This window comes from Perca flavescens, chromosome 6, assembly GCF_004354835.1.
Source record: "Perca flavescens isolate YP-PL-M2 chromosome 6, PFLA_1.0, whole genome shotgun sequence".
NCBI classification, from domain to species: Eukaryota; Metazoa; Chordata; class Actinopteri; order Perciformes; family Percidae; genus Perca; species Perca flavescens.
In genome coordinates, this window is record NC_041336.1 from 10,332,385 (window position 1) to 10,404,473 (window position 72,089).

A 72,089-nucleotide genomic window follows, 5' to 3' on the forward strand; every position below is an offset into this window, starting at 1 on the left:
ATATGGTCGCTCTCTGTAGAAAGGGTAAAATTCCTAAAGCAAATGCCAAAATAATATCCAAACAGTCATACAAAAGATTTGCAGATGATCATCTCTTGGAGGATGTAAGTTATGTTGACTGGAATAGTGTTTACAGCACTGACAACGCTGAATCTTCCTGACATACTGATACGGTGTGGGAATACATTATATCAACAGATCAAATTAACACAAAGCATGATAAAGTATCACAGTTATTTTATATTTCCTTCATTGTTTTTTTCTGAATTTCTAAATGGCAATACACATTTTAAATAATCCACACCTGTCAATTTTTTAAATAACAATACATGCTCTGCCTCTTTTTAAACACGTTTTGAAGTATTATTAGCATGGACTTCTTTACAGTCATTCAACAGAAAGAGCACACCCACGGCCATGACACTTCCCACTCACGTCCAGTTTTGAGTCCTCAGTGTATTGTGTTCTGTTCATCTGATAGAAAGCATATGGAGTGGTAGAATGCATTATATTTTTCCACTCCCTACGAAGTGATTATGATCAATTTGGGCGTGGGTGCTGCTGTACATGTTAGAATTCCTGAAAGCAAAGTCATTTAGAACTAATGGGTCATGACATTTGTTTAATTGACCTGCGAGATTATGTGAGATGAGGAAGATTTTCTGAGTTGATAAACCAGAATAGAAAAAACAAACAAACTATATTTACATTTGACATATTCAAAGAGACAATATAACAATTCATACAGCTATGAAAAGGTTATATTCTTTTCACTGTGATCCTAATTATTCTCTGAAATATATATTCACTGAACGCTGAGACTTCATATTTCACCTGGACATGATGTGACCTGCAAATGTGATCAGTTAGGATACCACAATGCACTTGGTGTACTCCCAAATAAAAACCAACCCCATGAATTTGTACAGGGTGTACTATCTCGTGGCTCTGTTTTAATATAATTGGAAGCTAATAACAGAATGATGTGTTTTGTCACGTTCATTTAATTACTTGTACCGGTTTCATGTTTACTGTAACCATGAGTGCACTCTCTGGGCTATTGTAAATATCACATGCTCAACTGTATGATGTACCTACAATGTGAATGACTGATGTAAATGTTTAACATTTTTCAACATTTACACTTGCTGACCAGAGGAATTTCATGTTTGGGATTTATTATTGCACATGTACAAAACCAGCTTTGTTTTGAAAATTAACTATTTCAACTTTGGCCACTTTTTGTTTTTGGAAAATAATAGTCTGGGTTCTTTTCAACCTTTTCAAAAAGGAGATTATTCAAATAAATACAGAGCCAAACATTTGTCAGTTTAAAAACCATGCATACTTCTAACCCTTGTAAAACCTGAGGGTGTATTTATTTACCAGATTGAGCTGTCTGGCCAGAGTTCAGGCTTCTGTGGAATGGTTCAGTCTTGGCAGGACATAAGGTCATTAAGACCTTTCAGTCACCCCAAGTATTTCAAGAGCTGAAAACTAAAACAAGGAGTTTTGAACTGGTTATCAAACAGTCTCAATTCAATACGGATGCCTCTGTATGACCTACATAAGCAAACAAGCTAAAGTCATTCTTAATGCCTGTCACCGCTTCCGATTCCCACAAAATCGGACACATTTTACCCAGGACACATGTTAATACCGGGTCTGAACAGGGCTCTAGACATGTATGTAATATGTATTTTTTTCTTAATATAAATACATTGTAAGATGTGGTTTTACATCAATCTTTAAAATTTAAGTTGGTGGCTACATTTCACCTTCTTCATTACAGTTAGTAACCTTACACAGCCACAAATAGATACATCAGCACATTGCTATGCATACTGCAAGCTGCCGTTTAAAAAACTAAAATAGTTTTAAAAATAAGTTGCGTCTTTCTTTCCCTCTCTTCCAAAACAAATGCATGTGCTAGACAGATACCTTTGGGCCTTGGTTGGACCTGGTTAGATACAAATATAATAAAAAAGATACCATACTAAAGGATAATGATGGCAATAGATCTTTTTTTTCATGCTTTAGTTTGTGGCTCTCAGCCAAAGCTCATTTTTAATTCAATTCAAAACTCTATATCTCACCGGGGGACAATTTGAAAAATCATTTATTCCTTTTGAAGACCTAAACGGCTCAAAAAATATAATTAGATTTTTTTTTAAAATAGGCAGCTACAGCAAGAAGACAAACAAACATTTCTTCACTTGTCTTATACTTTATTGGTACTTTCACACCCCCCTATATAGCATTTATAGGCACTATATTAACATTTAATAAATGGTTTAACACAAAACAATGTCATAAGACGATACAGCCATTTTTTAGGCATTTAAAAATATTATCTCCTTTCAACTACACGTGTAAAGTATTTGTAAGTCATTAATTGTGTATATACTGCTTATGAATTACATATACAGAGGGTGACATTTTTACCAAGTTAAAAGCTCAAATGTACTCAAAATTACCCTCAACATATTCAAATATTATAACAATCTTAAAATGCAACTTCTAATATTCATTCAAGTGTTCTCAGCATCACTGTGAGTGATGACGGGGCATTTTCCATCAGGCTTGCATGTGGAATCCAGCCTTTAATTAACTACGTCAAAGAAAAGAGGAGGCAGACAAGACTTCCTTTCCATTGTGTTCCTTTATTACCATATTTGTGAAGATAACTTAATCAGGAAGCAAAAAATATACCAGACAATAAAGTACTAAAAATCTGAGATAGAAATAACCCGCCCAACACAAACCACCCAGAGCTCCCCACCCCTCCTCCTCCTCCTCTTCCTCCTCCCCCCACTGCCGTCCTCTGTGGGTTTATGTGGCGTATCGTTTCGTCCACTGTTTGGCTGTTCGGTCATGTTCCACTCTGTTAGTCGTGTACTGGGTGGCGATGCTTCCCACCAGGGGGTCGGCTGGATGGAAAAATAGGTTTCAAGTTAAGTTTGTCTGCGTGTAGCATTGATAAAACAGACTAAGAGAGGAAGAAGACACTAAAGGGCTTATGAATGAATATAAACAGCCAGATGTTAATTTCAAGAAACAAAGAATTAACATCTGGCTCTTATCATTTGCCATTTCTCTTTATTTATAAACAAGAAATACATTTAGCTGCAGAGTAAAAACAAGTGAAGATTACGTCCCGTTAGGACAGAATGTTTTAAAAATTTTAGTACTGATTTCACTACCTCCACTTACCCATTTCATATATTTTTTCAGAATGACTTTTAGAGATAAGAAAGTTTTATTTGTACATTATAGAGCAGAATCAGATCGCTGTCACAATTTTGTAATAAAGCAGCCCTTGGGACGTCAGAGCAAATGAGGAGCGTCATCTGCGGCACAAAATACATTTTTGTCTGTGGCCTAAGGCTAAATTCAAAAACTCCCTCTTTGCTTTCACTCTTACCCGCAATTTCCACCAACTGCGGAGCTGCGGCGGTGGAGTCATTAGGTTTCCATTAAAGTCAATGTGTGTATTTTCACTGACTGCTGAACGGCTGCGTACCGACTCCGTCCCAGCTGCGGTGGTCCGCAGCCCTCCGGAGCAGATATGCAGAGCTTCTATTTTTGCCGGATGCCGGATGCCGGAGAGCTCCGCAGCCATTCAGCGCACGGCAGATTGTGCGGGACAGGAAGTCGAGCACAGAAACTAATTAAAACATCCGGTTAATTTTCTAAATAAAATACACCGTGCTCACGGTGGATCATATTTCCCTGCACTACACCTTGAAAACGTGATAATGGACAGAGACAGGCCTGAAGTCAACAGGTCAAACTGTTGTTGGTTTTGTGGTTCTGTTTATAGAAACTACATCTTGTTATATCGTGCGATCATAGGTGAATTTGCGAGATCTCGTGGGTCCTCGTGACTTCAGCTGTCAGTCATGGCCACAGCCATTCCGCAACAAATTGGGACCTGGTGGGTTTTGAAGGACGGCGGACCACAGAGCCGACACGCAGCCGTTCCACAGTTGGTAGAAATGCGGGTTACGAGCCAAAAACATTTATAAAATACAGTAGAACAGAATGTCCAGATGCCGTTGTGTTTTGCAGCTGATAAAAGAGTTTCAGATTCCGGTTATGTGAAAACCATGGACAAGCTGTTCAGGTAGCTTTTAAAGAGCGTGTAGTGTGACTCTAGTCACATTCTTAAAAAGTCCCTCAGTCTGAACCGTTAGATTTGATTTTCCTCCACCTGTCTCTCCTCACGGACATATTGTTGATGTGACACACTGCGAGAAGCGGAGCGGATATCGGTGAGATTGAAGAAAGCCAGCGAGACAATAAATGAAATAAGAGTCCACTTGATACATGGCCTCCACTGTCTCCTGCTGCAAACAGGCTGTCCATTTTGAAAGAACGAGCCAGAATAACCGAGAGAAACCTTTAGGTTAGCTGCTCGTTGCAGCATGCTGAACACACACAATCTAACTGTAATCTTGTGCAGTCCACCTCAGACAGCCAACAAGTCATCAGCCTGTTGTTTCAGCAGTTTGGTCACTGTGCGGGGGCTCCAACTACCGAGCCTTGATCTTACCTGGGTTACAGTCTGTGAGCAGGGAGCAGATGGACAGCAGCACCTTGGAGATGGTGAGGGCGGGGCTCCAGTTGTCCTTCAGGATGTCCAGACAGATCACCCCCTGACTGTTGATGTTGCAGTGATAGATCCTCGTACGAAATGTTACCTGCAGACACACAAACGGTGCTGTTCACAGTCAGGGTGCAAAACAAACCATTTCCTAGTATTGTTTATCCAGAGACTCGACCAGGACAAACACTGAAAATAGTCAATAAAAGTCAGATATGATGTGTAAAGTTACATATTGTTGCAGTATGCCGTCCTTGACAGACACGTATTCAGGGATATGTATGTTTTCAAGCTTTGTTATTTTTCCTACAAACTTACCAAAGTCTCACCCATTTCAACTAAAAAGGGTGTCATGTTTACTGATAAATTGTTATAATATTGTTTATAAATGAATATTAAGACTGGACTTAGGTGAATACTGGACAGAATCATGCAGAACCACCAACTACTAACTCAAACCTTCAGTGTTAAACCTGCAGTCACTGCTTCAATGGACACCTTTATTTGCAGTACATGAAAGCCCTCTTGTGGTTGAAAAGAGGTACTTTTTCATTTTTAAAGATTATTTTTTGGGGCTTTTCCCATTAGTCGATAGTTACAGTGGATAGACAGGAAAGGGGGAGAGAAAGAGAGGATGACACGCAGCAGAGGGCCGCAGGATGGATTCAAACCTGGGCCGCTGCAAAGGACTCAGCATACAAGGGGCGCACGCTTTTACTGGGTGAGCTTGAGGCCGCCCCAAAGAGGTACTTTTAAATGCCAGGAAACAACCTTTGCAGGAAGTCACTGTATTGCTTTCACAAAAACATTAAAAGGACTTCTCATTAAAGCTATCAGGACATATGCCAGCAGTAAAAACATATCTATTTATAGTAAATGTTCTTATAAAACTCATTTTAGAACAAGTGAAAATGTGTTTTTACCATCCAGATTGGCATTTTTATTGCCATCATAATAACCACATTGTTACACAATGTAGCTTAATTGGTCCAAATAATCCTTGTGGGAACAAACAAATGAACCACTATCCATATCCTCAAGACACAGAATATCAGCTGTGGATCCACACAATACAGACAAAACAGCAATGACTTTAAAAAAAAATAAGAAAGCTCTTATTATGAAGGAGAAATCACAGACATCAATTGACCGTTCGCAAAACCCCGCTCTCGAACGGTCCTCGTCCAATCCTAGCTCAGCAACTGTAACTAAGGAGAAGGACCCCCGTCAAACATTGCGATTTCAGCAAGATGGTGAAACGATGCGCCTATTGCACCTGCAAGTCTGACACCAGGTACCCCAAAAGTTTAGAGGGAGGGGACGTTTTTTTTCACCTTTCCAAAGCCCAAGACCCAAGCGGAAAGAAAAAAATTGTGGCGCGTCCCCAGCGGGCCGCCTCGCGGGCGCTTCCCGGTTTATGGAGCGACCTTTTCGGCCGCCTCATCCAGCGGGTCCCTCGCGGGCGCCTCCCGGCTTTTGGAGCGTCCTTTTCGGCCGCCTCCCGGCCGCCTCATCCAGCGGGTCCCCAGCGGGCCGCCTCGCGGGCTCTTCCCGGCTTATGGAGCGACCTTTTCGGCCGCCTCCCGGCGTCCTTTCCCCGAGAAAATAACGTTACATTTACACGTAAAAAACGAGAATAAAGTCTCCGTGAACACGTATCAATAGATTAAGAATAACGTGGACATTTACACAAACTGCCGTGAGACCGGCTGTTAGCCTGTCAAGCACATGTTGCTATCGACACAGATAATTTAGCAAGAGGTTGAGCTCATTGAACATATCCCTCCACTGCATATTGCAGCCCTTTCTGTCGTGCCCTGGAGGATATGTCTGCTGCATTACTCCAAAACCAATCACTTATACCAACAGGTATGGAGCTCAACCCAGCCATGGCTATGTGTCTGGTTCTCAATTGTTTGACGGGCGTAGTAACAGTAACTAGGGGGCGTGGCTTTAGCGAACGGTGAATTAACAAACATATTACAAACATATTAAAGTGTTCAAGAGAGAACAGAAAAAAATGTTTGTCAGGACATTGGTCAAACAGAGTTTTCAGTAGAGTTGTTCCAAAAACCAGAACCAACAACACTGTTAGGATTCAACTCAAGAATGTCAATCGGTGTAAAAATTCTAACTGCAGAGAGCAGCTTTTCCAGAAAATCCTGTATTGTGGATGAGAGTACGTGCAGACAGCCAGCACTTTGTTTCTGCTCCAACACTTCAAACAAAAGCACAATCTATAGCTAATAGTTAAGTGCTAGTGATCTGACAGAGGCTTTATTTTACTAAAAAAAAAAAAGCTTGGTGCATTAGTTCTTTCTGTTTTAAAGTCTGGTGATATTCTAAAGGGGGTTTCCTTTTTAAACCCATTAAAAGATCAAAACCAACAAAGAACTGTTATAACTCCGTGCCATAGAGCTCCATTGTTGTCGGAAAAACTGAACAAATCTGCGGCTTAAATTGTTCCACAAAAATACCAACACCTGTTTGAGTAATGGTCACTAAAAACTTAAACCATAAGGTCTAACAATTTCCTGTAATGGTGCAGTTTAAGAACATTATTTTGCCTTTAAATAAATGAAAGTATATATTTGTTTCACTTAAAAAACATTTACGTCTTCAATAGGAACCAATGTGCTCAAAGCGGAGTGTCAAAGACAGGATCAGGAAGTCAGAAAGTCTTGAGAAAACAGATAAGTAACACTGCTGGTTTTGGACTTTTCATGGGATTTGACAAACAAATGTAGAAAAACAGACCTATCCTTTATGTAACACTAATGTAACAATCTAATGGCTAAATATAAAAAAACATCTGTGACAGCAGAAAAAAAAAACTCCCCATGTCAGATCTCAACTTTCAGTTTGAGTCAGAAAGTCAGCCAGCTTAGTGCAGTTTACGGATTTCTTTGTAATACAGTCCAATTTACTTCTGAATAGTAATCTCTCGTGTCAACCTATGAAATGCGGCTGTAAAGATTTGTATTGAAGTAATCAGATTTTCCATCGGTTTGTCTCGTGGTTTTAAAACCAAGTCAGGATACTATGGTTGGTATCTGTACAATACGTTAAGTTTTGATCACAGTGTGCATGAGTGCTAACAGACGTGTGGTACTAATATCAGTACCTTGGGGGGTTTGAAGGGGTAGTCGGGTGTGAAGGTGATGTCCAGGAAGAAGACGCCTCCCTCGTACACGGAGCCCGGTGGTCCCAGGATGGTCGACCTCCACTCATAGATGTTATCTCCTTTAGGGCCAGCACTGCAGACACAAACAAATACCTTCACACAAACACTTAGATAAAAACTGAAGCACTGGGAAATGCAACATCCACACATGAACAATGGTTTCTGGTGCTGAATCCACAACCCTAAGCCGCCTACACGTGATAGGCGGCAAAAACGCTTTGTGCCGGCCGCTACATTGATTTCCTATGGGGAGGGTGGTCCCGCACAACTATGCGTTGCGCACCGCCTGGTGTCGCGCACTGCTCAGATTTGACGCTTTGCGCTGCGCTCAAAGTTCAAATTATTTCAACTTTGACCTTGTTGCTGCTGACCTAAGCAATGAGATAACAGCATGTCGTTACCTGTGTGTAGGCGGCTTTAGATTTATACATTTAGTGCATTTCAAGTTTTCCCAAAAAACATGGATCGGATTAATCTGCTACTGCACGCCACGATTCATATTTGAAAATGTAAAGAATCAATGTTTATTTTGTTCTTATCTACCATTCTACTCCGCAATGTTTCATCAGTGATGCAGAGGAAGAAAAATGTCACCAGGGAAAAACAAACACACCATTACAAAGTAAATCTCACAGTAAATGCAGCATAATAAATAGTCAGAGGAAAAGACTGAGGGGAAAAATACACCCACACACAGAGGAAGAGTGTCAATATAGCAATGTAGTTTATGGGCTTCTGTAGCTTCAAGCAGATGCAACTGGATCTACATCAATGGAGTAATCAATGCAGTGTGTACTACAGTATGAACGCCACATATTCATTCATGTACTGTGTGTATAACCGGATGAATCGCTGCACAACTAAAGCCTACCGTATGTGGGCGTTGCACTCTTTCTTCAGTAAGGAGTTGAACTAAAGCAGACTATAAATGCCACTTTTTATTAAAGATGTGCCCGACGTGTGGCATTAAAGGGAAATTCCACCAAAATTACCCAAATTCATTCTGCGGGAGTAGATACTGTATGAAACATTTCCGTTATTTCTGAAACTCTTAAGCATCAAGGGAAAAGCATCATGGGAAACCTAGTTACTGCACTGCCTTTAGTGGATGAAAGCAAACATAACCTGTGCAAATGATATAATGTGTCACATTTCCTGTAAAATAATTAAAATAAATATAATAATTAAAAAAATAATAATTACAATTTGGACATAACATGCACTAATACATTTCTGCAAAGTGACTTTAACAGATTACCGGTCATAAAAATGTAATTTGTTTCCCCTTTAAATGTGGTGCGATGAAAGTTTCATTTCCCTTGTGCATTATTCAGAAGATGCCCCAGTTCAAAGCAAATCCCCAGTGATGGGTTGTGTGTCATGATCTGTAATCTGTATTGATTTTTCCTCAAAGCTGCCCGGCCTTTATCCCCCTAACATGCAGAACATGTGGTCTTAAACCCCCCGGGGCCAAGAGTACAAGACATAATAGTATTGATCCAAAACTGTTGGGTGGGGGGCAGATGGTGCACTCTGCTGTGCTTTTTGATCAGCGTTAACACGGGCGTTTGGCAGAGTTTCAGTGCCAGCTATGAATTCGAAAATCAATTCAGAGCGCAGTTTTGGACTAATTAACTTGGTGTTAAAAAAAAAAAAAAGATATGACAGATGAAAACATCCACCACATGAAAGACTGACTTCCAGGTGAGTTGATTTTTTGGCCTTTAATGGATATGACAGTTGTAGACAGGAAAGTGTGGGGGGGCATTGGGGAGGGGGGAGAAAGAGAGGGGGCGCATGCTCTACCAGGTGAGCTACCAGGGTGCCCCAAGTGAGGTGATTTTAATAATGTGAACACATTCCTTCAAACACACACTCCCACTGAACCATAACACAACATTTTACTCTTATCTGCATTCATCATAAGCCATTAAGGGATGCAAGATACGGATCCAGGATTAAATCAAATAATGTTACCGATAGACTTCCAAACGTGACGAGAAAAAAAAAAAAAAAAGGAGGTGTCCGATGGCTTTACGTCATAGGCTGACCAGGGCTATGCCATTTGGGGAGGGGTCGCTCACTGATCCCCCTATATTTCTGAAAATCCTAGACATGGTTGTGAACTGCACTTTGTTAGTGCTTTCTGATTAAGCACCCTCGCGCCCTCCAAACACTACTGGCCCACCGGGAAAAGTCCTGACTCTCCCAATTGCCACTCTGCTACTGATATCATATAAGATATGTTGGTTGAGATACATCTGATACAGTTATGAAACCTGGTGCGAAGCAGCCTTTCCCATAAATCAAAGCAGTGTTGTGCAAAGTTTCAACACAGCTGGGCAGCAGTCATGTCTGCACTATGAAACGTATTCACGGTGGAGACTTTAAACAGTCAAACAGCTTAAACGTCATGAGTTTTCCAGCGCGGCAGCCGCAGAACTCCTTACAATACAACTTCAGACAAAAACTCAGAGGAAGTGTTTTGATTTAATGAGATGGATTAATTTAATATAGAGCTGAGATGATCAGTCGTTTAATCGATGAACAGAAAATAATCAACTAAAAATACCAACTATTTTCCAACTATATTATTGCAAACTTGCAAAAATTGAATAACTTTGCAGTTTAGACTATTGAGTCAGACAAAAACAATTTAAAAAAAAAAGTCCCTTTGGGTTCTGGGGAATTAGGAGATCTTAGTTAAATTAAGAAAATCTGCAGATGAAATCAATAATAAAATTATTGTTTGTTGTGGTAAAAAAAAAAAAAAAAAAAATTCAACTGATCAATATTCTGCAGCATTATAGTGATGCTGGAACTCTTAACAACTACTGCCCGTTAATTTAAATAATCTCTACAATAAAGTAATGAGTACATGATAAAAAAGCAACAAGGACGTGAAGGACAAAACTTCATTGAGTGTCTTCAGTTTCATTAATATCACTAAAATGCAGATGTGCTACCTTCTCTATCTATAACAAGTTAAGCTTGAGTGTGTTTTTACATTATGAACAAGTTATTACAAAATACACGATCAAGTTACTTAATTAAACATGGCTTTTAATCCAACATGTGCTGGTGCAGGTTGTGTTTTAAGCTGTGTAGTAATTAGGTAGACCATAATGAGGTTGCCCAAATGTCACAAGTCTTTTGCGGTAACCTGAAACTGCAGTTGTACTTCAGTGTGAGAAGCTACAGCTGCAGTCATCCGTCCTTAATCCAGAATTTAAGACGTTCATTTAATAAAGAACATCATCACGTCGTAGTCCTGATACGGTCAGAGACATGGACACATGATCATTTGCACATGCCGTGTGCTTCCCTGCAGCAAACTTACAGCTTGATTTTATGAAAGGCTGGTTGATTGTAAGGTGGAAGGTAGAGAAGAGAATCACTCTTTTTCCCAGCCTGAGAAGCTGTTGTTTTATACATGAGAAGAAGTCTATAGAAAATATTGGCAGCAGTAACAACGACAACTTAAAATAGCAGACTTTTTTTTTTTAAGACCGACTGAAAATACCAAAATGTTTTCCTTCAGTTAGCAGCAAATATCCAGACGGCGTACATTTTTGGGTTGGCCTGTGGCCTGAGGTGGCTTGTTTGATCTACAGAGCCATGATAGGAGAGATTCCTCGGTTTTTCCTTTTCTCCAGTCACAGGGAGGTCAGAGGTCAGGCTCTGCTGCAGAACAGCAGCCTGGAGCAGGGAGGGCTTCAGTGATTTGCCTCAGGACTCCGCAGGAGGGAGGACGCCTGCTGCGATGGGAGCTCAGACCAGACCGTCTAGTTTTAAGGAAAAGCTTTCAACTTGCAACACTAAAGTAAACCGAGCTGCAGAAGGGTTGGTCACACCCAAGTCCTCATGCTAAAATACCATATGAGTTGATGGCTAAAACTAACGATTATTTTTCACTTTCAATTAAACTGTGGATTATTTCCCCAATTGATCGAATTTGCCTACAAAATGTCAAAAAATAGTGAAAAATGGCCATCACAATTTCCAAGAACCAAAAGTGACATATTCAATCATCTACATTAACCCACTATCAGACTAGTCAGTCCGTATCGCAACGTGCGAGTCCAGTAACAGGGAACATCTCTGCCTCTATGGTTGCAAAGAAATAAAAAATAAAGTTTTAAACACTACAAAAGGTAAAAAACGAAACACATGCAACTGAACTGCCCAGCAGTTTGTCTAACAACGGGGGACTGTCTTGCAACAACAAAGCAGTTGCTTCATCGCTCGCTTCGTCTCTTTTACCGTGAAAAAAAGCTGCCTTCAGGTGCAGTTTGGAAATGTTGGTTTCCCCCGCCGCTGCGGCTGCCACCGAAGCTTCAAAGCTTCGCTGTTGAAAAGCACCGAAGCTTCCAAGATCAAAAAATGGGATTCGGTACAGCCCTAGATTCTTAAACTGAAAATAAGCCCATTTTGTATTTTAAAAATAACTTTCTAAATATTTTTGCAACTAACTGTGCATTTAATGGTGCATGATAATTAACCAGATGTGAAAAGGAAATATTATCCACGACAGTACATGAGTACATCAGCACACTGAGTCATGTCATCAATCCATATTAGTTATAGTTTCTGAGTGGCTTTAATTACAAAATTGGAACACAATTTTATATATCTTTGGAGGACAGCATAATTAAAATTTGCACAGACCTAAAAATAGTTTCGGTGTACGGACATCTCCACTTATAATTAAGAAATAATGTGTAGTTACAGCCTCGTGTTACCTCAAAACAGTAGGAATAAAATAGCGGGATTCAGATGAGTACTTTGTATATTCAAGTTTAGGTATTACTCGGTAAAAATAGTAGGATCAGTGTGTTCCTAATGAGTACACCACTGGACAGAAAATTAACAGACTTTAAAGCAAAGAATGAAACCCACCTGCAGTTTGGCGGAGGGTCCAGTGTAATATCAGCCAGCTCTTTCTGAATCCTGCACACAAAAAAATAATTTAAAATCAGTCACTGGCAGAACTTTATTCCTCCATAAAAACATGATCATTACAAAGATGCCCATAAGAAAAAGAAACCAGCTCTGATCTTCTGAGCAACATTATAAAACGTGATTTCCGGTTACAATCAACCTTATTTATCTTATCACTTTGTGAGTCAGTCATTTCTGCTATTGGTTTAATGTGTGAACGCAGAGCAACATTGATTGTGAAAGTAAGCTGTGAGAGGTCTTGTTTCGTTTTTTTTTTAATCCTCAGGGGATAAAAAGGAAGCTTTGAGCTGCTCAGTCATATCTTGTCACAGCATATCTTGTGACGGTGTAGGTTATGGCCTGTTGAAACTACTGTCTGAGGAGAAATTATCACGGGTTCCTCTTCTACAATGGATTTCTTCCTTTACGACAGCCGAATGACGATGCAAGTTGGAAGTAGGCCTACTACAAAACACAGCTTGTTCTTCTGAAATGTACAGTTGATACTTCTGCATTTTTTTTTGGCTGCTATCAAACCTCATTGTAGCTGCACTGGAAGTTTCTTCATGCCTACTCTTGTAGGCATGAAGAAATTTATCCATGCAAGAAATCAGCTAAATGCAACCATAGTTTAAGTATTATTATTAAAAGTGGTATTTTGTCAAGAGAAATCCCAAATTACCAATAGAAAGAAATCAGATTAAAGCAAAACTATTTTAGCAGTAAACAACTGACTGAATTGTGAGATATTTCCTGAGCTATGTCAGAATATAATAAGTGAGTCTTAATATACAATCTGGGGTTTTATTTTTACCTTTTGGCGCTGGTGGAAAGCAGCTTGGAGGTCTTGCTCATGCTGGCTTTGCTCTCCCGTTTCTTTTTGCAAAGTGTGTCCCTCTGTCTGTTTTGGCTGGAGGAAGGCGGCGATGAAGAAGAGCTGGTGCTTGCACGGGAATCCTCATCCGACATACCGGTTTGGATTGGAGAAGAGCCGGAACCTAAAAAGGGACAGAAAACACAAACAACAAAACAAGCAGAGTTAAAGCTGGAGTGCGGAAAATTTTTTACGTGGTCTCTCCCGCCTTCCTACTTGTTAAGGTACGGTACTGGGTAATACAGATAGATACTGTGTAACCACTCAGACAGCCAGAATAAGCAGCTATAATGTGAAGAAATGTACATGTGTGAGCAAAGTTGACGGCACTCTGTGTACCGCTCATGTAACAACGTTGCTGTGGATTTAATAATCTACTCGTTCGAGTAGTAAAAATAAGTTGTATCGGCATACTACATGCAACTTACATTACAGTGCGCCAGCACAGAAAATTTACCACGGAAACCAACCACCACATCTCTGGTATAGTGAGAAATACAGAGAGCTCTCCCTGGCGGCGATAGGCTTAATCAGCATTGCGTGAACTTGTTTAGCAAGGGCTTAGTCGTGCTCACCGGATGTACGTTGCTGGGATAAAGAATGATATCCGGCGTCCGGGGCTTAGCGCCAGCCAGGACAGTTGGGATTGGTTTAAAGAAATACGAACAGATAAGAGTGTGCCCCTCCCCTATCCCAGATAGATAAGCGGTGTAGCCGGACCATACTCCAGCGCTGACACAGCAATGTGTAGATAGGTCTTGCAATGCGAGTACAGCAAGGGCTTGAATGTAAAAGGCCCTGACACACCAACCCGATTATCGGCAGTCGGACAGTCTGGCGAGGTCAGTGACTCAAGTCTGTTTGGTGCGTTCCGTGCCGTCGTCAGTCGGAGGAGCTGTCGGCCTTCATTTGGGACCATTTGACATGTTGAATCGGAAGGCGGGCAGTCGGACTCAATGACGAATCCGATTGGTGGAGCGCTAACCCAGAAATGACCAGTCCTTCCAGAAAAAAAGAATTTTTTGTGATTGTTGCGGGCAAAAATCTTTGATTATGCGGCACGTTTTCTTAAAAAATGCGATGGAATATGCTATATGATATTTATGCAATTGTATGCGATGAAATTGCAGGAACTTGCAAAAATTGCAGGAACTTGCAAAAATTGCAGGAAACTTGCAAAAACTGCGGTTTGATGAAAAAGAAAAAAGTGATTCCCCCAACACCCTGCTTTCGATGATGTTCACGTAATTACGTCACTTCATAACGTTCCCATGGCAATAGGGGAAAATGGTTGCTCTTGTGTCAAGTAAACATTTTTCAACTTTCTGCTAAGATATATGGGACTTTTTTGCAACGAAAATGTGGGGATTATGAAATCATGCAAGCCCCGCCCGTATATTTTTCACGGAAATCGGCAATTTATGCGGCGAAAGTGCAGCGTATTTGATGCTGCCCCCGCATAAATATACAAACTTTGGCTGATTATGCGATCGCATAATCACGTTTTTCTGGAGGGACTGGATGACGAGCGGGATGAGCCTGACTAACGCCTCTTAAAATCTTTTAAACTGACCTTTGTCGATCTGAAAGGAAGACAGATTCTGCATGGCCTATTTCTCGCTTAAAATGTTTTCAGAAACACGTTCCAGTGAACTATTTTCGTAAAAATACAAGATCGTATTTCTGAAAGAGAAGCCAGACCCACGTGACGCGTTCGTCCAATCAGCTGGCGGTTTTCATTTTTTTGGGCGACAATACAGATTAGCGCCTGCTGTTATGGGGACGTATTACGTCTCGCGCACCAACTCGGGGAGGCCGTCAGTCCGACTGCCAAAGGCCGGCCGTGGGTTGGTGTGTCAGAGCCTTTACAGACGTTCATTTATATGTAAAAGTTCCATACTCTAGCTTTAACTTCACAGCCGCGAGAAGGTGGAGCAGTTTCAGAATGCTTTCTAACCAAAGCAGATGCTAATTTGCCCTCTGTGTGGCCACAATAGCCGATTAGCTGGTTTCATATAACACTAGCCTCTTTCACTATTTATAAACATTTATTTGCATGTTTTCATAAGAAACTGCTGGTTTACATGCCACAGCAGCAGGTAGAGTATAAATATTGACACACTTCTCTGTACTCCGGTATTTAAACTACCCTATTCTTGTATTCCTGTTTTGGAGAAAATAATTATTAGCAACTCGAGAAAAACATTGAGTCAATATCCAATTTAGACTTAAAGTAATGTTTATAAATTACTAGGGAAATTATTATCCAGCAGACAGAGAAAGAGAAAGAAAGAAAGAGTGAGATGTGTGTGTGAGAGAAACAAATCTGTTGATAGCTCATGCGCTTTTATTTTTCCACATATTTAACATTAGCTAACGTTACTGAAGTTATTAATCATTTCACATTCGCACTTACTGAAGTCAACCATTTCACACCGGTAAACTCAAGACTAATAACTAGCAAGTAATTAAATGCTGGTTTCACACCTCCGCGCGGCAACCGCCCCGACAGCCACCACAGGTTCAGCACGGTGAACCAGGTCCGGGCAGCAGAGCAGAATATGTGCGCGTGGGATATATATTGACAGAGGAACAAATGAGTGTTTATATTTGTTCTTTCTGCAGTCTATCATGGTGTCGACCCGGGACCCCCAGCCTCTAAACAGAGATAGTGCTACCTGCTAGCGGTTGCCCCCCCCCTTTCCCCTCAACTCCAACTGGCAACGAACACTCAGGCCCTACGACTTCAGGGATGAGACTACTTCTTGGTACGGCGTCTGGGAAAGCTGCTTGCTAAGCATCCTTTACAAGTGAACCGACAACCGGCTAGCCGCGATACACGTCGGTTGTCTTGGTTATTAAACATAACGTTGCGGTTATGTATATTAAAACAAAGCGTACAAATAGGTATTTCAAGGACAAATGTGACAACGAAACATTAAACGCGTCAGACAGCAGCCAGGAACAACTCCGTTCCAGTACATAGTCGGAGCCCCTTTTCCGTGCAACCAACTATCCACGACCGTGTTGTTTGTTTCTTTTCAGCGGGTGTACAAACAAACTGACCTTCGACTTCACCTGGAAACACACACAGGCGGCAGACCGTTTCGTATACTTTGACCACTCGGTAAAACATCAGCCTTAATTCATCTATTTTTCTCGCTAACAAAACTTACCCAGTCTATTGTGTCTGGACCTCCGCCACAGTCTAGGCTGGCTGGTGCCTGTCGCTCTCTGCGGAACGGAAGTAGCCTACCGCGGCTGCAGTGGGCTATACGGCCCCGGTCCTACTCTGGAAACAGGACAGCCTACATTATATGAGTTAAATGCAGGTTAACTCACCTATGTATATGAGTTGTATACAGGTTAACTCACCTATGTACATTTATTTGATTGGTTTAATGTGTTCTTTGGAGTCTAACATCCAGATCCGTCACATTTGTTTGCAGCATGAGGTCGAACTTGTGAACTCTGAGTTACATTGATTAACTTCAATAGCCTATTTAATCATAGGGTGTGCCTGATTCAGTTTCAAACCAATAATAACTAAAGCATAATATATAAATAAATATATTTCCCAGACAGTTTCTCTACATTTGACAGACAACAAAATAAAACCCTCACTGTGATAATTAAAATCTGCCCACAAATTCAATGCCAGCTATTTATTTATTTACAATAAAGGATATAATCTAGAGAGTGTGATGTGTTGTACTATATTCAGGGGGGTTGAGTAATAGAACTTCAGAAATGAGTGCATGAATTTCTGCATCACTGGCCACAGAAACTGAAAAGACACTTAAACTGACCACATTTGCATGTAAGAATTACTCATAACAATCGGGCCATTGAGTTGATAATATTGACTGCATGGAGCACATTTTCAGTTTCAAGGGGATGATGTTGATTGTTTGTATTTCTGTATTAAAGAGCATCACTTTTCTGCACCTTCTGCATCCATCATGTGCAACCAACATTTCAAACCCCCTATTCATGCATCTGGTGCAATTACTTAGAATTTAGGAAGAGATTTGTAAGGTCGAAGCAGTGACTTACAGCAGTCAAATGAGTAATGAAGACTATTATGTACCGTTACTTGCTGGTGGATGTGTACTGTAAATTTAAAAGGTACCATAATAGGGTAACCAATATTTTGACAGTAGCATCTGGTTATACATTCAGTGTCTTAACATTTTAACAAAGAAGAATCCTTTTTACATCTGTCTTTTTTAAACACTTCATTGAGGCTGTATAATGTATACACTGAGTGAAACCCATGATTCACGGTGGAGTTAAATTCAAAGATTTATGCTTTAATATTCTCTCTCTCAAAGGCCACACACCTCAGGAAGCCATGTAAAAACAACTTGTTATAGTTTTAAGAGCCAGGAAATGCTAATTAATTCAGTTAAATTTTATCACTGCAACACATGAACCTAATCCTTTCTATTAATCTTTGGTGAATATATATCTGATGTTGTTATTTCAGCACCCATTGATGCAGGCGTGGAGGCTTTAGCCAGTTTGGCAAGCAGCCTGCTTGCTACCTTCTTGCAAACTAATGGCCGTCTAATTATTTATGCAGACTAGTAGCCAATGAAAATATTTATAAAATGTAAAAGGTTTTCCAGGATCCTAACTGGAATACCAAATGTGTAAAACACAGAGCCGACTTGGTCCTTTTACTTAAGTAACATTTTCAATGCAGGACTTTCACTTGTAATGGTATTTTTTCAGCGTGGTGACCAATAGATCTGAATGTCTGAACTGAATTTTGTACCACTACATCCAATGGATACGGAGATATTTTAGTCTGGAACAAAGTGGTGGACTAACAGATCAATAGAGCCACGCTGCCAGCATGGCTAAAACAAACCGAATAACCAATTTCAACATCAAAAAGCTATTTCATTACAATGACAAGAGCCTTTCAGTTAATTCCTATACCATCTAATCTGACATCTTAATCATGCAAACATGCCCTCAAGCACAACTAACAAAAGACATCACAGATGTGGATTATGCCAAAAACAGTCACTTCTTCCTTAAAGGAAGAATTTCATGGAGATCCATTCATGAGTTTGAGATATCCTGCAGCTTGAAAATGTCTTAACACATGAAAACATCTTACCTGCTTGATAGAGGAAATAAAAGCTACAGCATACAGCAGGAGTCCTAATGAGCCACGGGAGCAGAGATCTGATAAGAACTTTATTGTATTTGAGCTAATGTTCCAGACTGTAAAGTTTTATAAATCAGGTGTGTGTGAGACATAAAGGCAGGCCTGAGCTGTGATCGAGTGGATAAAAGAATCAGCGAAGAGGTGCAAATATCCGAGGCCGTAGTCAAACACAAATCCCACACAGAGCCCATCGTTTTCTCACAAGCCAACCACAGTGTGTTTTATTGGGTGCTTCAGTAATACAAGTGCACAACAAACCACTCTGCAATTGCAGAGGTGGCGGGTAGCCAGTAAATATACAAGTCCTGCCTCTTTTACAGGCAGACCTATACTTTTGTGGTCTGCCTCAAAAGCCTTTGAAAAAATACATACAGTACAAACAAAATCAGAGGAAGTTAAAAAGCATGAAGGATCTTTTTCTTTTTTGACGCAAACCTTCCTGTTCCATGCAGATAACATATTGATGACACATACAAAAAAAACCAAAAATAAACACGGAAAACAAAGTAAAAGCATATATTCTGCATGTTTGTTCCAGGTGCCACTAAGAAAAATGAGAATACATACTGTATAGCTGGAGGACAATGCGTATCATATTTATAATATTCTGTGTTTTGTTTTTTTTCTCTCCAATACAATACTTCCAACATTCAGATATTGGAAAATAAAAATCCCAATCTACTCTTTGTAAAAAAAAAAAAAAGAAGCTTTCAAGTCAACAAGGAACAAAGGACATTTTTTTGTTTTGTTTGAATTTTTTTTTTTTTAACACAGAAAAGGTAGATAAAATGTTGGGGAGGATGAGGAGGGTGATAGGAGGGCAGGTATACTGTTGCACTTAGTGAGTGTGCTTTGACAGACTAAGGTTGAGAGAGAGAGAGAGAGAGGTAGAGAGAGGTACAGTGAAGGGTGAGGGAAGTAAAGGAGGGGACGGTTGGGTGCCTATGTGGCGTATCTCTTCGTCCATTGTTTGGCTATTCTGTCATGCTCTGTTCTGTTGGTCAGGTACTGTGTGGCGATGCTTCCTACCAGAGGGTCGGCTGAAAGACACAAAAACAGAGAGACGATATGTAAATCATTAAGTATAATCAGTTACCTCAGCTGAGCAGGAGTCACAAACTGTTCATCTACTGTAAACAGAGAAAAGGTTTCCAAACATTTTCATCCTCTCAGGCTCAGATTATGTAAACGATTGTGCTAGAGGAGAGGAGTTGTATAACTAAAATGATCGAGTTATTATTATTTTTGGATCTCTTGGAACATGCCAAGAAGCAGTGTTTTGGTTATGTATACAAATCAAAATGATTTTGCTAACTTAATTTGCAGATGACAAACACTCCTCAACACCCTCAGTTTATTGGCTAAACAGCCGTTTGGTTTAAAGGGACAGCCGGCATGGCGGGACTACACGCACGACACACTAGATGCAGACGGTGCATGTTACGCCTCTTTGGTTTCAGGAATGTCGGCATGCTAATAAAAAAAAAAAAAAAAAAAAAATCACACACTGGGGCAGCATTATGCCGCTGTTGTTTGGTTCAGCGTAAAAGAAAAGAAGAAAAAAAAACAAAATTAATCAAAGCTGTTGTAATGGCGGATCTTCTTTACGGCCGATTTTGAGGAATCTCTGTAAAAGAGGCTATTGTGATGAGAGCTCAGCCTAGCTGGGAGTCAGACCTTAAATCAGTGGTTCCCAAACTTTTTTCCTTGGCGCCCCCCCTACTTATGTCTAAGAAAAGCTGACCCGCCCCGAAACCAAAGTTGAGGTAACTCTCGAGATAGAGCCTTACTTTCTTTTTTGATACAGAGCAGTTATCAGCACTTTTACGTTTCCCCGCCATGTTTCATTCATAAAATAGTGATGCCGTGACGGCAGGAGAATGAGGATGCTAGCAGCTAGCAGCTGACCTGATGACAGCAAGGATCCCAGGTGAAGAGGTCCCGGAGGTTAGGCCTACTAAGTAGCCTGCCTCCCATTTTAAGCGAGAACAAAAATATATAGTTTTTATACAGACTTTTGTATACATTATATATTCTAGTGTATCATCATAATTTGTTTAACGTGCAAATATTTTCTTTTTTACCTTAACCTCAAACCTGATAAAGACTTGCTCACCCCCTGTGATCTTTGCCGCCCCCTTAAGGGGTGCCCGGACCCCAGGTTGGGAACCACTGCCTTAACTTAAACAGGAACTCAACCGGATCCAGAATCTCCAAAATACTGGATTTTATACCTGCTCAGTTATGCAGTCGTGGCTGGTTTTCAGCGTGTCCTATAAAACGTATTTAGGCAGCCAGGAACCAACCACCCACCATTCTTTTAGTTATGCACTGATCTAAACCACGTATTTATCCCAGTGTTAAATACACTCTTCCTTTGTTATTTGCAATAACTGCTTTTCTACATGCATTTTAATTTACCGTTGCTTATGTGACATAAGGTGACGAGGACCAAACAAATGAAGTACTACTCTGTTTCCCATATTGCCCTCCGTTATCAGTAAACAATAAAGTGGTAACCTTTTGGCCATGTGGATGTCTTTTGATCTTCTGTAGTTCCAACAGCGACGCAAGTACCACTGAGATGTAAATGTATCGTCCTGGCAACCCCCAGACTCAATTCCTCACCACCTCACCATATGGAGCCAGAGTGTGCGATACTTTCAAGTCTACTTCCAGTGATCAGCACCTCACTCCAACCCTTTGTGTGCGTTACTTTTCTATATTATAGCTTCTTCCCATTTGCCACTGACAGCATCAAACCATCTCCATTTCAGAGGAGATCCTGACACTGATCCCACCATACTGCTGTATTTCGCTCTCAATGCATCAGTAATCATCGGTTTTCTTCTGAAACTAAGTTAAAGTATTTTCTTCAATTGAAAGTGAAGTTACCTTTGATAGGTTTGGTATATGTGCATGCAGATCACCCGATATCAACCTTCAACAAAAAGATTTCTTTCCCAAAAGTTATCACTTGTAAATTCAAGCATCTTATAATAATAGAAGTACATACACTGTATTGGATTTCTTACATTTTCCACTCCACACTGATATAAATGCAATTTGATTTCATTCCAGATCATTAAGCCATCTACCAGACTCGTGTTGGTTCCAAACTATAAAGAGTTTTTTTTTGCCTGGGGGGATAGATGCAGCATTCATTTTATTATGGAGTGTTGACCTTCAAGCAGACTTGATTACATTGTCTCAAATCCAGCTGTATCAATAACCAGTTAATCATATTAACAGCTTAGACAACTCCTCCAGGAGCAACTAAGACTGTAAAGAGAGAGAAAGGTGGTAACATGACTATAAAACCACCATCTTGCAAGTTAATTCGCCAAACTTCCATTACGCTGGCATAGTGAACTCAAAATTGCTACATGTAAGACAGCACAAAAAGGCCATCTTACATCTTTAAAAGTTGGACCACTGACCCAATTATTCTTTCAACAGGTCCTGAGTTTTTTGTTGTTGCTTTTTACACATTTCCCAGTCTGCACTCATGCACAACATTTTGTTATCAAGCCAAGAAAAGTAACTGACATATCATCAGTTATTGTTATATATCATATTACATGATAATATTAGTTTTTCCTTAAACATTTATTGTGGATCTCCCCTGTCAGCAGCTCACTTGCTCTTCGCTGCTGTGAAAGTTTAATTTTTTTCCAACAGCGACTGGGCCAAAGATCTGTCAGTGTTAGACGGCATCGAGAAACAACGAGGGTATGAATTGGTCATGGCTTACGGTACTTAATACACCGTTAATAGCCAGTAAACGTAGCGTTTGGCTGTGTGCAATTTACTACAACAACGCTCAGTTGTGTTTGACTGAGGTGGATAAAGAGACCTACTAACTTCACTGAAAGTCTCATAATAAAAAACATTTAACAAACGTCAGATGGCCATGCAGTAAGCTGCAGCTCTTACCTGGGTTACAGTCTGTGAGCAGGGAGCAGATGGACAGCAGCACCTTGGAGATGGTGAGGGCGGGGCTCCAGTTGTCCTTCAGGATGTCCAGACAGATCACCCCCTGACTGTTGATGTTGCAGTGATAGATCCTCGTACGAAATGTTACCTGCAGACACACAAATCGTTGGCGTTTAGAAACAGAATGTTCTCATTTGCCACGTGCAAGAAAACAGGACTTTATTTAACAGTGACGCTGGTAGTGTGAAGAAATGTCAGCAACAAATGGGAACTGCGTGAAAAGAAAATGTAGATGTAAAGATGTGAATTCATTCTCGTCGTTCACTCCGCACTTTATTGGAATGGTTACCTTTAAGAAGAAAGAGAATTGTGTACTGGATAAATGATGTACTAATATCTATCAGGATTGTTGAAATTAATCATTGCATCGCGATGCGGACCTGGACATGCAGTGACAGACCATAATCCATTATTGCCTACTGAAGTTACAGGTTGATTTTTCAATCGCTGCTTTTTTATGTTTTTGCCTTTTGTCTGCACTCTGTGTTCAGACTCCGCTACATTCAGGAAGTGGCGAGGTGACTCATCGTAATGCACTGTGATATTGAATCCATTCGAATCGTTGACAGGTTTCGTAATCGAATCATGACACCAGTGAAGATGCACACCTCTAATATGTATATGCCAATAAACACTTTACAACAAATAACCAGGAAAACAACTAAATTAACAGGATGTTGCCATTTTAACACACATTTGCTGATGTTCTTTTTCAGCAGCTTAAAATAAATTGAATGACGAAATGGGCTTTTTAATTAATTTTGTAAGTGCCACCACCAACAGTCAAAAACCACTGCTCCACAGATGCATAGCAAGCAACATTCCGGTTAGACAGAAAACCGAGACCTGCAGAGAAAAGAAAGAGTTATGATACACTATAATCTCAAATATGAGCACGTTAGCAGTAGATGGAGTAAAGAAAGTCGACCTGCTGTGTATTCTGCCAGGTTGAGAAGCTTGTTATAACTGGGAGTAATAAGGTGAGACATGGAGGACAGTTAAAGGCTTCTGCGGGCCTTTTACCTTCCTCTTTCTCTTTGACTCACATTAACGCTCATGCATCAGCATCAGTAGCAGTGTAATGGCTCTGCTCGATTGCTCCATTTAACACCATTTGTCACCATTGCTGGACGAGCATGTAGCCACAAATATACAGGATGTATAAAATGACTATATTCTATTACAGTCACCGAAACATATATTATTTAGATTTTTGTTTTCTGGGTTTCTTTCAATGGCTTGGAAACAGCATTTACTTTAACACTTTCAATTCTAATGATATTTAAGTGAATCAGACTGACCAACAGAGGGCAGCATGATGTCAAATCCAAACATCCCCACAACAACAGTTTTGTTGCCTCTTTGAATATTGGACCCCAGCACTGTGCAAATGAATTCCTTTACTCGTCACAGTAAACACCCTCCCCAAACCACACAGCTTCAAACAGTGACCCATAACATGTACACTAGAGTTCCCTGGATTTAGGCTTAAACTGTGCTCCGCTCAAACACCCTGAACAACTAAACCTCCCACTGTTTAGGTCGTCTGCCTTGGCTCGGATTTGAGCTTGACATCTGTTTGGTTCTGACACTTGACACCACTGTTTGCCCTCGCTGCTCCAATCACCAACATCTGGCCCTCCTGACCCTCCAGAGGAAACCTCTAATGAGCCTTGGCATTCCCAAAAAATCACACAGGGGCAGGACGTTATAAATAACTAACCCTTCCACCTCCGCAGACACAGAGCTCCTCTTCTGGCCGGAGTTCAGGAACAGAAACGAATCCACCTGGCATACTTGTCAGCTCTTGTTTCTCTTTCAGAGTCTTGAGATTTTAGAAAAGCGAGTCGGATTCTGGGTCTAAAACTCCCAAGCCTGAGGTCTGAGTGCATTCAGCAACTCAGCTTCGCTGAAGCATTTCTATATTCAGGGAGTGTAAGGCAGCTACAGGCCAAAAGGGTTTGGTGCCTGTGTGTGTATATGTGCGTGTGTGTGTGCGCGTTTGTGCGTGTGCGTGTGCGCGTGCAGGGGGGTTTGGCTGCAGATCACAGTGTGTCGGAGGGGTAGGAGGTATTGGCCGGGGCGGAAACACTCAAGTCCCTCTGGCAACACAAAGCTGGGCCGGAGTCTGTGGATTTGTTTGAGTCTGCTGTCAAACACAGAGCTGGTGGTTACACAGCAACAAGAGCGAGAAAGAGGGAGAGAAGAGGGCGAGCGATCACGGGGAGGGGTGTCCATAACAGAAAGGGGGAGGGAGAAAATAAAGGCCAAGTGAAAGGGTAATAGGGTGCACTGCAAACTAAAGGGAGATTGGCCCCGACAGTCTGCATGTTAAATAATGATATCCACTCAACATCCTTAAAGAACTCTGCAGACGCTGTGCATTGAACAGGTCAGGATTTGGCACAACCCACATTGTGAGCTAAAAACAAAAAAAAAAAATCACGACGATTCATCATAAAAGAAAAGCGTAGCAAAGTGCAAACCTAGCTGTATAGAGTGTCAAAAAGCTTTAGTGCTGACCCTGAACTGCCATGACACCAGTGTGATTTAATGTGCTCTACTACAGCATCTTACTTTCTGCCATTACGCTGTCGTCCACATGCATTAAAAAGTCACACTGCATCAGTCCATCTATCCATTTTCTAGACCAGTGGGGGGTTCCAACCCACGAGCAGTGGCCAAGTACTGGGCCATGAAACATTAACTACCATGAAACAATGTTAATTGGCCAAAAAAGCTGAATAATAATTACATAACTTTATTGGCCATTATAGGCTATTTAGTGGGGATTACCTTGAGCTTGGCGCAATCTGTCCGCAATGCATTTTTCTCATCACCCACCCCCCCCCCCGAACAATAACATACACAAACACACTGATTTTGAAGTAAAGTCTGTCGCAGGGCTACTAGAAAAAACATGCCCCATATAATGTAAGATAATGAGAGTCTCTAACCTGCTATATTCTAACTCCTTTCAAGGCTTATTTGTGTGATGGGAGGATAATTGGAGAGATGCCTGAACCCAAACTGACATGATTTGTGAACAGGTGTGTGAACCTGTAAAAATAACTAAAGACCCTGTGAGACCCCATAACTTCATCTTCCAGTTTGCAAACTGATGACTGACATTGTCAATATAAAAAAAAACTGTCCGTGGCTGGAGCCTAATCCAGTAAACGCAGGGCATGAGGCAGGGCAGGCCCTGAACAGAGTCCCAGTCTGTCACAGGGCTTCTAGAAAAAACATGGCCCATATAATTTAAGATAATGAGAGTCTGTTCTGATAACACTAATATTCATGAGAAAGCAGACAGACCGTGCACGTCAGAAGAATATGTGCCGTTTTGTAGTTTCCGCAACCCTTCCTCAAAATAATTATGAATACGTTTTAATATAAAAAGGACTAAAACCAAAAGTGCCTATAATATAGTTAATATTGAAATAATTCATCTGGTGGCCAGAGACGTGACTCCAAATCAATACTGAGATTTCTCCGTATCTGCTGGTAATGACCCCATGGCCATATGTAACTGCAATAGTTCTGCAAAATAAAATAAATGTGCGTCTATGATGGAAGAAAATGTGTGATCATACAGTGGGTGAATCACAATCTCTTCTCCAGATCATTAAATGACCCAGATATATTTGCCACACTTTTCCAGACTGTGCAGGAAGTTGATACTTGGTCAGCTACTCAAACACCCAAATATAATAACAGTTATGTCTGCAGGCGGCTGACCTTGGGAGGTTTGAAGGGGTAGTCTGGCGTGAAGGCGATGTCCAGGAAGAAGACGCCTCCCTCGTACACGGAGCCTGGGGGTCCCAGGATGGTCGACCTCCACTCGTAGATGTTATCTCCTTTGGGGCCAGCGCTAGAAAATTGAAACAAAAGACCTGTTAATATGTTAATCAGCACAGCGCATTGGACCTGGCAGCCTGCCGGCGGGCTGACAGAGATTTGGGGGGAAAGAGCAGCTCAGGCGGTAAATTCTGGCTTCTGACAAGTTAATGATCGAGATTTGGGGAATGCCAAAGCCGTCGAGGTTTGTGTTTTTTTTTTTTTTGTAGTTCAAGGCTATTTTAGTAGGATTTAGATTATCTTTCAAAAAATTGGGAAGATTAGATTACCTGCTATTGGGAGTTGAGTAACTGAAGCACACACCACACTGACACACACCAGTGAATCAGTTTAAACATGTAACCAAGTGTTCAGTTAAAACAAAGTCTTTCACACAATAAGAAGAGAGATATTAACGACCAACCAGGGTAAAATGATTTCATATTTGAGCCAGTTTTCATTCATGAGATGAGTATTTATGCCGACGTGGAGGCTGGAGGTCACATCTGTTGTATAGGCCTAGTAATTAATGCCATTTCCATATTAAGAACTCCCTCCCCCACTGTTGTTTGTGGTAAGACCCTGAGCTGGCACAGAGCCAGAAAGGAGACCGGGACAATGTCCAAATCACAAAGCCTGGGACAATGAACAATCCCTCCGATTTCATGTAATTACCAGGGATGGTGTTTAACGCCAACCCTTAGCTTTCTGCCAGATGTGCTTACAAATGAGTGTATGCGAACGGCCCGACACACAGGGTTTGCTTTCTCTCAAGGCTGTTGTATTCACTTCTACTCAGACATAAACCAATAATCTCAGACAGAGATTTCCTGCGTAATAACCTCAAAACAGCAAACTGTTAAAAACAGCATCTGGCTCCAAGCATGCCCTTGAAAAACAGATCATTCTCCATAAATAGAAATAAGACATTTCCTTCCTCCTTCAGCATCAACACTGCACATTTCCACTTATCTACTTTGCCACTCTTTCACACCGCCCCTCTCTTAAGCCTTCTTTAATTAGCTAATTATGATTACTTCTTCTCTGGGGAATTACTTCAAAATCCACCGTCGATAAGGACGTCCCCAATCTGGACTTGTGTTGTCTCAGGCACAAAGAAGAGTGGAAATTACAGTAACAAAAGCAAAGAATGTTAAGGGACAAAGCTGCGCTTTGTCGGTGCATGAGAAGGGGACACATACGGAGTACTTGTCTTTGTAAACCTAATACTTAAATTAGTGCTGCAGTAATTGATAACTTCCACAAGACACATGGCGGGGACTTGCTTTACAAGCTGTCAAATAAGGTGTTAAAGGACATGTTTACATTAAACATGTTAGTGAGTATTAATATTGGTTTCATTTGTTTTGGCAGGCACAAACGATGCTACATCTGTATAACCAGGTTTCGTGTTTCTCTTCCAAAGAAACGGTGTTGCATTTTGGTCAGACAGAGAGCGCTATCTAAACCAAGTACAGGAAATGACCTCCAAATACAAGGATTTGTAGCCACAGAGACAGATGTTGACATCTGATAGCCAGCTGCTACTTGTGCTTGGAAAGCCTGTCGTAACAATATAAAGTGGGGGCAAACCACAGTACGAATTGGTGGTCATGTTCAGCCCTTCCTACATTCTTCTGTTGTGTTATTTAACAGAAATGTAAAAAAAGAAATATTTCCATCATGCGATGGCTGGAATTGCATGAGTTTTGACACAGGGGGCCCTAGCTTGCACCCGGCGTAGTTTAAGACCGACGCAGTTGTCAATTTCCCGTCCAGCGCCCACGTCGTTTTAAATAGCAAATGCACCTGCGCCCATCTGTGCGCCCATGGGCGTGCTGGTCTTACAGGGAGTTGTGTTCAGGTGCATTCTTGGCATATTGCCATCTTGAGGCAGCGGAAAGTGATTGTGCCATTGACTAACAAAAACCTGGTCTAAAGTCAATAACGCTGCATTTCATTGTTATTTTAACAGCAAATTGGTAAAATGCTCCTAGGCTCGTGCACAGCGCGCACACTATGCTTTAGGGCTGCCACCTCTTAGTCGACTAATCGGTTGTTTTGGTCTTAGACGACTAAGATTTCTTTAATCGATTAGTCATTTTTTATGCTTACTCATGCTTAATTACTTATTTCCAAGAAACTTCTGAGCACATTTCTGGTAAACACAAGATTTGAAGTGGTGCTTTTGCAGGATTAATTGTGGAGAAACTCAGTTTTACAGATGGTTAATTAACTACATTTATATTGTGCTTTTCTAGTCTTAACCACCTCTCAAAGCGCACAGCTCTGTCAATTAAATCAACTAATCGATTAGTCGACAAAATTGTATAAGTGTTAGTCGACTAAGAATTTCTTTAGTCAAGGACAGCCCTACTATGCTTGTTACGCACACAGGGACGTGCAGCAGCACACAAACATGCAAAAGATTAAAAATGAAAATATTACAATGTACTATAATATTAATAGTATTTGTTGTCCCTCTGCAGATAAATGCAATTGGATCTCTTTAGATGCGGTTCCTATCAAATAGCCATAGTTGTGACTACTTTTCATGTAATTACCAGTCGACCGAGATCCCATCTGTCAATTAGTTGACTTTTTTTCAATTAGGCCACGTTCAGAACAACTGCAGCCCATTTACTTGAATGCGGCCAGTACAGTGACACAGTCAGGTGTAAGTGCAAAAAACACAGGATTATCTATAAAAGCGGACCCTGGCTAAGCATGATATTGTGGTGGCCAATCAACTGTGTGCAAGCGCACATTTATATAGTATATTATATAGTTGCCGCTGTGCTAACTTTCCAGAATTGTAAAATCCTGTCTCTGAGTACTATAAAACTGCTGTGCATCTGGTTCACCTTCCGATTCATGGATCTGTTACTTAACCTGGATTTCCTGAATTATATTTCATGTCACACCTTTACCTGAAGCAACATCAACGCAGCACCTTGTGTGTTCGGTGTGAAAGCCTGCTAAGAGGGGGCAGTCTCAAATCAGCAGTATGCTTCAATCTGACAAGCCCCCCCACTGCAGGCAATGATCGGCCAGGTGTGCAGATGTGATTTGTGTAGGCAAAAATTAAACCTCTCTCCCAAGCTCTCTTTTTTTTCCTGCAATCTTCACAAAATCACTTCTGGCACACGGGTGCAACACTATGAAAGCCTTCCAGGAAAGCTTGTCTAAACATTTTCACCTTTATTCCCAATATTTGACTGAGTATGGCGTCTCTCTCCTGTGTATGACGGTCGGCCTTTCACCCTCGTTTTTGAGTTTGGCCGTTCAGAACAGCTACAAACATCTCCGATGAAGTCGACGACGTGTTGTACAAACTAGTTCATTTCAAGCACATCCTGTTTGGTTTGTAATTAGGAGTGATCCCGGCTGATTGACCTAAATTATCAACTGAACTTGTTGTGATCCCTCTCCCAACTCTTCAGACATTACTTTCTACATTTCCTGCTGTTGACAGAATCACATAGACAACTTATTTCTCTTGCTCTGGGCACTCCCCCCTCTGCACATACATTTCTGCGCCACATACACCTCTGGTTGACACTTCCACTCCTATACGCTATTTAAAAGCTTCCCTGACACTACGGTAAAAAAAAAAAAAAAAAAAAAAAAAAAAAAGACAGCCGACTATTCCATTTCCAAACATCTCCATTGAAAGCAGATGCTCGATTCCTTTTGAGGCTGATGAGTTTGTAGCCGCGATAATAACTCAGAGATGATGGAAAGATAGAGATGAGCGGGCATGGTAGAGGTCCTCGCTCAGCAGCGAGATTGCTGTAGGGGATCTGACAACTGCACAAGGGCTGTGGATAAAGGCTAAGTCAATAGCTCAATGTGCATGTCACCGCTGGCTGTTGCTTGCAGACCTCCTCCCCCCACCGGCTCGGGCGTTCCTGTGGTGCTTTGTTGCAGCAGGTTGAGGGCCAGCTCATTCAGGGTCTGACAGCCTTTCGCTTGGCCGTTCGTTTTGGGAGAGGTGAGCGGTGAGGAAATCGTCAATCCGCATCAGTGAGTGCTTGCATGAGCTCCCATTCGCCAGGCTTTAATTAATGCACCCTTAATGACAGGAGTTAAATAGCTGATGATTTCTTGGCCCGGGCTAATAGCTGTGTAGAATATTACGCTCTGCAACTGACAGATTCAATTCACAGTAATATTTGGGTAATCAAGCCACTATATTAATTTTAATTCTGCAAGAGCAACTTCAAACTAACATTTCTGCAGGGTTCTGACTAGTCATGCACGGCTGCGGAGTCCTCCATGTTGCCTAAAAAAAAAAATAGCATCGAATTAATGTTGGCTCAATGAAGGTGTTAAGAAGAACAAACCCACGATAATCTAACACAAAGCCTTAAAACTGAGAGCGACAGTCAGATAAATATTCCGTGTCCCCTCTCTCTCTATGTTGCTTTATTGGCATGACAAAAAAAATAATACATCTGTGTTGCCAAAGCATAAGAACAAACATACATATAAAATGACAAGGAGTAAATACATCTGATGTAATAATAATAATACAAGCTCTCTCTCTCTCTCCAGACAGATCTGCTCAGCACAAAAACAAGACGTTGACTGGTGTAACAGTGCTGCTTATGGGCTTCGTTGGAGGCTGCAATAATACCAACCTCGGTGTAAGTAACACGACATCTGCAGTGCCCTGTCAGCCAAATGCCTTGATTCAGTGAGTATTTGGGTCATTTGTTTCAAGGGGTCTGGGATGCATTAGGGTGCGGGTGTCCGTGAGAGTCTTGCCACTGCCCTGTCCTGCGAGATTACACTCATGTAAAACCCACTTTGACAGCTGGGCTGCCTCCTCCACAACAGAGCACCAAAATAGTGTTGAACCACAGAGTCACACTGCTCTCTTTCTTTGAGTTTTCTTCCCCTCAACGATCATCTACTTGTCATTATTCTTAATTTTTTTCTAGAAACAACCGTTCAGATTCTTTCACTAAATGTAGCGTCAACACCAGCTTGTATCGTCACCATCATTCAGTCACAGTGTTTGGGGAACCTGTGAGGGAGCGAGTAATTGCATCCCACACTGACCTCGCTCAGTGCTTCACCTCGACAAAGAAAGACTCATCAGTGCACACAAGCCTGAGATAGATTGGACACTTTGAAACCCTGAGATGGCACTGAGAGTAAAGGAGGATTAAGAAAATGGTTTCTTCTTCTTCTTCAAATATAAAGGAGCACTTTACCACAGACCTACTTCCTCACTTGTACCTTTCATTCTCAGTTCCTGAAAACTATCCAAGCTGTGCCCCATAATCACAGACAGCAGTAATAATTTCCATATATATTGAATGACCTTTCCTCCTCATGATACAGTGCAGTATGTGAGACCAGGGTGTCCTCCCTGCTCCATGTAATCATCCACATTGCCTTATTTCATAGTCAGGGCATTCTGCAGATTGGTGCCAATGCAAACCATAACCTTTATCTTGCAGCATGAGAGGTGGGCTAATCTCTGCAAAAATCGCTAACCAATCTTGTCACCCAAAGCCAATTGCCACAGACATCCGGGCTAGGGTTAACCCTAACCCTATTCTTAGTTTCTTTTCGAAAAAAATGTTATCTTAGATATCCAACCGGATTTCATTTTGGGAATTTAGCCAACACTCCAGAGCACATTGCAATGAAAAACCAGAATAAACTTAAGTTCTTACATCAAGAACAAGACTGAAAGCGACAACTATACAATAATGCAAGAGTAAAAAGCCACAGTTGTATGAAAACAGCATGAACTTGTTTACCTAAAATGGGTGTATGTGGTACTAATAGAGTTGAACAGAAACTTTAATTTAGACAAACAACATACAGTCGTCTCTACGATCACAGAAGCAGCTCCGCAGAGTACCCTGGTAAGCCTTCAAAGACTCGTCTTGTTAGTGCTAGACTGTATGCACTGGCAACAGTTCATTCACAGTAGGCTTCGTCGTCCACAATTCAAGAATATGCAGAGGATGTTCATTCTTTCACTCATTGTCCAGTTCCATTAAACTAACCGTGATACATTTCACAGTAGGATTGGGCATCGAGAACCGATTCCTAATCGGAATCGTTTCAAAAATAACAATTCCATCGGAATCGTTTCTTTATTGGAATCGTTTGGAGGATTTGGTTTCAAATCCGATCTCACTTTTCAATTTAACATGCTCAAGTTTGGGTTTCCGTAGCAGCCAGTTGCTTGTTGTGTTGCAGCCATGGAGCACAGTAAGCGGTGCTCTAGTGTGGCTTTATTTTACGTTGAAAAACGTCAAAAGTCAAACTGCAACCCACCTTTGAATCAAAATAAAACTTTCCTCTTATTTGTGAAATAAGCATGTGACCCGTTTCAACTCCACCACTCGATAAGAACCGGAATCGAAAGGAAGAATCGGAATCAGAATCGTTAAAATCCAAACGATGCCCAACCCTAGTTCCAAGGCATGGGAGGGTTTCTGGTTGTATTAAGTAATCTGTGAAATGTCTGGCCTTACAAAAAGGCAACCACAAAGTGAAACCTCTTCACAGAAAACTGTCGAGAAACATTCACACGCTTTCAAAGAAATGATTTTGCCATCTTGCTTTGCAGCTGATACAGCTTGATTTCAAAACCACAAGAATGTTTGGGTGAATTTAGTTCCTGTGACAAATATCTCCACAGAGTGCTATAAACCGATAACTACACACACACATACACACACACACACACACACACACACACACACACACACACACACACACACACACACACACACACACACACACACACACACACACACACACACACACACACACACACACACACACACACACACACACACACACACACACACACACACACACACACACACACACACACACACACACACACACCTACACCTTACAGCCACCTTTCAGGTCTAACAAGGGTGTTTGATACTTTGAGGTTAGGTTACCTTGAAAAGATCAGATAGCCTAGAACATACAAAAGGTGAGAAAACAAAATCATGCAAATGTGTTACTGGGGAAAACAACGCTGAACGCAGCGATACCACCGAGCACAACCCCAGCGTGTTTCCGAAGCAGCCTGTCACACAGCGAGCTGTTTACGGGAGCAGGTAAATAGCTGTCTGAGCCAAGAACTGCACCAAGGGGCTGATAAATAAAACCGGAAAGTAAACACGTAATTGAATGGGAATCAGCATGTTTTGGAGCGTGTGAATACTGCCATGCTCAAATAAAGGCCATTATCTGCATTATTCGCCATTCCAGTTTGTTCCCCACGGGCACCTTTTTTTCCCCTAATGGCACCTTCATTCAGTGAAGATCTTCTTTTCTATCAGTGTGGTGGCTGCGGATATCAGAAGAGGAACTTTAATGAAGCAATCTTCTTCCCCCCCCGACCGTGAAAGAGCCCCCAAGACCAATTACTGTGCAGCTCAACGGCCGAGGTGACACCTCCTTCCTCTGCTCTCTTGTCTTTATTGTCTCAAATTACATGTTTTTTTTTTTTTTTTAATCAAGCCTTTTATTGTTCATGTATACAATGACTACTGCAATTACTGACCGGACGGTTTATCCAGCAACACGGGAAATGGTTGAGTAGGTGGTTGCATGATTTCCAAGTCCAAGGGAATAGCACAATTTCATTTTTTTATAAACAGCAGTCTGTACTGAACTGAGGAAGTATACAGTACTTCTAAAGAGAGGTTTGAAGAAGTGGCCTTTTACTCAGGAAGTTTGCCCTCAACTGAGGTTTAAAGTCACATTAACAAAGCTGAAAATAAAGCAGGGGGTCTGTTTATTTTCCTCAGCCATTTAACTTTAGCAAGATGCTTCTGAGGTACAACAGAGTTTTTTGGTGCTGTAAGCATTTTTCTTCTCCGCATCTGAGCTGCTACATGCAGCCGGCGTCTGATGCAGTGCAAATGTTTGCCTCTGGCTAAAAATTAATAATACAGAGCATATATCATTACCATAACACACAGGCTCTGCATAAAGGAAAGAGCACAACATCATGAGTCATAAAAAGATCACTTAATCATCAAAGCATTGCAGTTTACACAGGGTGAAGGATTACACAACAACTAATAGTGGGAAAAAAAAAGCTTTAGTTCCACAAAATCTAACTTTTGAAGAGCACATTGTGTGTGATATTGATCACAATTGACAGTAGCTGTGTGTGTGTGTGTGTGTGTGTGTGTGTGTCTTGTCGAGGGGTAATTATAAACATTTGCTTTACTTGAATAAAACCGACATGCAAATTGTGAAGTCCAGGGATTCACAGGAACACCGCTTCAGGAAAGGAAACTGCCTAAAAACAGATTTGCCTCGGAGACAAAACTGCAGCCTCTTGCAATTTATTAAGTGAATTAGTCAAGAGTATGATGTTAATATTTCTAAGTTCACAGCCCTGCACCAAAGTCTATTCAGCCATAATTAGAGACTCTCTTCAGACTCCCTTCACAAAAGCACTCTGGGCAGCCATTTGGCCCTGTGGCCGAGGGAATGGACTTATTACCAGAATGCCAGTGATTGGAGCAAGCGGAGCAGCCAGATCTGCTGTAGAGCCTGATCCTCTGTTGGTCTATTGCCTTGACATAATATTAGCCCTCAGGTTTGCAGGAAGAGAAATTTAACATGATTTTTAAGCTGCGAGTTAAACAAATCGGCACAGAGAAAAAGGGCCTTCCTTTGGGATGTTTTTCACTGGTAATTATTCATTTCACCATTTGCAGCATGTTAAGAGTGTCAACTTTTCGTCCCCCCCAAAACCGCAAATACTGTATGTCATTAAGACACTTTACACCGTCTTGGCAGGAGCTATGATTTGTGACTTCAGGGGGAAATCTATCAGGTTTGGAGATCTCACAGGAGTAATGGGATCTCACGCAAATGGTTTACTTGTGAGTTACTGTATTTCTTCGCTTGCCAAAAGATTCTTCCGTTTGCTTTCATGTCAGATGACCATTCAGTCACTCTCAATGACCTCAACTGCTTCTGTGAAACCGGCAGTGTGATGGCCACACTCCACCACAAAATGTCCACACGGCGTGCATCGTGCTCGGCTTCCCCACTAACCCATTAATAACATTCTGGACAAGTGTTTGCCAGAAAACTACCTCACAAACGAGGACATTGAGAATTCAATGACACACATGAATCACGGCAGACCGCGTTCGCTGTCAAACAAGTACGGCAGTGGAAACATTAAGGATAAATTAAACTCAGGCCGGTGTCAGAAGCAGAGCGTATGTTGCCGTCGCTCTATAGGAGCACATTTATTTATTTTCCACTCAAAACTTTGTGTGAGGGGAAAAACGATGAGGGCAGATTGGTTTGCTCTGGAAGGAAATTATTTTCAGCAGATGGTTCATAGGTGCATAAGGAGAACGGGGGCCATAACAAATCAGCAGAACCCAGTCTGGCACCGTCCATCTGTATGCTAGAATATCCTTCTGCTTTGTTTTCAGATACATATTTCTTCCTGTGTTATGGTTCTTTTTTGAGGGCACTTTATTTATCTTAGATAAAATACATTTAGTCTAAATGTTATAAAATCTTAAAGTGCTCATATTATGCTCATTTTCAGGTTCATAATTGTATTTTGAGGTTATATCAGAATAGATTTACATGGTTTAAGTTTCAAAAAACACCATATTTTTGTTGTACTGCACATTGCTGCAGCTCCTCTTTTCACCCTGTGTGTTGAGCTCTCCGTTTTAGTTACAGAGTGAGACATCTCACTTCTGTTCCATCTTTGTTGAGAGTCGCACATGCTCAGTACCTAGGTAAGGACTACTAGCCAGTCAGAAGCAGAGTATGAGGGCGTGCCACACTAGCAGCTAGGCGAGCATTATGACGTGTGATACAAAGTGACACATGTTCGTCTCTGAAGTAGAGGCTGGACTACAACAGAGCTGTTTGGAGCAGTTTGTGAACAGTGTTTTCTGTTGGAGATGGTAAATCCCTTTGGGGTGGACTTTGGGCTTTTTCACTTTGTAAACCTATAACATGCACAAAAAAAGATATATATAACACAAAGGAAAAGGGAAAAAGCCCAAAAGCATAATATGAGCACTTTAAGACTTTAAACTGATTATTTGCTGCCTTTCCCATTGCTGCAGACTAAGGGCCCTGCGTTCTCCCCCTCTTTATTCTCAACCAACCCGACTTTTACTCCTTCAATGTTCGGTTTTATAGAATAGACGAAAGGCTGTAAGAATATGAATGTCATAAGCAACCTACTTGATTTGTGACTTGTGAAGTATAGTCACTACTGAATACTTGTTACTTTAAGATTGATGGTTGGAGCTGCAACGATTAAAATGAACAGAAAAGTAATTGGCAATCATTTCGATAACCCGCTGTTTTCAGTCATTTTTAAAGCAAAAACATCAACCATTTTCTACTTCCAGCTTCTCCATTGTGAGGATTTACTGCTTTTCCGTTGAATGTATACGCCATATATCTTTGGCTTTTGGACTGTTGGTCAGACAAAACTAGACATTTCAAGACGTCACTCGGGACAGACATTTTCCACAGTTTGACATTTTACAGACTAAACGATTATTTGATCAATCGGTAATGAAAAGCTTTAGTTGCAGCTATGTTTTAGGGTAAAATATTGAAACGCTCTAAATCAAATGTTTTTATTCATTTAAATTCCAACAGTAAAACAAGTATTCAGTCGTGGTTTACATTGGTACTTGCTTTTAAAAACTCTCATAGCCTCGCTTTGTTTCCATATTACGCAACAGAAAAAAGTAAAGTAAATTCTGTAACACCTTGTTTCCATTTAGTATTTGCTCGCTACCTTTATTTCACAAACATTTTATCAATTTTGAAGGTCGATTTTGCCCAGACCTCCTCATTAGCCTCTGACACCACCTTGTGCCTATGGAAATGTTTGACATGCTTCAAACACAAGCGTCTCCAAGTAGACCCCTTTTTATTTATTCTGTTCGGTGAACAAAGCGATTCCGATTCTGAAACGGCGCCTTCATGAAGGTTCTTAGCTTTGGCGGTCAATGGACAAGACCTTCACTGAAAGGTCAGGAACACGCCAGCGTCAGACACAGACGGGTGCCTAGAATTCATCAATATTTATGAAAGGCGGCGATTACGCAACAAGACATCGATTAGGGCGGCTGATTCACCAGAGGTCAAATGTTGCCATCATCTAAAAAGCATTCGCTTGTTTTCTTCGCGCTCAATTGAGAGCACATCGCAAAGATCATACCCACAATACTTCACGCACAACACAGTGATCAGCTCGGGACATCCAGGAGGTATTCCTGCAGCTCATCCCCCCCGCCTCCGGTCTACATCCCTTCACCCCCTCATGAATATTAATAACCTCCCTGCTGTGCTTAATGGTAACGCTGTGACAAATGATGCTGGGTGTGTCGCCGGCACATGATCCCCAGGGGCATGGCACAAACTAATATGCAGCTATCACGGACATGAAGAGGATCCCATCAGCGAGAAGAGAATTACAGGTCAGAACCTACAGTATTATAGAGAGTCTCATTTCTTGGCGAGTCCTGATGATGATGATGATGATGGAGATACATATTCATGTCAAGGCTTTCAGCCAGCGAGCATGCGACGCAGTGACCAGCTGTGTGGGTTTCGTGAGGAGGCCGTTCCCTGCAGCTTGCATGAGGTCATCAGGGAGTGACAGCTCTGTTTTGGGCATCGTGGGGGCATTACATCACAGCAGGAAAATTCAGGGACCGAGGCTATTTGTTTCAAAGACCAGCCAAATATATTACAGCTGTACTGAAAAGGAGGAGCTGATACTCTAAACGGGAGACAAACAATACAAAGAATTGACAGTTTGAGGAACAGCGATGGCCCAGTTATAGCTTAGTTACTGTAAATGGGTCTGTCAAGCTTTGGATTTCACCACATCTGAAGCACTGCAAACCGTGTAAGATATCAGTGAAAAAAAAAAAAAAAAAAAAAAAAGAAGACGCTTTAGTTCCATAAAATCTAAATTTGAAGAGCACATTGTGTGTGATATTGATCACAATTGATGTGGACAGTAGCGTTTTCTAGTATAAAGTGTGTGTCTTGTTACCTTTCTTACATGTAGTAGAATAACTGACTCTCTCTACATTGCAAGACAAGAACAATGCTGACGCAATAATGCAAAACCCCTTATTAAGCAAGATTCTCGTTTAAAAAAAAAAAATAATAATAATGATGATGGAAACATTTCCAAGCAACTCACGGAGCTAATGGTGACATAATTAGCCAGCTATCTACAGCTAGAACATCTGCCGGTGACAGTTATTTCAGCTGGCAGAAACGGAGGGTCGCCAGCTAGACATGAGTGGATACTTTTTGTCTGTAATAGAGGCCCCAAAAATTATCAAGAATTTAGAGTTGTAAATCTGCCAATGGCATCAATGTACACTTCCGCGCACTGTGCGAGCACATCATGCTTGACAGGCATAGCAACAGTAAGTAAAGCGGGTGGGGCTTAGCAACCAGTCAGTTGGCTTGAATAAAAGGTCTAATTCTGTGTATTTATTTCTACACGGTTTAAGTGTTCGGTTTGTAATGTCCAAAGCACTACAGGAGCTATTCTGTAATTAAGTTTAGTAAATTACTTACTTGCTACTTCAACTCTCCCTCAACCTTATCTACCACCACCTCAGTAAGTGGTTTCTTACATTTCCAAGAATGACTTTTGCCAACGTGACAGAGGAGGGGGGTGAATTTGTTACTCAAAATGCGCCATGGCTTGAGGCTGTGTTGCATTTTATCTATTTGAGCTGCCTCGGGAGGAGAAATTGGTACCTCTGCCTCTTCTGCAATGGATTATTCTGTTGCGATTGCTCAACGTCAGTGAACAATAGCAGCTTTAAAAACTCAAATCTTTGAATCCAGATGGGTTGACACCAAAATATAACATGTACTATTATGTTTTAGGCAGCTGAACATTGTTCTGCCATCACTCCATAGCAGCTGTAATGGGAGTATCTGTTTGGCCATCTGTGAGAAGAAGATCAACACGTGAAACTGCACAGTGGCCCAGAACTGCAAGGTACAACGCCAGTAGCTTTTTATTTTAACAATGTCAACGTTTCTTTGTTTGGATTTCTGCTGGAAACGTTGGCGACGGTGGATCAACATTGCAAGGAAGGAATAGTAACAAGTCGCAACAGCCGCAGCACCGAGATAACAAACGCAGCTAAAACAATTCCAGCAACGAAAATGCACAAATGGAAGTGATAATTATGGAAATATGACCTGAGAAGCAGAAAGGAGTATTTCTTTTGATAGGAGCCTATCAAATGTGGGAGAAATGGACTGTGATTGGGGCACGAATGTGACAAAAGTCGAATGATTCAGTTCAAGAATCACCAACATTGTTCCTGTGGTTTTGGACGGACATTATATTTAAACCAATCCAGCTAAAGCTCAAACTCAAGTATTTTCATAATCTTTTAAGTGATTCAATCTAGAAAGAAAAAAAGCCAAACATTTCGCAGCTTCTCAATACACTGTGAGGATTCTCTGCTTTTCTGCGTTTTATAATCATTGTATTTAGTATCTTTGGCTTTTTGGGCTGTTGGTCGGACAAAACAAGCCTTTTCAGGACATCACTTTGTCGAATACATTTTTTTTTTAATCGTTTATTATTTTCCTTTGTGATGTACTCTGTATTCAATGGTTGTATTATTGCTGTTTTTACCTTGTAAAGCACTTTTGGTCAACCCAGTTGTTTTTAAACGTGCTATATAATTAAATTGACATCACTTTGGGCTTTAGGAAGATTGTGCAGAGTAATTAATTGTGAAAATAAATGGTAGTTGCAGCCCTGATGTCAGGCATTTAGTGAAACACTTTTCCACAGAGGATGTACTAGAAAAAAAAACAGTAAAAAAGGTGAGCAAAAAACAAAAACAACAAAAATTGGACAAATTGTACTAGGTATTTACAGTTTTGTTCACAAGTCCTCTTGCTTGCTTTCACTGGATGTCAGTGTGAATTTAAATTTTGATGGCAGTGGGAATTTAGTAACGCCAATGAGCGTGTCAAGTTCCTCTTTTAGTGCCTCCAATCCAAATGTTATTCCCAGTAAGATTACTACAACATTGGGGAAACTTGCAGGACAGGATAACAGTCTTCCTTTCAGATGCCGCTTCATTTCTATCAATAGGTGTAAAAGCACAAGCTGCCTGTACAATATACTTGGAAGTGTGTATGACAGTGAGAATAATTGCCATGTCAAATCCTCTTGGGCTTCAATGTGTTCCTGTTCGTTTGATGCATGACAACTGCCAAGGTGACAGGCGAGCTGTCACAATGCTAAGAGGGAGATAAAGCTTGGAGACGAATTTAAATACTTGTTTGCTTTCCCCAAGTAGTGACATAGCACTAAAACAGGTAGGACAGTTTTCAGTCACACTGTGTGGAAATTTACTTTCTTTTAACAACTTAAGCATTAAAAACGACAGACTCTTCATAGCCACGGAAAGCAAGGAAACATTGGCGAGTGTGTGATTTATCAACACAGACGGGTTATTGTAACAACCGTTTGTGATATTAAACCCAGCGGAGGGTTAACACGGTAACCTTAGATGGATGCTGGAAGAAAAGGCGTGGGCGTTTTATTGGACTTCATCAACCGACACCTCCTGCCACAGATGTTTCACTAAATTAGATCCTCAACACTTCCGAGGCGTTAAATGATACATTCGGGCTCTTAGCGCACATCTACACCCAAAGACACGAAGCAGAGCTCTCCATTTTGCAGAGAGAAGCGCACACAGAGGCCTGAAGGCGGTACTGAAGAGATTGTACAGGATACAAAGGAGACCGCAGATTTTAACTAACGCGATGATGGCAAATTCTCTCTGACCAGGACAAAGTGGCGAGGGACTCGGAGGGGCTCCTCAGCCGAGATACAGATGAGGTGACATACATCAACTGGCCCCCCAGCGCAGCGTTAGTTGAATGTGCCCAAGTGAATCTCTTTAACACAACTCTCTGTCTGCCTCCTGACGGGGGCCAACAGTCTGTGACTCCATTTGTCGCAGGGAAAGAAATGAATAACCTTTCAGGCTAACCTGGCCGGGAGCGGAGAGCGTGTGGAATACAAATGACGACACTAGCTCCACCGATTGCACTCATTCACGCGAGGATGTAAATGGTGCTGTAATCGTTTGCATCAGAAATTTTATGTGTGATGCGTCTGTGCCCCCGGCATTGCTAACACAGGACTCATCTATTTGGGTAACACATTATAATATTTTAGTATCATTTTGGAGTTTACAGAAAGCGAACACACACACACACCAAAAAGGATTATCTTAAAGAAGCTTAATTGTTTCCCAGGCAACTAGTTCCCCGCTAAGACGATGACTGTGAAATTTCCGCTAGCGATTATTTTACTTTCAAATGACTACTTACTCGTGTCCTCCAGCTAAATCCTTCATGCGAGGAGGAGTATGGGGGGGGGGGGGGTTGAAATAGATTAGAGTCCTCGAGGAAAACAACATCTCTTTTAACCTCCAGTACAATAACAAAACTGGGCTGTGAGCTGGAATGAAAAGGTTAGCTCAATGTTTAGCGTTAATGATGGCGGGGTTCTGATGAGACCCAGCAGGGGTGATTAATTCATGCAATAAACAAGGCTGTCTCGGGTGAAGTAATTCCAAATCGCCAGATGAGTCAAACAAAGCCGTTTTCCTTAGTCATTTTAAGCAGGTGCCTATGAACGAACACCACCAATCCAAAATGGTCAGAAAACAGCAGCATCTCCCACAAGTGTCCTCGATTTTGGCGAGGACTGGCCTCCATTTTCTTTCTTAATTTGTAGTGGAATCGGGGAGTTAATTACTGTGCTGCAATAAACAGCAGCACAATCAACCACCGTGTTGCTTTGTCTTATTTAAGTTAATAAAAGCTGCTACATCCCAAAAGGCATGACAAAAAGCATGTCAGGAGAGACTGATGCACACGTGGTGCGACACTCGCTCGCGACCGTATCTCTTCCTCAAAAGGGCCGAGAGCCGCGGCAGTAGCACACAATAACCATTGTCTGTGGTAAATCCCCAGTAGAAGGGGGGGAATTGAAAAAAATGTTTTAAAGTCACCCTGCTGCTCATTTTCCACCGTTTCAGTGCAACCATAATACTGTGATCTAAAGAGCTGCGCTTTTAACAGAGGTTGCAGCGTGCATTATGCAGCAACAACAACAACAACACCGTCAGAATAGGCTACAGATTCTGTAATTCACCTGGGATTACCATCTCAAACAAAACACAAACAACAGCATTAAGGGAACGAGACAAAAGCGAGTGCATTGAAGCCTGGCCTTTGCTTTTTTTTTTTTTTTTTTGAGACAAGAAGCCCGTTTCTGCCTCTACGTCAATCACTCATTACAGAGTCATTAGAGAAAAGCTTTGAAAAGAGAACATCTTCTTACCTGCAGTTTGGAGGTGGGTCTAGTGTTATTTCTGCAAGTTCTTTCTGAATCCTGGAAGAGAAGGATTTTATTGTTAAACTCTATGTTGGTAGGGCAAACCTCCAGATAATAAAAGCTGAAGGAATGGACGAGTCTGTAGTGGGTGAAGTCAGTGTGTTTCGAGCTTGTGATGAGGTAAATGCTGCTTTTAATCCCACCTTTAACCACGTGGACCAGCAACACAGTATCCAACACTCACATAACTGCTGAGAACATCTCACATATTCCAAATATCATTACAGCAGTTGTAAATAACTTAACTTGCTGTCCACGTGAAAGGCGTTAATGAATTAAGTAAAGCCACAGAACTGACTGGGTTTATTGTTCCATCCTAAATGTAATATAAATAAAGTAAGTTTTTATGTTAGGTTATCTTTGTCATTGTAATCAGTCTGTGGTGCAAAAACAAAATGAATCAGCATGAGGATAAACACGACTGCTTTAAGAATTTCAGATAGCCGTGCAAAATGATTCAGACTGTGAAGGGCAACCGAGTGCAAACGCTGCTGCTAAAACTCACATTAATTTAAACACAGTATTTAAGACAACAGTGAAGCCTCTCCATGTTACAGCGCCTTGTTTTGCTGAATGCCCTCATAATGACTGCTTTTAATCAAAGCATAGACGTACAAAAGGGAGATGTTCACAACATCAGTCACTGTTATAAAAAGATTGAGCGGCCTCTGCCAACCCTTTGCACAACTGGTTGCATAATAATTCTGTCATCGCCGGTTTGTTTTTTTGGGAATAAGTGCTAAGACTGTTGGAGGTAAGTGTTGGTGGTGTAGGAGACAAGAGGGCTGCAGAGCATGAAGGAAAATCTATTCAAACAAACAGGCCGGAATGGGAATATCTCATTCGAATGACAGCAATGAGAGTTACCTTCCTTCTTTCTGTGGGTTTAGTGTCACACTGAATAGTGTGGATGTTTGAAATGACAATGCCTGTGGGACTATAGTCTTTTTATATAACTTCACACCCTCAGGGCACAAGGGGAGAGGCCTTTAATTTAACAAACAACCTCTTTGTAAATGCCGCTCTCCAGAGCCAGATTTTTTTCCTTCTTCTTCTTCTTCTTCTTCTTCTTACCTCTTGGCACTAGTTGAAAGTTTAGCAGCGGTTTTACTCGAGATCTTGGTCTCCTTCTTTTTGGGCTGTGCTTGCTCTCGCTCCTGTTCAGGTGGTACCGATTCCCTTTGTTCAATATCTGAGCTTCCCCCGCTGGTGCTGGGGCTGTCGTCCGGTCTTTGCACTTCGCTGGACATCGTGGGCCCTGGAAAGAAATGTCACACAACAACCTGTTAGCAGGAAAAAGCAAGTTTCCACTCTGGACAACTGCATGTCAAACTGTGGCATCTCAGCAAAATGGCTAGATTTGAGGGAAGTCCACAGCAAGAAGGGTTTAATTGAATCAACGTACAGCTGGATGTGGATGACAGTTAAAGCGGAGCAGCGATGTGCAAAGTGTGAGCTAATGAAAAGACATTTGTCAAAGGCTAAAGTGCTGTGAATTACAGATGTATTGGGTGCCTTGTAAAAAATAAATAAAATAAGCCTTTCACCTAATAATCGGTTAGGCTAATATATATATATATATATATATATATATATATATATATATATATATATATATATATATATATAACAGGCTAATTGTTTGGAAGACTTAATGGAGTAGCTTTACTGGCCTAGATTGATAAAATAGACCTATTGCTGCCCTGTGTCATGGTTCTCCCTTTTCTTTTTTTAAAACACATACTGGATGTTATTGTGGTTTTGGGTCAATGATATCACCAAATAAATGAACAAAATAGCTCTTTATAGCACTGCAGGCAGAAAGTAACACATCTCATGGGGGACAGATCAGAAAAGACACTTGGAAATGAAGAGACCATCCGTGAGACGAGCAGTGCCCCGGTTAATTCATACCCCCTTTACAGACGACAAAGACAAGGCTGAAATAGATATGTTGTCTCTTGAATTGTAATATAAAAACAGACAGATATAAGCTACGTGACATGTAAGAAGTTAATCAAAACGATTTTGTGAAGTGGCGGACAGCTCGCCTTCCCCGGGGGGCGTTTCACGGTAATGATAGGCGGCTAAAATGTACCCGGATCATTTGAGATGCCAGGGTCGATGCGGAGACATTATATTCCCCGAAAATAACACCGGAGACAAGTTCAGATGTTTGTGCGTTATCACGCAGCACTTCAATTGTTCGGTCAACCGGGTAGGTCAACATTTGTGGGGATGAAAAACACAATAGGGGTCGACCGGGGGAGTGAAACCGAGACGTCCTACAAAAGCGACCATAAACATTATTTGGAGCTCGCTAACGTTAACGTTGCTAACGTTACAAGGCCGTGGGGGAGGAGGCGGAGAGTAGGGTGCGTTACATTACCGTTGAGGGGTATTTAAAAAAAAAAGGAAAAGCAGAACAGGCCCCGGTGTTTTAAAGTCAATGAAAATACGCATAGAAGAAGGCGTTTCTGCCGGACTCGTCCGAAACAGCCGATGGCGGGGCTGATGAAGGACAGTCAGCGGGAAGGCCAGTGGAGCAGCGGGAGGAAAATGTGCGGATCCTGGCCGTTTCTGGAGTGTCCACATTGTGCGTTGAAGAGCAGTGACCCTGCCTCGGCACAAAGGGAGGCTCGTCCCACACATCCACCAACACCCCCCCTCTTTTCTCCTCCTCCTCCTCCTCCTCCTCCTCCTTCTTCTTCTTCACTGGAAAACGACACTTTTCACGGGACATTTACTTACTTTTCGCGTCTCTAACGTTACGAGGGGCGGGTAAATGCGTGTGTCGATATTACCTGGCGGCTGGCCGTCGATGCTGCAATTCCGCGTCTTTAATCCCAAAGGTACCGAAAAAAGTATATCCTCACACGGCCGTCTGCTCGCTCCCGTGTCCTAGCTATTTAACTGGAGGTAGCAGCAGCAGAAAAGCGATTACAGAAAACTGAGGCAGCCCCGGACCGCCTCCACGCGCGCTCCCGGCCTGCGCGAACTGCTCGAGCACGTGCGCTGCATTGGTAAGAGAAAGTAGCCTGCGCGAGACCATGGTCCATGATATATAGACTGATTAATTAAAATACAAAAAAATAAAAGATGTTGGTCCTGTTACATGTAAATTGACATTGTTTTATAAAATGTCTTTATAGTTTATCTTCTGTGTGGGGAGTATACAGAAACTATGGGCCCCATACATGTGCAGGAACTGTTGCCCTACATTTAGCCTACTTCACCTCCCTAGGCAAGGCAAGGCAACTTTATTTATAAAGCACATTTCAGCAACAAGGTAATTCAAAAGTGCTTCACATAAAACATTAAAGAGCAATATAATAAGACGGGAATAAAATGCAAGAATAAAAGTTACAGTGCAGTGTAAGAAATTAACACTTAGGCTACTTCATTTAATAAAAGGCAGCATCAAACAGAAAAGTCTTCAGCCTTGATTTAAAATAGCAGTTTTCTTGGAGTTTGTTTCAGATGCATGAAACTGAGCGCTGCTTCCCCCTGTTTAGTTCTGACTGGGGACAGAAAGCAGATCCGTCCCAGATGACCTGAGAGGTCAGGATGGTTCATAATGTAATTATGTTATGTTAAACCATTCAATGGTTCCCTAGGTGTAATGCACACAGCATAGGGGTACTGTGGGCCCACTTCCAATGTCCACCCCTGTGCATGTTACATTATAATCACATCATCACAAGTGTGAATCATAATTCAACTTTTCATTATAATTGTTTTATTTTGTCCACATAAAGCCAAAATGTACTGCAGTACAATTCATCAGACAGCAGACATGCAAGTGTTGTTTTGCGCATGAAAATACAAGTTAGTTCATCAAGATAAAACATTTTAACCACTCTCTTTGTTTGACAGACCAACTTTCACAATTTAATTGGCCCTATCAACTGGTACTTAAAATGTAAGAAAGCCAATCAGGACGAGGTATTGCTGTGACAGGGTGGGTGAAAACTTCCCCCACAAGGGCCCAGTTCTAATGTCCCCTGTCCCACACTCACAGATTACGCAAAGTCTGTGCGGGCCCAAGGCTGTCCCACTGTAAAACCAGCAAGTGTTTGAGTGCTCTGGTTAACCTTTTAAGCTCCTTATACACACTTTCTATTAAGTCTGCAGACTTTGCTCAAGGGAATAACCCACAATTCATAGTGTTGTGACATTAGAACCGCAATAGCAGTGTAATTCCGCATCGCACACATCCACAACACACGTTCATAACCTTATGATAGCATGATGGTGACTTCAGAATATGTTTATTTTGCTTATATGAATGAAGCATCAGCCTCACGTTGTGCTGTCCCCAGAAATGCATCTGATCAGGTAATGAGATCAAAAAAAAGTGCTGTCCCATTCCTCATGTTTGAAGCCTTCACAATTTCCTGCACTCAGGCAGTTCACGTCATATGGGATGGATAGGAGATTGGAAAGATCCCAATGTTTATTACTTGTGTCGTTTATTGGATAACTCAAGATGGTTGTAAAATTGCTGCCCGTTGAGGGTTAGCTGTGCATTGACAATTAGATTAACAATGATGGCACAGGTGAAATCATTAAAGTCTTTTGGGTTTCAGTTCTTAGGGATAACGAGGGGACATTGGAACTGTGCCACATTATGCACACAGAAACCTAAATGTGCTTTCAGGCTGAGCATGAAGTTAAAATCAGGAGCTTTGAGGATGGATGCCTACAAACAATAACCGATTTGTTGTCCCTCATGGTGCCAATTCAGGGGAAGATGTGTCCGCTGGAGTTGAAAATGTCCGAGCAGTATGGCTCCGCTTCACGATTTTATAGAAGCAGCAGGAGAAAAAGCACAAGAGGGAGGAAAATAACTGCATCTATGCTCCACAGTCCACTTACCAGCTGTCAATCACATGATTCAACAAAGAAGACCATGATGCAACAAGCTACAAAAAGCTAGTAAGTGGATCTTTGAGCTTAAACTATTAGGTTACACACTGTTCCCAAAAAGTCAAGAATGAACTTTAATGCTTAAAACTGACTGACTGACTGACTGATTAAGATTTAAAGGCACACATACGCATGTAGTTGCTAGCTACAGGAAAAGTGAGCTCTGGAAAAAATGAATAAGGCGTCCTTGAGTTGAGATATTTGTGTCAAATTAGTTTTTCTGTTATGATTGATACAGTATGTAAATTAGTTAACACAGTGTAGGCTACATGGTGAAATAAATGACTGTTCAACTGTGGACATTAGAGTCACAAGGTGTGACACCTCATGTGTAAATGGAAGTGCCAGGATTTTCATAAAAAGAGGAACTAAAACTCTTCATTCAATGAGGTGATTTTTTTTTGTATTCTTTTGGGTGGATTTACAGAGCAAAGTTTCCCTACCGTGCAAGTGAAATGCTGTAATCATCAGCTTCATAGTTGTCACAAGAAGCACAAAAATCAACTAAAAAAGCAACATGATGGTGCAGATGTAACTTTCCAATTTTCTTTAAGATAATTTTTTGGGCTTTTCTGCCATGATTTTGATAGGACAGCAAGGTGAGAAAGGGGGGAGACATGCAGGAAATTGTCACAGGTCGTATTCGAACCCTGGACCTCCACGTCGAGGCATAAACCTCGAAGAATATGTGCGCCTGCTCTACCACTGTCCCAACCCGGCCACTTTCTGTGCAAATCTTAACGAAACGCTATAACATCTGGCAGTGGCTGACATTTTTCTGCATTTTTGTTGACAGAGCTGTTTGTGATATGTTCACTGCACTCCATTAATCCACATTATCCAGAAAATGCCTGCAGCACTGAGACAAAATAATTGTGTCTGTTTTGGTGTCCCAAATGTGAACAGGGCCCGAGGCTCCACACCAGGCAGAAGAAAGATATTATAGACCAACAAACCCAAGAAATAGCTCTAAACCAGTAGAGGAAAAGTCAACGCATGAATCAAATACTTTGTTCAACGATTCTTTTAGTTCAAACAACACTGTGCTGCCGCAGCACTTTCATGGAATATTTAAATTTAATGTAATCTCACTGGCTGTGAAACTGTGCAAACTCTCAGCAAAGCACCCACAGAGCACTTCAAACACTTATTCTATCTCCAACACCAGTTCCACATACACACTTTGTGATGCAATCACAAGGCAGACATGTTTCAGTCCAATGTCTGCTAAGTAAAAAAAGAAACCAGATCCGCAGCCATTCCTCATGCCATTAGCTGCCTTGAACCAGCTGTATAGTGATGTGTATATAATTAACACTTTTCAGTCATCTAATCTCAGTTCAAACACACCTCCACACATCAATTTACTGGTGAATTATCAGACATATCTCTTATTATGAAACAAAATGACACCTTTCGTGCATAGAGGTAATCGCTGTCAAAGTCATACCATCCTTATAGTCTATAGTAAAATATTTTACGCACAAGAAGAAAACCTCCGTCAGGTTTTATGCCATTTAAATAATGTAATAAATACACTTGCTTTTTCCAGTTTGTCTCAGGTAACACAGGAACTGCTTTTTGCAATTTTATACCAGGATTATTTTCCCCATGAGTAATTTGAAATACAGTTTATACATTTAAAAAAAAAAAAAAAAAAAAAAATATATATATATATATATATATATATATATATATATATATATATATATATATACATATATATATATAGACTTTGGTTCAGGCCTATGGCCCTCAATATTTAGCGCATGTACATGATGATGTTGTCTCACACTATGTGAAAAGGTTACAGTGCAGATTTACATGCATGCTCACATTTTACTAACCCCGTCTCCTAAACATTCTGTTTATACACTATTGATCTTCAACAGCAGATATGTTTCAAAAGAAACGTAATGCAGCCTAGATTACCTTATTTTTTATCAACAATTTATTTATCCACATAATCAGGAAATGTTAATGTATTTATTTTGTAGCGTATTTAACACATCTGCAAAATGTCTTACAATACAATATCCACTCATTGCAACTAAAATATCTAAGGGCATTTTCACATATCTGCTTCAATATACATTTTTTAAGGTATTTGCATATAACTGATCCCCATGTGTTTGACAACACAATGTTCCGAACAAACTCAGCTTTCCGTGTATTGGCGCCAAATTTTTATCTAGAGCAATGTGTAAAGAGATTTTGGCGTCAAAGCTGAAAACATTGATGTTGTCTTTTTTTAATAGTCCTCAAATCTCTTTTTAAAAACAAACCTTAACTTATGATGTGTTGTAAGAATTGTTTCGGTGCTTGAAATGAGTTTACCAAAGTCTTAGGTTATACAGTATATGATTAAAATAGTGAATAAATGTCTGAAGTGAAAGTTTGTGACACCGCTTTTTGAGTAGGACTTGCTGTTGCGTCTTTCGTCCTCAGAGGGTTAACCTATTATATGGTTAAGTCTGGTTAACGGTTAAGGGAATGTGATTTTTGCTGGGAAAAAAAGTCACTTGAAGCACAATATCTAACCGAAACCAAGACCTTTGGTTTCTTTGGTTTTTTATTTCTGTGAATCTACCGTCTTCATTTATCTATCTGACGTATGCCCTGAACTTGTACTCTAATGGTGTTTACTGGTTGTCTTGTATTTATCTTGCTGCTGAAATGACCCAATTTCCCTCCCACGGGGATCATTAAAGTTTCATCTGATCTAATCCGGTGCATTTGTTTCAACTTTTTACATTCCTGCTGGCTTGATTTCTATATAATTGTTTAGGGTTTCACATGTGAGAAGTCCTCAGCGGAGGGTCTTGCCTTTTTCAGACCCTCATTATGTTAAATACAAAACAGGATAACTGCAACCATATACTTCTGATTACACCCTCCTTATAGGGGACAGTGTCTGTGCTGAGACAGGGGAATGTAAAAGCCTTTAAACGGTTTAGATCTAAAATAATAACAATTTTAATGAGATTCTGAGACAATTACATGTGAAATACCATTTTCTTGCATTAGCGTGGATCTTTGATGCGTTAATGACAGTGTGCCAGTTTGAAGTACTTTACGTTATTTAAGTATTTCCATGTCATGCTACTTTATAAGACGTTGAGTTTTTACACACAAAACATGATGAGCTTATAAAATATGATGATATAAAATAGTTGAAATTGTTTCCACTTTGACCAACTACAATAGCTAATGCTGTACGTTGATGCATCAGTAATAATAATCCACTAATATAATATTAAATAGTATGATAGCATAACAGGAGCCATATTTCTGAAAAATGTGTTCTTTCAGTACATTTTGTTTTACTTACTGTAAGTGACATTTGTATTGCATTACTGCTTGTTCTGTATGAACCATGTCTTACACTTACCTATACTTCAGATCTGATACTGTACATACATATCTATATAATGCCTACAGTATACGTTAACCTGTTTATATTTTTATGATCCATTTCTTAACCTGATTTCGGCAATGTATAGGCTACATGTTTTGGATTTGCTCCTTATTGTTATCTTAGAAGTTTGTATTACATTACATATTACATGCACTTTTTTTTATTTGCACTCTTCCCACTTTGTATTGCAACTGCTGCACAGCAATTTCCCTCGGGATAAATAAAGTTTTATCTTCTTGCTACTTTTACTTAACTAAAGGATCTGAATACTTCCTCCACCATTGGTTAACAAGATATATAGTTACCCCTGTTATCCCCCCCCACTGTTAACACCAAAGCATTTTCCTGCACACTGTCGTAACTCTCTCTAAAAGCCCACACTGTAAATGTAAAACATGCGCTGCTGTGAAGCTAAAGCCTTTATTGTCTGGATTAATAACCCTATAGTCAGAGGTAATGGCTTACTGGAAGCATTGTTCTTTTCTTCTGCCTTCTCAAGAGTCAACCCTCTGAGATCTGTAGGAACGCCTGAGGGGAAGCTCAGTCGGAAACTATGAGGAATAAATTGTTCAATAACACAAACCAGCACTCACTGTGAAACTTACTCCTCCTGTGTGACATGTAAGTTAATTACAGTTATGCATATTTTGGGCAGAATTTCCTCAAATAAAGACAAAATTATAAATAATGATGATTCAAAATGATTCACAGTCTCACCTCCCTGCGGGATGATTGCTTGAGGATCAATAAAACACATAAAGGCTCAGTGTGTGATTGAAGCATGCTTTCTTCTTCTGTTTACATAGGTTTATTGGACCGAGGATGTTTATTTTCACTGTGAAATGTATGGCCTGCGAATTTGCCTGACAGAGTGTTGCACCGGCAGGTTTTACAAGAGTGTGCTTTGAGGCTGTCAAAGTTGTGTTTGTATTTTTAATGCCTGAACAAGGTATAATTTATGACTTTTACAAAAGGCTCTGTATTCCGTGTTGGGTCATATTCAACATAATAATCATAATTTTGATTCAGGTGCTTGTAAAATCAAGTCCAGACTGTGCCTGCTCTACCAGGTGAGCTACCCATGCGCCCAAACCCTGCCGATTTTTACTTGTGTGACATTAAGCAATGCAATTTGAATTGAAAGTAATTGCCTAAAATGTTTATTAGAATGTTTTGTAATTTAATAATACATGTGTGGATGAATTTGTGGACCAGGTCTTGTTCTCTATAAGATAATTGAATATCAAATACTAATCTTTTGGTGGGCCCCTAGCTGATAAAGGGGGAGGCTGGATTTCATGGGGGTTTGATGGACAAGCATGGAAACTGATTGGATAGCTATCAGGATAGGGGGTTTAATTGTAGTTTGTTCACAGTTTTGCATTTAGTTATTCCATGTTTTTCTTGGTAAATCTTTTTTTTCTCTTTAGTTAATTTATTTTCTTGGGCCGGGCTTTGCAAGGGCTGCACAAGATTGATGTTACCATCCTGTGATTAAATACAGTTTACCAGTGTTTTAAGCCCCCAACGTCTCCTTCCAGCCAGCACTGCCTGGAAGGCACTAGGATTAGGCAATGGTTATGGTTAGGGTTAAGGTTAGGGTTAGGTGCCTTGAAGTCAACGGTCGCAGCGCTGCCTGGAAGGAGACGTTGGGGGCTTAAAACACCATAGAGCATAAATACATCTGGACTGCAAACTGGGCCTCCGCCTCGCCTAACCTTACACAGTAGAAGAAAAAGATCACATGGTGGCAGAGAAAATTATCAAGTGTGGGGAAAGAGAGGTGATAGCATAGAGAAGTAACACAAAGGGTTTCTTAAAGAGTTTTCAAGCCTCAAATCTCCTTCACAGCTTTGGAGTGGAGTGGATGCTCACCAGGTCAAAGTCTTGCTGCTTGTCACTACAGTACACACTACTCTTGATCCAGCATAATAAATACATTTATTAACACGAGTGGCAACTGAGGGAGGTGGCAAATGATCATGGGAACAGCATCATGTAGGTAGCTTACATGTTTTTCTAAAAATAGGGGTGGGGGGGAAATCTGCATTTCATTTTGCTAAACTGTGACTTCCTTCTCGATCATGAACTTGGCTCATTTTGCTTGACCCAAAAACATGGCTCACAAGGGGGCCCCGGGGCAGACATTTGCTGTGGGCCCTCATTGACCCCGTTTGTGGTAATTTGGTTAAACACAAGTTAATTTACGAATATGAGACATGTACATTTTGACATAGGTTAACGGGACAAGTAGTAATGCAATATACGCCTTGAGACCCTTAAAGGTCCCATGAAATGGTGCTCTTTGGATGCTTTTATATAGACCTTAGTGGTCCCCTAATACTGTATCTGAAGTCTCTTTTATATAGACCTTAGTGGTCTCCTAATACTGTATCTGAAGTCTCTTTTATATAGACCTTAGTGGTCCCCTAATACTGTATCTGAAGTCTCTTTTATATAGACCTTAGTGGTCACCTAATACTGTATCTGAAGTCTCTTTTATATAGACCTTAGTGGTCCCCTAATACTGTATCTAAAGTCTCTTTCCCGAAATTCAGCCTTGGTGCAGAATTACAGCCACTAGAGCCAGTCCCACAATGAGCTTTCCTTAGGATGTGCAATTTCTGTGTCTGTAGCTATTGAGGAGGAGAGGGGGGGGCAAGGTGGAGGGTGGGGGTGTGGCCTTGACCAACTGCCACTTTGCTCGTTTGAAAGCCATGATGTCTCTCTCTCATGTGTGGGCCAAATTCTCTGGGCGGGCAAAGCAGAGAAAGGGGAGGTAACCTTGCTCCTTATGACCTCATAAGGAGAAGATTCCAGATCGGCCCATCTGAGCTTTCATTTTCTCAAAGGCAGAGCAGGATACCCAGGGCTCGGTTTACACCTATCACCATTTCGAGCCACTGGGGGACCATAGGCAGGCTGGGGGAATGCATATTAATGTTAAAAAAACTCATAAAGTGAAATTTTCATGCCATGGGACCTTTAATCATTTGAGTTGATATTGATTTAGTGGTGCATATTCCTGAACAAATTGGTAATTCATCAAAACCCACTGAGACACGATAAATATGGGGCCTATGAGGCCTGGAGCCTGGGAGCAGTTACTCTCCTGATAATCCAGCCCTGCCTTTAAAACTTTATTGTATCGTTTAACGCCACTTTTCTCTGATTGTATATTATGAAGACATTTGTCAGAAGTGGAGAAATACCAGAAAATGTTACCAAATATTCCCATAAATGTCTCTGTAAGTAAATTAAAACTCACTGTTGGACAACATCACATATAAAATATGCAAAATCTGTATTTCGATGTTCTTTTCCTTTAATGATGCTGTATTACACTTACTGATAATTTTATGGCTGCAGCATTGCATTACATGGAATCTTTTAGATGAACATATTTGGTATTCTGGGAAACACTGGGCTCTAGACTGTAATTGACAATTATGCTCTGGGTTTGAACAGTGCTCGTCTGCACAACATGAGTTTGTACTGAAGAGGTTTATCTGCAACACTGAGAGAACAATAAGTTATGAAGTGCAATGCTATCACTAATAATTAAACAAGACAAAGAGTCTACGAACTATAACTGAGGCTGATGGGAATATTAGTTTTGGAGGTATTTGATTATAAACCAGTACAAGTATTATACGGAATACAATTTTGACCTGATGATGGCAGTTCATCCTCTGGGGATTATAAATGTCTTTCCCAAATGGCACAGCAATCCATCCCATAGTTGTTGATGGAAAATGAAAATATCAACATCGTGGTGGCACTAGAAGAAAGGTCAGGGGATCGCCTAAGTTATTAGAATACACTGTCTAGGGAATTTTGTGCCAATCCATCCAGTAGATTTTGAGATATTTCACTGAATAATAATGGCAATTCTAGAGAAAATGTTAGAGGATCACCAAAGCCATTCTACAGTAGTTCATCCTCAGGGGACCATGAATGTCTGTACAAAATGAAATGGCAAAAAACCTGCCATCATAGCTTCCTCCTGGCAACACACTCTTGATGCAATCAATTGAACAAACAGGGATAATGCAGCATTCATGGTGTTGCACTCGGTTGTACAATCATTGCGTAAGTGGATCAGTGTGCTTCAAACAAAGTGCTTGTTGGATCATCGAACAGCACACACCCTTCAGACACCTTATTTGTAACTTTCGCGCCGCGCACCGTTATGGACTAGTCCATTTCAATTTGAAAGTAGGGGGTGTATGGAAAAAAATAGTCTATGTGATATTTTTGACTAAAGTGTTTTTTGGCCAGCCCAGAGTCAATTGAAAAAACAATGGGCCAATTAAAAAATAAATGTTTCTTATGGGCCAATTAGGGTCTTTTTCTTTTTGCGCTGAAGTAAATTCAAAATAATAATAAATTGTCTGGCTAATCCGGGGCCCCTGCACACGTGGGGCCCCTAGGCTGCAGCCTCAAAAGCCTGTGCATTAATCCGCGCCTGTCTGTCACGTTGTTGTGCACAACAAAAGTATTTTGCCTTTGAGTGTGGTTGTTCAGAACACTTTAAGATGTTTTTGGATGACAAATTTTACAAACTTGTACGTTTCAAGCATCTACTCTTTAAGTATGCTTTGAAGCATACTGAGCCTCTTAACCAGCCAAGACCATGAATATAATGTTTTTGAATTACTTTTTGGCATTGAAGTGCTATCACTACACTGTTCCATTGAGATATGTATCTCCTCTGCATTAGTACCCAACATAACTACACATAATTATCAGAAAATACATTACTAATACTTCTGCAAAGTGGCCTTCCTGTGTGGAACTGCTGCTTTCTGTCTGTGTGAGCATCGTATTGATTGCTCTTCGTATCGCTGAAGGTGTATCAGTGATAAAGGAATGTCTTGCATGATAATTTAAGAATTTAAAAAAAGGTTCTGCTTCTACTGCATGCCTTTGAAGCTCACCCAACTTGGCAGGCATGGCGCCCAGTGTCAGTTGAGATCTGGCTGAGTGTGTAACACACCACCCTCATTCTAATGAAGGTCTTTTGGATTACCCTCCACAGTCATTAGATCAGCATAATAAAGGGACTCTGGCCAGTGTAAGAGGAGGAGGAGGAGGTGGGCCGAGGGTCGGGTACTCGGTGTGATAGACAGCAACCTATAAGGCCTTCACGTGAATAGGGGACGCTTCAGTGAATTCACTTCCTCAGTATGTCCCTGGCAGGCCCCAAGGTCACGTTTGCTCGCTGCTGAGGAGGCTTTTGTGATGGAAATCCTGTGGATTAAGTTTAACCCCTAGAACAATCCAAAACCTGGTCCTCCATGTTCGCCGGGCCCCCCTTCCCGGTCCCCCCTGCTCCGATCAAGAAGCAATAGGCTGCGAGCCCCGTGGCAGATCCTTGTTGTGGGACCTGCCCGCAGATTGGATGGATAAGTGTTAAGTATGCTTGAGTGGGGTGGCATTGTATTCTTTAGATTTGACACAGATGTTGCGGGGAAAGAGACGGGGGTGGAAGGGAGAAACGGAGAGAATGAAATCCATCTGTGATAACTCGCATGGATGATCGATTCATGTGCAATTGACTTTTGTGCTGATATTAAGCCAACAATAAGAAGGAACAAGCATGTAATTCAAGATAAGATGGAATCTTCCTGGTGCAATGATGACTCCCTTACAGTACAGCTTGGGAACTTGGCTAAAATCAGGCTCATACTGTCCCACAGTGACACATACAAAGAATGTTTTAAATATCTTGGGACCACCCAGCCCTAAGTTCCCCTGGGAGGGAAAAGTTAAATATCACGACTCACCATGCTCCTCGGAGCTCAGCTTGTTTAATGTTTGCAGGAAGAATAAAATCAGTGTAGACACCGTATATATACCGCCATACGGCCTGAAAACATACCCACTATGAATATAAAAGTAAATCTGTTCCAAGTCAGCTGGCTGACTGTAATGTTTTTGATGCCAAGAAGAGCACGATTCATCTGTTCTGCCGTACTGCTGATTCACCATGATCTCACCCTCTCTTCTGCACAGCACATTTCCAGGCTGCGATCTGTAAAACTGACTGTTTACTGTTTAACGGCACATTTAAAAACTGAGGATATGATCTGCTTTAGGAGCCGGCAGTAAAAACAAGAGTCTACAGCCATGTTAGCAACTCTGTGAGGCAGTACTTTGAGCAAATGCTAATGCTAACATCCAAATATGTTAACAGGTTTTAGGTAGTACTACTACATATGTAGTTTCGCATTGCCAGACCTTCCTCAACAGCTCTGCGGAGGAAGGTCTGGTTACTACACACAGCATTCTGGGATGGGGGGAATAACATGCTCTGGTTCATTGGCATTTCTTTAAACCAATCTCAATCGTGTTAAGAGCTAGGCGCAGCAACGGTGCCTATGCAAAATAGCCTCGGGAAGGAATTTGTTTTGGTGGAACGTGTGCACCTTGGGGAGGCAAACTCAAATCAAGTGATTAATGAAAATTGTACTCAAAAAAAGACTGATTGGAGTTTAGAATGGCAACACAAAGAAAGTGGAAGGTGAGGGACATCCGGCAGAACCTCCAGCGGCAACGGAACTATCCTAGATGAAACGTCGTCGATATAGACTATACTGCATATGTGAGTTGTATAAGGACCTTTGTGGCTCCAGGGGGGTAATCTCCAACTGAGCTGTTGTCAGTCAAAGCCGGTCTACGGAAAGCCTTTTCACTCCCTATTCAGCCCCATTGTACAGAATTTGGTTGCAGTTCCACCAGAGTTCCACTGGGGGTGATCTCAGGTGAGTGCAAAATGAACGGGACTCTATGGAGCTAGACTGTTAAATTTGTCTCTTTCGCCTGATTGTCGTTGAGAAATCTCAGATTTGAATTTAGTTTTTGCAAGTTCAACATGGATTATAGGTCAAAAGTTGAATGAACGAGTACTTATGTCCTTTTGATTTCTTACAGGTTGAGTCGTCGTTGCCCATAACAAAGCCAGCATTCTGCTAATGAATGCTGATTGGTCAGTGAAGGATTGATTACGACCAGAGATCCCGCTAGACGGCATCTGAAACAGAACTAGAATGTCAGAGTAAATATTTCAGCGTGGTCTTTAAAACATCAGCAAACCTCTTTCTAGCATGTGTACTGACACGGAGAGCCTAACCTGCCAGCTGTGTTGTCGATGCCTCGAGAGAACAAAAAAAGTGACTCAGAGCTTGCCGTAAAGCAGTATATCTGGCCATATATGTGTATGACGTCATTGAAATTTTAAAATGCTTTTTAGAAGAAAAAAGCCACTTTAAAACAAATGTAACACCCAGCAGTGTTTATTTTCTTAGCCTCCCCTTTCGAATGCAACATTGAAATTACTAGACAAAAAATCTAAATCTAAAAAAAAAATAATCTAAATCTAAAAATAAAAGTATAAAACAGTTGTTGTTTGCAATTGCGGCTCAGAGTGACAATAAGGCATGATAACCACTTTACACCCTCTAAAGTTTAGAGTGAGAGAGTGTTATTTAGAGTTTAGAGTCTAAACTCTAAATAACACTCTCACACTCTAAATAAGGAGCCCAGCTCCAGTTTTATGAGTGTGCATGTGAGAAAATGTTTGTGTGTGAGTCTGCTTTACCTTGTAAATGATGAATGTGTTGCTGTGTGTTAGGCACTTGACCAATCCTTTTTTTCTGACCATTGGAGTAGCAATACTCATCCTCTCTCTCCACTCAGATGTGTGTGTGTGTGTGTGTGTGTGTGTGTGTGTGTGTGTGTGTGTGTGTGTGTGTGTCACTTCCTGCCTTTGAACACAAGGTGGGGCTGTGAGACCTGTGCTAATCACCAGACCTTCCTTTCTCATGTTTCTCGTCTCTCTGTGTTGCTTTCTCTCCTCTGTGGTGATGTTGGTGCCGCTGTCATTTTAATGTCACTGTGGTGGAGTGAAGAAGGCATGACGAGGGTGGGAAGTCTGTGTGTGTGTGTGTGTGAGAATTCCTGGGGGTCTTGTTTTCCCTCTAACACTCAGGGATGGCAGCACTTGAGTCCCGGGAGACATTGATTTGGACGGGACTGCCGAGACAGACCACAGCGGGCCAAGGTCCCACAAACCCATCATCTCTCTGTTCAAAGTAGGACGGGCACGGCAGCGAAGCATGGGCAGGACAGGCTGTTTAAAAGCTTCCCCCATAGTCCCTTAAGCGTGGAAAAATGAACTCCCAGCACAGAATCGTTTGATGCTCAATGATCCTTCAAGGCATTAAAATTGTTTTACCAGGTGTAATCGCCCTCCTGAAATGTCACAGAAAGGCATTTGGTCTTAAGGGACTTTTACAGCTTTTCTTTGATAGTATTGAGTCGTTAAAATGATGTATAGGTTGGCATGAAAGCGAAGTTTGGCTGGGAGAGAAGAGAGGTTACACTTCTCAGGTAATGGCAAATGTTTGACTGACTTTCACACCAGCAACTCTGTCTGGCCCACTTTTCATCCCCGATTCTGACATTTCTGGGCCCCAAATGGACAGAAATAATGTTGATTAGTCCCTTTAGAATAAAACATTCAAATCATCAAAACTAGAGACATGAGGTTTTCCCACACAGATCTCATCCAAGGGTGCAGCGGAGCTCTTTATGGCTGTCTTGTTCTATTTCAGGGTCAATCATGTGAAACTCACTTTTCAAGTAGTGCTGCTGGACGCATTCCAACTCGCTCTGAGTCAGAGCTGAAGACCTTTGCTGCTGCAGTGCAGACATGAGAAAATATTACCTTTAATTTATTTATATTTTTAACTTTTCCTTCTTTTCCCCTGCAGCTCTGTTAACAGAATTAATGATGCTTTTTCAGGGTTTCTTCACCTTTATGCATCCAGGGAGCAGGTTTATGGAGCATGCTGTTTTTTCATCAGAAATCTGATTTTTATTCATATGCTCAACACACAACCACAACTGGGAGTTCCCCCGGCACTGGTGGCCAGTCAGTAGGCCTACATCTCTACTGGAGCAGCTGGCTGTCCTCCGTGCCTCAGTCCAGCAAAAACATCTGTTGTGTCACGTCACTGCACTTTAGTCTCATATTCAAAAATGGATTTTACTTCAAAGTGGAAGTTTAAAAGCTCAGTGAAAGTTCATACAGAAAAATACTTTTCATATGCATGCTTTTAGCATAATTAAGCATATTTCCTGTTCTGTCATCTGATGATCGGCTTTTGGAGTTCCCACTACTCTAACCCATCTGATTTAACCATTATGCTGTCGCTGTCAGACGTTAAAGTGCTTCTTACTGCTTTCAGCTGTCATTTCGCTGCTTCCTTGACACAGTCCACTTCTCTGTCGACCAAAACGTGACTCAGCTCAAAGTCCTGTCCGCTCAGCTCCTCAGAAATCCTGCTCCGGGTCACATCCAGTGGTGGAATGTTACAAAATAACACATTTTAAGTACTTTTTTCTTGAGTCTTTTCTTTTCCTGCCACTTTCTATTTCTACTCCCCAACTATTCAGATGGAAAGTACTTTTTATTAGCCAGAACCTCCCCTCCTCAAGAGCGCCGTGGAGGAAGGTCTGGCAAAGCGATACTACGCTCGATGGTGTTTTAAGCCCCCAACGTCTCCTTCCAGGCAGCACTGCGACCGTTGACTTCAAGGCACCTAACCATAACCATAACCATAACCATAACCATAACCATTGCCTACTCCTAGTGCCTTCCAGGCAGTGCTGTCTGGAAGGAGACATTGGGGGCTTAAAACACAGATAAACCCATACTACTATGTCTAAGTCTCGCTTAAAGCTTTAGTGTGTAACTTTTTTATTTTAATGAACTTCTGATACATTCAAGCTAAGCTAATTAAGACTATCAGCTCCACAAAACTCTCTCTGTATTTCTCAGTATGGCAATGTTTAGAAACTGGTGTCGTCCGGTGACTTTTGCGTGCAGAAAATCTTCTGAAGAGTCCGTTATACTAGCAACTGCGTGGAGGAGGGGTCGGGGTGGGGGGGGGGGGGGGGGTGTTGCGCTATCACGGAAGGCTTGTATCACGTGGATGCGCTGACAGTGTTGTTGTCATTACTTAGAATTCCTCATGGGGGAGACAGAAACTACGCACCATAGCTTTAAGGAGAAGTTACTTGTTGTGGGAAGACAGCAATAGAAACCTGAGAGTTGGAGAGAGGAGTGCCGGGGAAGGGTTTGTTGTGTTGGACGACAGAAAGCATAGCTTAAAAATGTTCAATGTCATGTCTGAATATTTAGATATTTTTAGACAATGCGGAAGACGAGATTTCAGAACGAGACTTCTCCTTGAGCAAGACAATAACAAACCGACCGGATCAAGCGAGATGTAAAGCAAAACGGTTTATTTCACCATGGAGTCCTTTCCATAATGTTGAAATAATCCAAACCAAAAACTACTTGTACTCATCAGACACTCAGCAGACATGTTGACATGTCATAGTAGGAAAAGCACAGGTGTATTCAAAACCATTAATGATGGCTGCATTCCACTTAGGAGAGGTCCTGGTACTGGGCATGCTGACTCACTGAAATATCTTACTGGGACACTTGATGGAACTGAGCCATCGTTAAGGTTATCAATTTCAGCTGGGCTTTTCCTACTATTCAACAAGTCAAATTGTCTGCTGTGAAAAAGGTCCATTTAGTAGCCATTGAAGTGACATTATTATAAATTATAGAACTCTTCCTAATGTTTCAGGAAGTTTCTAGAAATTTGTATTTTGAACAAAGAAGCTGAATCAAAAAATTGTTGAAAATTTCTTAAGAATTCTTGAAACAAATATATCTCACTTTATTGTCAGATTTTTTTTTACTTGTTTTACAAAATCAAAACTCAAACAGCTGGTTAAAGACTGAGAGTGCTACAGTGTTATTTCTGACACGGCATGCTTTGCTTTACCCAGCTTTTCCATTACAAAATCCAACCTTGAAATGTATTTCCAACGGTGACTCTTCAAGTCATTTCAGCCCTGCGGTCGGGCTAAACTTAGGGCCTAAAGAGCGTTGCGAGTGTGTCGAGTGTAGAAGTGTATAACTTTATTTCTGGGAAACCAATTTTTAGGTGTTTTTTTTCCCCCTCACGGCCTGCACAGCTTGGCTGCAGCGAGGCTACAATTAATCAGCAGCTATTCAAACACAATCAACCATGTTGTGCCATGGAGCCACAGAAAATATCTCTCCAATTACCAACACAATCACATCTGATTGCTCATCATGTGTGTTGGTGAGTTTCCAGAAGTTTCCTACTTCATGACGCAGACAGAGATCTCATGGATTTAAGTAGAACGCATATACACTGTGGAGGTTCTTTTAGCATAATCTTTGGTTCATTTTTTACTGCTACTAACATGTGTTTCTATTTATCCTACATTTATTTATTATTTTTCCCTCTTTACACTTTGGCAGCACAGGTGCTTTTACAGGCCAATAATAAAAGCTGCAACTGTGACTGTAATTGAGAGCGAGAGAGATGGAGCACTGCTGCTATTTCTAGTTAGGCTTATTTATTCATACACAGGGCCGTTGTTAATATCCAGAGACACTCCTCTCTGTCTCCCTGTGTTCCCCGCAGTAAAATATGAATAAACAGATTGTGGTTCCTTGTGGCCACACTGCGGCCTTATCGTTTGCGTCATTCTCCCAGCCTTAACAACATAGACTAAAGAAGCAGGAGAAAGTATTTAGAAAAATGCTCTCAGTGTGGGTTTTTTTTCTGCTGCTCGGCGGTAGGAGATTAATGGTTTGTTTGCATTCCCTGCGTGCTGTTCATCGCTGTGCTGTCCCAATCAACACACTGCTGTACTGTACAGGACACATAATGGAAGATAAATGTGGCAGGAGGGAGGGGGAGATACTCTTCCCGGGGGAGTGCTGTGAACTGTGAACAGATGAGTTGTTTCTGTTCATGTTACAGTTTGTTGTGTTTAGCGTCTGAGCTCTGGACAGTAGTGGAGACTTCATCACTAAACACACTGAGATGTAACAAAATGAGAGTAAGTGGCTGCTTAAGGGGTAAGTATCCGTATCAAGTCAGACCTGCTTATCTGATGCTGGAATATCTTCAGGAACCCCCCCTCCCCTTACACCTTTCCAACATTGGGTTGGAGAGGTCTGTGTTCGACCATTTCTGTAACTTGAACACAACATTCACACCCGCTTTGGTCGCCTGTGCGGAAGAAAGGAGCCCAAATTCATCTCTGGATGCTGTACCAAATTGTAATTTTTTTGAAGTGCCATAAAACATTTTGAGTCATACCAAACTTTGGGGTTTGGTCTTGCCGTAAATGCATTTGCTGATTATAACATATATATTTAAGCTATAGTGCGTAGTTTCTTTCTCCCCCATAATGAATTTTAAGTAATGACAACAAAACTGTCCGTCCACATGATACAAGCCTTACGTGATCACGCGCGTGCCCCCACCCCTCCTCCACGCAGTTGCTAGTAGCCAAGGAGGACACGGAGGATTAAAAAAACACGATGGACTCTTCAGAAGAGGTCACTATCTTCACTCGAGTTTGTAGACAACATCTTCTGAACATAGTCATACTGAGAAATACAGAGATAAGTCTTAATTAGCTTTGTAGCAACTCATTTTGCAATGGCTTGAATTTTTTTTTTTAACCTTTATTTATTCAGGGAAGGTTGACTGAAAGGAAGCCTCTCTTTTGCAGGAACACCCTGCAATCACATTCACACAGTTCCACATTCATACCTGGAAGCTGCCCAGTTCAACCACTGAGCAGCTCCACTTGAGCAGTTGGAGGTTAAGGGCCTTGCTCAAAGGCACCTCAGTGGTGGTAATGAGGGAGGGACAAGTTCCCAAAGTTTCACTTTCCCCACCCTTTCACTTTCCAGATTTTATCTTGTCAGCCTGGGGATTGAACCGACGACTTCCCAGTCACAAGCTCGCTTCTCTAACCTTTAGGCCACCACTGCCTAACTGCTATTCATTAATATCAAAAAGTTACACAGTAAAGCTTCAATAGGACACTATGCAAAATATGAAATTTTGGGAAGCTATAACAAATTTTAGATTACATCAAATAACACATTTGACGTACTAAAAATGATGAAAATGGTGGGGTTTGATAACAAACTTTTAGATCGTAAGAAGTAACACATTTGGGGGCCAGTATACAGAACCTTAATATTTGGTGGTGTTGTATACAGATTATTGTAAAATACATTTTGGGGATGTTTCTCTAAATGTTTGGCTCATAACCAAGAGCACAGATTTGGGGTGCTATACGAAACGTGGGATTTAAAGGCCCTACAAGATTAATTAAAACACATTTTTTGGATATTTTTGGGGATGTTTTACTAAGTTATGAGATTTTGGGTTTTAACAAATAAATGTGGGGGACTATATACCAAACCTTGGGATTTTGTGGTACTATGAACCAATCTGCATATAATATATATTTTGGGGACACTATAGCAGAGTTTGAGATTTGGGGTACTATACAGAACATTTAGGATGTAGGGGCAGTGAAACAATTATTTATGTTATAACAAAACCTTTGGGATGCTATTCCAAATTTGGTGATTAGTGTTTAGTCATGCTCAGGACCTACAGCGGGTTGTTCCAGGCCTGGTAGGTAAGCAGAAGCTGTTTCTGCATCTTTAAAATGTATGTTCTTTTCGTAGCTCAGCAAGATGTTTGCCAGGAGAAAATGTGGAATATGTTTGTTTATTCATCTCTGAAAGCTAGTGGGTTCTCACATTAATTCCTTGAGGACAGATTGACGCCAGCCTTTGAAGTCCAACAACATGATCATAATCCCCTTTTAAACTCAAACATAATTGGTATCAGTCGTTGAAAGGAGGCGATGAATGAGAAAATGACTGAAAAACAGGTCTTGGTGTAGCTTTACGTCTTAATTCTTCGGCTTATCTTTGTAATGAAACAGCTGACCGCCGGACAAATGTCTTTGAAAAAGTGAAAGGTTTCATTCCCGCAATCTACAATGTATCACCATTTCAAAGGGGAATAATTATTTCATCATCAAAACGTGATTTAATTGGAGGCAAAGGTCTGGCTAAATTGTAATTCATAATCGGCCTTGTAGCGAAGCAGAATAACAGCCACAACTTATTTTGAATGGTGGATATAAAAGTTTGGAATACAACTTAATTTATAAATATACTTCATTCTTATCAAGTCATAACAGTATTATCTGCAGACTAAAAAAAATGTGGTGTTTTGCATTCACTGTTAAGAAAACGTGTTTCTGTCAAAACGGTGGATTCAGATGTGTTTCATCATCGTGATCATCATCGGCAGCAGAAGCAGCAGAAGCAGCAGTCTGCTTCTATCAGTTAAGGATATCTAAATGTTGGAGCTGCTCAGCAAAACAAACTCTTCTTCTGTAATACTAGAGGAGGAACTGGAAGTTAAAATCTACTGCTTTCCATGTTTCATCTGGACTCTATTTCCTTCCTTTCTCATCATCCATTCTGACCACAGTCAAAATCTTTGTTTAATTCCTTAACCGTCCTAATTGATGCCTGATTTATTTATTTTTTTTGCATTTTGTATCTTAACTGAAACGGTACTTTCTGTTCTCTGCTGCCAATTTGTTTCCTGGAAGCCCACCAGGCTTTGCTTAGACTTTGCTGAGTTGCCATTAACAAACCCATTGGATGTTATTTGTGGGAGGAAATCCATGCAAACATAATTCATGACAGAGGAGAAGCTGTTTGCTCTAGATCAGCCACATCTATTTTTAATGATGTTGACTTTTCTGGCGGAGAAAAAACAAATCAGGACAGTGAGGACGGCTTGCAGTGCTGTGTTTGCCCTGCAGGGGACAGCAGTAGCATGTTTAAAATGCAAACATGCTGAACACACACACACACACACACACACACACACACACACACACACGCACGCACACAAACAGGAAGGCAGGCAGACAGGCACGCACACACACACACACACACACACACTAACACACACACACACACACACGCACGCACACAGACAGGCAGGCAGGCACGCGCGCACGCATGCACACGCACACACACACACACACACACATATTGCACAAGCACACAAAAGTACACAAAGAAGGTGAATCCAATCCTCACTATTTTGACATCTTGTAAATGAGGTATTCCAGTTTTAGTTGATTTATATAAACAGATCTTTAATCAGCTCTTTTTGAGATTAATTCTTTCCCTGAAGTCAACACTTAGCTTCAGCCAGCTCACGTCTCTCTGTGCCCTTTTGCTCCAGCCTTCATTTTGAGACATTTTTTGCCAGAACCGGCGTCACCACAAGAAAACAAACCATCAGCAGATCTGTACTTGTGTGGAAATTATAAGCAGGAAAAAAAAATCCATTTCAATCAAAGAAGGGGACATTTCTTTCACAGTTGTGCACAATTCCAATAAAGCCTTTTGAGATTTTGAAGTGCTGATGGGAGCAACTGACACTCTGACTGCTGCTGTTCTCACCAGACTCCAGCTGTGTTTTTCCCACTTTGCCCACTAACGGAAAGCAGTTGAATTGCTGACTTCCCCCTTGGGTTTAAAGCGATAACAAATAAAATGAGGTTTTCTTTGTACTCTGTGTACTGTACGCATTCTGCCCTTTTCTTTTTGACATGTTCATTGGCTCAAAAACAAAACGGAAAAAAAAAGATAAAAAGAAAATCACATCTAAGGTTTGCATTGAGTTAACTAGGATGGCATGGAAACTGCTCCAAGGCAGTTTTATTTTCTTCTTTTTTTCGACATTTGGGACAGTGGTTTTCAGAGAGCGCCGAATTTAAGGGCATATAATCGGATATAATTGGACAGGCTGTTGAAACATGGAGATATGAACCATTCGTACATATAGCTATGAAAAGTAATGCACTTTAATTTGTACTTAATCCATATATTTATAACTGTAAGCCCCACATAAGACAATCTGCATAAGGAGGAGGTAGTGGAGGGTAGTGGATGGGTCCTAAAACACAGGGCTTACAAACAGGGGAGAGGAGTTTGCGTCCCGGAAGAAGTTTATGGGAAAACACAAGACTTTCAACCAGGAAACAGGTGTTTGTGTCCCGGGAGTACTACTTAAGGGGACCAGTGTGTAACTCGAAACCACAAACCTTTTTCTAATCTCAACCAGTGGTTTTGATGCATAAACTTAACTGTCATGTCGCCGCATGACAGTCAACTTTTTGTGGCTAAAGTGAACTGTCACGACCCGGCTCACAGTCACCTTTTGTCTGCTTACCTTAACTGGCACGTGACCGGACGCTGTCATGTGGTCGTCACGTGACCGTCAGAAGAAAGCGTTGAATTGGTAGAAACCTTCAGAACAATATCTCCTTCATGACTTTGCTCTGGGAAGCTGTCAGGTTTTATTAACCTGAATTCACCCAGCCAAGGCTTTTGCTGAGTTGTTGTTTTCCAGCGACGGCCTGCTTCGCATTCATACAATTGCACACATTCTCAGCTGGAAGCGGCCCAGCTCCACCTCTGGAGCAGCTGGCTGTTATTTGCCTCTCTCCACAGCAAAAGCAGCGGCCACCTGAGGTAACTCTGCAGACAAATGGATTTCTTCAAGCAGTTCAATCTTTAGCTGAGCCGAAGATTTTTTTTTAAAAGCCAAAGGCCACATACATCACCTATTCTAGTGTTCTAGTTTTATTGGGCTGTCTTGGAAGTATGAACCATCTAATGAAGTCCTTTTATCTAACTTGAAAGTACACAGGACAGTGGCCGGGTTGGATCAGTGGTAGAGCGCACGTATACTGAGAGATCTATGCCTCGACGCAGAGGTCAAGGGTTTGAATCCGACCTGTGACGATTTCCCGCATGTCTTCCCCCTCTCTCTCCCCTTTCTCACCTAGCTGTCAAAGAAGACTCAGCTGCCCTTAAAAGAAAGCCTCCCATGGAGAGAGGAAAGTGCCCTCGGCTGTGCAAAACGGCTAATTATCACCCAAGCACACACCCAGGTATTAGATTCAACCTCATGTAAAATCCTTTGTGAATGCATTCCCCACTGCTAGGGATCAGAGTATAGGTTTGTCTTCTGCTGGATGATAGAGAAAACGTGGCGTAATGACCTTTAGTAAGGACATCCTCCATCGCCCTGGCTGGAGGCGGAGTCGTTTCCTGGACAGCGAGGGGGCGGAGGTCTTCTGTGTTTTGGGAGCAAATGATGAGGTGGTGGTGGGGAAATTAACAGGGAGAGACGTGAGTGAATTGTATTATGGGAAGAGAGGAGCAGCTGGCAGAGAAACCTGTTTGTTCTGTTCCTCGGGCAGAAAGATGAGGAGGTCCATTGATATTATGGCAAAGAAGCTCTCGGTGAGTTTGTTCTGAGAGGAGCGGTAATAGCCAGATCACAGAGATTCCATTCAACAAAGATTCTCATTCCGCTCTGTGTGTGTTCCACTTTGAGATAGCTGCAGAAAGGCCACACCGAGTACCCTGCGGTGCACGCGGCGCGTTATCACCACTCGTGCTACAATAATGTGACTGTTGTCGGTTACGCCGCTCGGCATTTATTTGCCATGCTTTGTAATCCCCAGAGGAAGATAAGTAGTGGAGGCGTTTAGGTGGAGCATTTTGTGACAGAGTGCAGCGATGCTGAGATCTTCCTGCCCACGCAAGAACTGAAGCAACTCACAGATCCTGCACTGATGGCGAACACACACACACACACACACACATACACACACACACACACACACACAAACCTTTCGGCACTCAGGGGCATACACATGCTTGCATAATTTACACATCACTGCTTTCAGATGGGAAACCTCATATCTCCAAAATGTTAGATGTTTACCTAGGCATGAACTTTGGTGTCTGGGAGTCACATTTCGCACAGAGAAGCTAACTGATATCAATCCTCATCAAACTCCTGATAAGACAGCAAACAAGCAGGGTGCCAAATTGTTTGGGTTTAATAACTGTAATGGAGTGACCGAATTTCTAATCGTAATCCCATAATCTACTCGTTACTGAAAAAAGTAATCACATTACTGTAATGCATTACTTCCCAAAACTGGGTAACTGTTGGCCCATAGAAACATTTTGGTATCAGAAGCATTCTGGTTTCCATTTTTGGTCGGTTTGTAGCCCAAGTATCGACCAATCATGTTTGAGTGAGCCATGCAGGTAAACAGTCCGTGTGGAGAGCAAAAGAGGCGGAACATATTGGCCAAAATGTAATCTCAGAATCCAGCAGCTATCGCCTGACAATGATTTAGGTTTTTATTGGCTTTAAAAAATATATTTTAATCTGCATTTCATATGCAGATATCTATTTATAAAAATCTGCATATCGTCTCAACTCCAAGTTGCCGATTGGACCCTGAGCATGGAAGTCTTGGTCCATTATCTGTTAGTGAGTCTATATCCTTGACATTACAAAAAATTATTTTCCGTTTCCTTCCACTTTCTTTGTTTTGTAATTTTACAACCCGAATGCTATGTGGAGTAACCAGACCCTCCTTCAACGCACTTTGGAGGAGGGTCTGGCCAAGCAAGACCAATTATCCATATACCCGGATATCCAGATCGCTATTTACACCAGAACCCCAGAAATATACCCGAGAGGCTAAATCATGGTCAGACCGATAGCTGATGGGTTCCAAAATTGCTCTAACCCTAAGTACACAGTAATAACAACATACAAATACTATAATTTCACTTGAATAAAACTTAAATTGAGACATAGAATGAAACAGATGAACCTGAGGTGCCTTGTCAAGTGTAACAACAATAAGACCAATATTGGCTGCACAATCAAAAGCATAATGAAATGTAATCTAATTTGGGAAAAAATATTTTCCAAATGACTTTTGGCTTTGCTGTCTTTTAGTTCACCAAAACATTTCTGGAGACTTTTCACAAGCTTAAACATAATTGAATTCAACTTCTTTTCAATTTCAGGGCTATTTGGAAAATCTCCAAAAATAAGGGTTACGAGGTTTTCTCTTGACAATGTTATGTTCACACATGAATGCCAAAACAGCTTTTAAAGCCCCCTCTCTCGCTCCTCTTTGCATTTTTACCATTCAATTTACTGGATTGCATTTGTTTTGGGGGGGTTGTTCATTTGAGTGTATGAATGGACAACTCACTCATTTCTTTCCCTCCCTCCAGCTTTAATGGCACTGAAAAGCAAGAGTAGAATTGTAAAACACATTTATCTGTCTCAGACACCGTCTCCACTCTGAATAATTAATGCTCCAGGCTTTACGTGTCTTGCTGGTTTGTCCTTGGGGCGTGTCGACTCTGGGCATTGAGAGTCCAGGTTGCTGGCGTGGCAGCCTGGTGATGCAAGCCGCCAAACATCAGACCTCCGGAGCAACTTTACATGCAGAGGATGTCAACTGAGTGGACCAACAGAACTAGAAAGTTGCTGCAGTGACTGTAAGTAACTGGTGAAGTGATGCAGAGAGGAAAGTAATTAGTGTGTGAATGTGGCAGCAAATAAGTAATCATATCTCTGTGATAACATACAGTAACTTCAGAGTTTAATTTAAAGCACACTTTCTTGGTTTAGCTTTCACCAAAATAGCAAGCAAGAAACCCCTATTGATACTGTGGAAGAATACTGTATGTATTTTGTACTTGCATTTTTCATATTATAAGAGTGGATACACTTAAACTAATATTGTATGAAGTTTGTCCCCTCAGCCTGATAACTACATGATATCATCCTTATAATGGCCTGATCTGACAGTGCCTGCAACAGAAATGAGTTCAGGCACAAACGTTTGTCACTTTATTCATGTTTGGTGTCACTGTGAACAAATTGTATCTGGGACACCTCATAAAGCCATGAGAGTAAGAGTAGAATGTGGGAATGTTTTTGCCTACGCTGGCCTAGTTTGACAATATGATATACCTTGGTTATTGTCTGTCTCTGGCCCTTCTTGCCGTGCAGAAGGCGGATGTTATGCACGTCCAGAAATTGGACATAGTGGAAATACATGCATGTTGATCTTGGCACTAGAATCACCTCTAATGTATCCCAAAATATCTAATACTTTATAATACTTGAAGATATTTCCAATCACCAAGACTCTTCTAAGCATGTGGATAAAAAAATATTCAATCTGCTGCACAATAAGTTGTTTAACCAAAAGGCTGCCATCTTTGTTTTGTTTCTTAAACATAGGAAGAAGTTGTAGACACATTTCTTCTACTGTATAAGAGTAAGTACAGTAGATTACAGTTGAACCTGGAAGTTGTGTCTGACGTGGCGACAATTTGAGTTTGGACTAAAGATTAATGGCCAAAACTACAAATATATAAACCAGGTCATTAAAAGAGTTTTTTTTTTTTTTTTCATTTCTTTGACTTTGGCGCACATTTTGGATTTACATTGTACTTTTTTACCCTAGTAATACCATTTCCTTTAGTACAATGCATTTTTAGTAAACATTGTACATCCACTTCAGCATTCAGCCCACTAATTACAGTGATCTTCCCATGAATTTACATTGTGCTCACATGGAGTTACAATTCATCAGACTACACAAGCAGTCCAGAGACAGAGATACACTGTATATATACATACAACTTATTTAAATCCTTTCAGACTCACCCCCCTCCCCCTAAGGTCAAGTGTCTGCAGGAACATGAGGAACTCCACGTCTGAGTGCCTTATACAACACGGCCGGCTGAGATAATC

At 41.2% G+C, this 72,089-nt stretch overlaps 2 protein-coding genes across 3 annotated transcripts; both read right to left on the bottom strand.

Annotated features, from left to right (window-relative positions):
• Window positions 1-2,643: 2,643 nt before the first annotated feature.
• Window positions 2,644-17,063, bottom strand: LOC114557084 (ubiquitin-conjugating enzyme E2 E1). The gene is made up of 7 exons (XM_028580362.1): window positions 16,981-17,063; window positions 16,782-16,897; window positions 13,546-13,729; window positions 12,690-12,740; window positions 7,731-7,863; window positions 4,556-4,703; window positions 2,644-2,930 (listed from the first exon to the last, which is right to left on the bottom strand). Exons 3-7 carry the CDS (start codon window positions 13,698-13,700, stop codon window positions 2,833-2,835), a joined length of 585 nt encoding a protein of 194 aa, XP_028436163.1. The 5' UTR covers window positions 13,701-13,729; window positions 16,782-16,897; window positions 16,981-17,063; the 3' UTR covers window positions 2,644-2,832.
• Window positions 17,064-18,977: 1,914 nt separating this feature from the next.
• Window positions 18,978-46,127, bottom strand: LOC114556868 (ubiquitin-conjugating enzyme E2 E2). Of its 2 annotated transcripts, none has more exons than XM_028579956.1 (6): window positions 45,917-46,127; window positions 44,187-44,370; window positions 43,059-43,109; window positions 26,525-26,657; window positions 22,724-22,871; window positions 18,978-19,827 (listed from the first exon to the last, which is right to left on the bottom strand). In XM_028579956.1, exons 2-6 carry the CDS (start codon window positions 44,360-44,362, stop codon window positions 19,730-19,732), a joined length of 606 nt encoding a protein of 201 aa, XP_028435757.1. In that variant the 5' UTR covers window positions 44,363-44,370; window positions 45,917-46,127; the 3' UTR covers window positions 18,978-19,729. The 2 variants fall into 2 exon arrangements, with proteins under 2 accessions (XP_028435757.1, XP_028435758.1); XM_028579957.1 differs by lacking the exon at window positions 45,917-46,127 and adding an exon at window positions 45,502-45,764.
• Between the last annotated feature and the right edge of the window lie 25,962 nt (window positions 46,128-72,089).

Excerpts from the sequence above, each read along its gene's own strand:
- LOC114557084 (XM_028580362.1), bottom strand. The coding sequence starts at position 13,700 with ATGTCGGATGAGGATTCCCGTGCAAGCACCAGCTCTTCTTCATCGCCG. Across the intron at positions 12,741-13,545 it reads CTTTCCACCAGCGCCAAAAG|GATTCAGAAAGAGCTGGCTG; the intron begins GTAAAAATAAAA and ends TTTTGTGTGCAG. Across the intron at positions 4,704-7,730 it reads ACCCCTTCAAACCCCCCAAG|GTAACATTTCGTACGAGGAT; the intron begins GTACTGATATTA and ends GTGTGTCTGCAG.
- LOC114556868 (XM_028579956.1), bottom strand. The coding sequence starts at position 44,362 with ATGTCCAGCGAAGTGCAAAGACCGGACGACAGCCCCAGCACCAGCGGG. Across the intron at positions 26,658-43,058 it reads GACCCACCTCCAAACTGCAG|CGCTGGCCCCAAAGGAGATA; the intron begins GTAAGAAGATGT and ends TCAATTTTCTAG. Across the intron at positions 19,828-22,723 it reads GCTCACAGACTGTAACCCAG|CCGACCCTCTGGTAGGAAGC; the intron begins GTAAGAGCTGCA and ends TGTGTCTTTCAG.